General features: G+C 45.1%; 1 protein-coding gene across 1 annotated transcript; it reads left to right on the plus strand.

Moving 5' to 3' along the window:
- The first annotated feature begins 1,417 nt into the window (after positions 1-1,417).
- Positions 1,418-28,833, plus strand: LOC121444496 (GTP-binding protein Di-Ras2). Its single transcript, XM_041646308.1, has 2 exons — positions 1,418-1,864; positions 28,159-28,833. The coding sequence occupies exon 2, from the start codon at positions 28,195-28,197 to the stop codon at positions 28,792-28,794; it is 600 nt and encodes a 199-aa protein (XP_041502242.1). The 5' UTR covers positions 1,418-1,864; positions 28,159-28,194; the 3' UTR covers positions 28,795-28,833.
- Positions 28,834-72,089: the final 43,256 nt, after the last annotated feature.

The following is a 72,089-nucleotide window of genomic DNA, read 5'->3' on the forward strand; positions in this document are numbered from 1 at the left end:
TCCCTCCCTCCCTCCCTCCCTTTCTCCCTCCCTCCCTCCCTCCCTCCCTCCCTCCCTCCCTTCCATCCTGTGCACAAGAGAGTGTACATGTGTCTTCCTTTCTTTCTCCCTCCCTCCCTCCCTCCCTCCCTCAATCCCTTTTTTCCTGTGCACAAGAGGGTGTACATGTGTGTAAATGCATGTAAAGGTCAGAGATCAACCACGAGTTTTGTACCTCTGGTGTCAAACGTTTTTGTTGTTGTTGTAGAGAGGTCTCTCATCGACTAGAACCCACCTATCTGTCTAGGATGGCTGCACAGGGATCCTGTTTCTGACTCCACAACTCTGGGATGGGATCACGCTCAGGTGACTGTTCACCAAGCACTGTAGTGGACACCCTGCTCATAGACATAACTGAAGGAGGGCTGTATTTGTGGAGGCTACTCTCCAATGGCTCTGTTAAAACATGGTCTGCTGTCTTCATATTTTAGTGGCCACAGCTTCAAGGCCAGAATCAGGCTAATCTCAGAAACAAAAAAGATGTTTTCTTAACTACAAATGGTGAAAACACACTTTAGGTAAGATTTTTATAAACACCTGTTTCCTGTGACTAGCAGGGCAGAGATTTACTTTGAAAATCAACTTCAAGGGACAATGTCGTCTGAAATTACAGGACCCCAGAGACTTACTAAACAGAAAAGTCATAGTTTACAGACTCTAAAAGCTAAGCCAAACTTAGAGGAGAACCATTTTAGTTTTGTAGTCCTCTTACCGCCCACTAAGGACAAAGTAAGGGTGAAAAAGACTTCCTATCACAGAGTGCATTAATTCACGCGGCATGGTTGGCAGGGCATTTCTTGGGACCTCTCCGTGACAGATTGCCAAGTGATTAGTGTCATCAAGTTGAGAGGATCCAGACTCACCTGGGAGAGAAACTTCAGGCATGAGGGTGGGGAGATTAACTTGATTACTTAACTGATGTTCAAGGGCCTAACTGTGGGCCATACCATTCCCTGAGCAGGGGACCCTGGGCTATACCCATCGATCTGGGCAGCAGCATCCTCCACACCCCTAAGTCCTGGTTACGGATGTGATGGGAATCAGATGCTTAAGGTGTTTGCTGTCCTGCCTTCCCTGACGTGATCTCTGAGCCAGAACAAACCCATTTCTCCTGAGGCTGCTTTTGTCACAGCTACAGGACCAGAAAGTAAGACGCTATCTAGCGACAAACTAAGATTTATAGTGTGGTAGAGAGTAACTGTCCTATGGTGGGCGCACATTTTAAAGCAGAAGAATTCAATGTCCTGTCAACGAAATGGTTTTGAGTCATTGAATTTTCAGAAAATTCCAGTTTCTTGCCATCTATTCCACAAACTGTCGGTAGAGGGCAGCTGAAGGCTCTTGGCGAAAAGCAGGCGCCATTGGAGCCCCAGTGGCCACCGCAGCGACCGTGCTACTCCAAAGCCAGAGCTTGAGGAGGGCGGAGCCGGAGGCGGGAGGCCAGAGCAAGAGAGCACCGCGTGGGAGGACTGCGCAGAGCCAGGCGTGTGTACTGACGGTGCACGGCAGTGACACTGTGCTGGTGGTTGCAAGGCTGTGCAGAGCCGGGGCGGTTGCACAAGGCAGTGAGGGGCAGAGTAGGGCACAGAACGTTGCACTGGGCATTGCACTGGGCGTTGCACTGGAGGTGCAGGGCTCTGGGTTTTGCAAGGGGCGTGCTGTACTCTGGGCGGTGAACAGGGGCGGTGCGGGGCGCAGGGCAGCTGACAGCGTCATCACCCGGGAGCAGCGCGCGCTCCGCCTCAGCAGCCACCGCATCGCGCCGCGCTCAGCGGGTCCCGGAGCTGCGCCTGGAGACTAGCCGCGCTGAGCGGGCTCTCCCCAGGTAAGCGACCTCGGCTCTCAGCTGGAGCTGGATGCAGCTCGCGGGTGCCGGGCGCTTTTTGCAAGTCCCGGGAGCCAGATTACTCTTCGGGGCTGAAGAACAGTATGCATCCCAGAACTGGGAGAGGGGGACCATCCAGCCTCATCCTGCATCCTCCAGGAGGGGAGGGGAGGGGTGAGCACGAAGCCGTAGCTCTGTTGGGAGAACATTAGAATAAACATAACATTGCTTTGAAAGAGCAAAACCTCTGGGTTTTACACAGATTAGGGATCCCGTCCTAATAGGAGTTGCGGTTGGGAAAATCCTTCGACTGCAGGCATTGTCATGAATGCGGAAGTGGATCCCGTGGATTTAGGAAAAGTCACGGAAAGAGAGACAGCAAGAGCTTTCTGAGTCCAGAAGAGACCACTGGGGGATTCCTCATGCTTGGAACCCGGCCTCTAGACTTAATGCTCCGGAAAGAGACCCGCCTCAGCGTCTCCTTTCCCATTTTAAAGACCAGGCTTGGGATATCCACGGGACTCCCTTTCTGCTCCTGGTGGGAAACTGGGAGCACAGGCAAGGCTAGGTGTAAGAATGTGGGTCTCCATCAGAGGACAATGACAGATGGCTGCCTAGGGGTTGGACTTCACCCTGTTGTGCAGTTTCACGTCCCAGTTCAGATTCTTTGGGGTTGGGGGAGTCTTTGGCACTGAACACCCCGCGCCTCAGTTGTTCCATGCTTCCAAAGGCGGAACACAGTGTAACTTGAGTGGAGGAATTCGTGCACAGCCCGCCTTGCTTAGGGATTTATTTCATGTTCTGGTCCTTGTTACCTTTAAATTGGCCCCCAGGCATGCTAGTTTATCCTAGCAGAAGTTTTATGATTTGCTTAAAAAAAATCCCATAAAATCTTATTTTAAAGGGATATTTTGTAAGTAACAATAAAAGAGCTGAAGTATTTTACATCTCAAATCATCCCAAATGTGCTCTTTCCCACTGGCATTTGGATTCGAGGAGGTGGAGTGGGCGGGAGAGAAAAGAGGAGGATAAAATTAGAATAAATTTAACTAATTTGTATGGGAATCATACTTTTTTATTGCTGTTGCCTGCGATTGCAGACTGTTCAGTTTTATCTGTGCTAGTCCTTTATATTCGAGAGGCCCCTGAGCTGGGACACAAGAAGACACAACAACCCCACGTCCCCCATCCCCAATTTATCTGAGAAACAGAAGATGCCTCAGAGTGGAGGTCCATTTGACTGAGGCCGCGGTATTTCGTGGCTGTCCCCAGGAGAGCACAGGCCAGGGATGGGGAGAGCGAGGGCTAGCTGCTGAGTAGCCAGGCTCAGAATCTCTGCTCACTGCTCAGTTTTCTTGTGCTGGAAACCAATCTGCAGGGCTTATTCAGAAACCTCTAGAAGCTTATGTTGTGACTGCTTTAGTAGGGATGCTCCTGAGGTCTGGGACACACAAGTTGAAAGGCATGCTGGGGACTCCAGCAGCTGGCTAGCAACCAGCCTTGCCAACAGAACTATTTCGGCCTGAGAATGGCAGATGGGGACCTTGCTACCAGCTTCACATATGTGTTCCAGCCTCGCCAGCACACGTAATTCTGTATTTCACTAGAAACGACTTATTCTCATCACAAATGGCAGGACATCAGATGGAACAACCCAACTCTCTGAAATAATGGGGCTTGTTTCATAAAGAAAGAAATTTTGCCTCTCGTAGTCAAACCTTTATTGCTCATCCTCAACAGTTAAGGGATGGCTGGCATGTTGAAAGCAGTTGATGGGTTTAGACAAAAAACATCACATGTCCAAGATAAATGCAGTATGCTTTTGCAGCAGAGAATTTCCATTTGTCAAAGAGAGCATCTGGTCACCCCTGGTGGGAAGGCTCTGCCACTTGCCTGTCGAAAGTACTCGGCGTTGACTTTTCAGCACAGCCAGCCAGTGTCCTGTCCTCCCTCTCACAGGAGCGTCAGTATCTCTATTGATCGTCTGTGCTTCTGGCAGGGGCACATTGGCCAGGGACAGATGTCTTTTCAGGACTAAACTGATTTCTATGGCATTAATTGATTTGGGTAATGATTTCTCCAGGGAACATTTCAAAAATGAAGATGATAATTTCCATGTTGTCAAAATTGCTGATGTTCTCTCTCGCCTTCCTTCCCTCCCTCCCTCCCTCCCTCCCTCTCTCCCTCCCTTTCTCCCTCCCTCCCTCCCTCCCTCCCTTTCTCCCTCCCTCCCTCCCTCCCTCCCTCCCTCCCTCCCTCCCTCTTTCCTTCTCTCCTTCCTGGTCCCCTGTCTGTGTGTTTGTGTGCAAGGGGCGAGCACCTGTGGGGGGTACATGTGCGAACGCGTGCGTGTACATTCATTAGAGTGATGACCGGAGATCATTGTCGAGGGGCTTCTTTGGTGGCACTCTGACTTGTTTTTTGAGGCAGAGTCTCTGACTGAACTTGGAGATCACTGATTGATTAAGTTGCTGGTAGTGAGCCTCGGGGACCCTCCTGACTCTGTCTCCTGGATTACAAACACTAACTGCTGTCCCTGGCTTTTTTATGTGGGTGCCATGGATCTGAATTCAGGTTTTCTTTCTTCCTACACTTGAGCTATACTGACTAAGCCATCTCTTCAGACCCTGGGGCTCTTTTAAAAGTTAAATTTACGAATGCCTGCACACATAGTTAGGCATCAACGTAATGTTATCTCATTGCTTTCAAATAGTGCTTTAGTTTTTAATTACGTGGCAGGCAAGTGTCTCTTCCGTGACTTGGTGAAAAGTTCCTGAAGAGATGGGAACGGATGTCTTCTCTCTCTTCTTTTCTGTTGCTTCTGGCAAGTTCTGAAAACATTCCTTACAATCCTCTCCCTAGGGCAGCAAATGCTTCCCTGAAAATCAGTGCTGTCCAACGGACGTGGAACGGGGAGTGCTAACATGCGGGGTTCGAATTGCATTGTTAGTCACACCAGAAGAGAAAAAAGGAGCAGGTGAAATCAATTTTGATATTTTCAGATTTAGTATCTTACATGTCAAAACTAACCAATTAAAGGTTTAGTCAGCATGAAGCACCAATACTTTTTCCTTCTTTTCTTTCCCCATGCTAAATCTTAGATCCTCAAGGGCATCGCAATACAGATCAGCTACTCAGTGTGACCAGTGGCTAGTAAAAGCTAGCAGAGGCCAATGGAATGGCTTAGTGGGTAAGGGTGCCTGCCACCAAGCCTATTGACCAGAGGTCAACCCTGGGATTCACATGGTGGGAGGAGAGAACCAACTCTTGCATATTGTCCTCTGACCTCCTAACACGTATATGTGGAGGCTAGAGGACCGTTCCAGGAGTTCTTATTATTTTGGGACAGCATCTCTCATTGAATCTGGAACGCATTATTTGATTAGACTAGCTTGTTGCCTAGCCCCAAGGCTCCATGCGTTTCCACTTCTTCATCATTGGGATTACAAATGTGTGCCATGTTCTAGCTTTTTATGAACACTGGGCATCAAACTCAGGTTCTGATCGCACAGCAGCACTGTACTGACTGAGCTGTCTGCTCAGCCCTCTGTGTACTTCTCTGCCAGTAAATAAAGAGGACCAGCTCAAATAATTGCCATGATCCTATGAGAATTAGCTGTCTGCATCCAATCTTCCTGGAGACTAGAGGTCTTTATTGCAGAAGCTAGGGATAGGCACCAGCTCTGTCCTAGGAGGTACTTAAACTGTCCTGGGTTTGCTTCAGCCAAGTTTCCTATTTAGTACCTCTACTGAGGAAGAACCAGCAAACTCTTTGCTAAATTCATGCACGTTGAACAGGCAGTGGTTTGCTGTGTGACTCGATACGGTGTCTCTGATCTTTGGGTGCTATTTACCACCAATATGAGTATTATCAGTGTTTAAATATGCTTATTTTGACGTCATTAGATAAGGTTCGTGTGAAATGTAGCTCTCTACACTTGACTCTCGGAACCTGCCTGTTGCTTGAAGCAGCGTCTCGAATGACCTGAACGCGAAGGTTTCAATGTGATTCGGCAGGCCAGTCAGGACTGGAGAGGCACCTACTGGTGCCCCTGGGATCTCCTGCTCAGAATTTCTAATGGAAGACTTTGAAAGAGAGCAGCATTTGTGTCAAAAAACTTCAGGCAAAAAAATTCCAAAGCTAGTTAATGTCTGGAAAAGAATTACTTTTCTTTGAAAATGGAAAAACTCAGGAACCTTCCATTAGGGCTTTATACAATGATTATCCACACATCCACTCACCCACACGTGAACAGTCATATACCCTGCACACCCATGTACTCACAAACACACACACACACATCCATAAACACACACATCCAAACACTTACACAAACCCAATACCCACATATCCATATATCCACACACCCACAAAACCACAAACTCACACATCCCCACACCCACATATCCATATACCACACACCTATATACCCATACACTCATATGCCCATATAGCCACATTCCCACACACTCATATACCCACATATCTACAACCCCCCCCACATACCCATATTTCCACATGTCCAAACACCCACACATCCACATATTAACACAACCACATACCTACACAACCACATACCATAATCCACACACCACACACCCACACATTCATATTTCCATATGTCCACACACCCATCTACCTGCATATCCATACCCACACTCCTGCACACCCATGCATCCATACCCCAACACCCTACCCACATATCTACATACCTGCATATCTTCATACAACCAAACACACATATAGCCACCTGCCCAATTACCCACCTGTACACACTCTCTCATAAACAGACGTACAACAATTTCTTCTTCAATGTTTCCAGAGGAGTAGGGTCAGTCATACATCAAAGATTTAAGAATTCTTTAGGGAGGAGGAAGCTTCCTACCTGTGGCCCTTAGATTTCCAGGTGTTTGTGTGTGTGTGTTTGATGCTGGGCTTGAACTTCAGCTGGCTTCTTATTGTAGCAGCTTTGGAACTTTTGGGTTTGGGGGCTGATCTGAGAGAAGACGGTCAGAACCCATGCCTCTGCATCCAAGGCAAAGTCATCCAGCTCTCTGTGGCATTCAAATCTAATCCTTGAGGACATCCCAGCTCAAGGCAGAACCTTCATAAGCGTGGACTCCCTTTTCCAGTGTGACCACCTAGCCCCAACTACACTAAGTATACACATCCGAGGTCAGTAGGTTGCCTTCCTCTTCTCATCAATGAAACGGTTCCCCGAGACTTGAAGAGAGATATCTATCACTGCCCTCCCCATGCTTAATAGTTGTCCAAGCATCTCACTTCTTTGTCTTGACCTTTGCCCTCTCTCTTAGGACCTCTTTGAACTTCACTGGTGGTTACCAGATACTAGAAAGCAGAGGAGAGAAGATGGGGAGGAGTGGGTTCTTGCTCACTGATAGGAGCAAGGAGTGCCATGGCCCAACAACAATCTCAGATAGCAATAGCAAACTGTACATCTCAACAAGCAAGGAGAACTGATGTGCAAAGTGAGTTCTCACCCTAAAGACAATGTCTGAGGAGAGGGAGATGCTTAGCCTGATACATGACATTTTCAGGTATCAACACTCAACATGCTACATCAATTATTTGTGTGTGTTTGTATCTGTTAATTATATGTAAAATTAAAACAAATTTAATTAAAAATTTAAAAGGATGAGCTAGGGAGATGGCTTCATCGGGGAGGTGCTTGCATCACCTTCAGGGGCTCAAATGCAGGTGAGTAAATACGCAGTGTGGTGGCATGAGTTTGTGATCTCAGTGCTGAGGAGATAAAGACAAGAGGATGCCTGGGACTCACTGGACAGCCCTTCTAGTCAAATATGTGGGTACCAGGCCAGTGGGAGACCTTGTGTCAAAGGACTGAATAGCATTTCTGAGGGTAATGCTTATCTCGCTTCTGTGCACACCCAAGTGCAACCGTGCACATATGAGCATGCATATACACCCCCCCACACACACACACATGCACTTAAATTTTAATTGAGAACAGTGAATGGAAAGAAAACATGTATGCCCCTCACGAGCCCTGCATGACCATGGTAGTGAGGTAGGTGCAAAGAGGAGCGTGGAATTACCGGCTGGTGGAAATAGCTGGGTGACCTAGATTTGTAAAGCTCCTAAATCACCTACATTATCGTGATGGCCAAGCAAGCATTTTGTTTGGTGTTTTGATTTTCCCAGGCGGGTTCACATGGAAAGAATAGGGAGGGGATAGGGAGTTACCTCCCTGTTCTTATGTCCTTTGAATGCTTGTCTGAATCCTGTTTGTGCGTGTAGTAATTTCAGCAATTTTGAGGGGGGGGGATAAATTGTGTCATTGGAACAGATATCTAAACAGAAGCAAATGTAAATATGGGAGAGGGTGTAATAACCTGAGAGCAGGGAGGATTTTTCTAACCTGAGATACTAAAAAGAGAAGATTTGCTAAGTTGGATTCATACATGTGATGGTTTGAATGGAGCTGGCCCCCATAATCTCATAGGGAGTGGCACTATTAAGAGATGTGGCTTTGTTGGAGTGAGTATGACCTTGTTGGAGGAACTGTGTCACTGTAGGGGCGGACTTTGAGGTCTCGTTTGCTCAAACTTTGTTACTGTGATCAAGATGCAGCAGTACCGTGTCCGCCTGCATGCCGCCATTCTCCCCACCAGGATGATAATGGGCCGGACCTCTGAACTATAAACAAGCCCAGCTTAAATATTTGCTTACAAGAGTTGCCATAGTCATGGTGTCTCTTCGCAGCAATGCAACCTCAAACCAAGACAACGCATATTCTGCATTTTTGCCCAAATAGAAACAGCATCAACAAATAGAATTCACAACCTATTTCAGTTAACCTGATTTCTTAATTGGGCGGTTTTCGTGGCTTAGACTCATCAGAATCCCTTGAGGGGTTTGTGGGGCTCACAGCCCTAAGACTGGAGCTGAAGTGTAGTTCAGTGATACAGCCATTAGCTGACAGGCAAGAACTCTGGGCTTGATCCTCAGAACTGCAAAAGAAAAATAAACAGATAGCCAGACAGGCAGGCAGGCAGGCAGACAGACAGACAAACAGACAAAAAACCCTAAATTGCTGGTTTCAGTACTTCAATCAGCAGGTCTGATTCAAAATCTAGATGCTGGTGACCCTGTTTGGCCATGAGACATTTGAGAGGAACTTTGTGTAGACCAGGCTGGCTTCAAACTCCCAGAGACCTACTTCAAAACACAAAGGGTAATAGTATAGTCTCCTTGTGTACTAGGAGGTATCTGAACAGGGAGCAAGAACTTTTAACGTGAAAAGACGTTCTCTGTCAGAGTCAAACGCAGGTATTTTGAACCACCAGAAAGAAACAAAGAATTTGACAACATACTGCAGCAGGCAAACTTGAGGAATCAGCGTTCACATCCCATGGGAGGTGAGAAAGCAGAGAAACTGGCAGTGATTTTGGATTGGAAAGTGAAAATGTACTAAGGTTAAGATTGGCTATATCCTTTAAGCATAGCAGTACCATGCATAAGAGATTTTTCTCCACAGATATGGTTTTAAAGATGAAATATTTATATAAAAATGGTTATTGATGGAATAAAAGACTTCCCACCATGGACTTCTGAACAGCTTATAGTGAGCAAACTGCATATCTCAGGAGACCAGTACTGGACAGATGGTAGGCTAGAACTGGACAGACAGCCTGGACAGAGGGCATAGTTTCGTCTCTCTAACTCCCCACCTCTGGTTGATCTCTCCCTCCAACTGTGGACCACTGGATTGTTCCCTCACCATGGTTCTAGGCCTAAGTGTCTGCCCAAGCCATTAGCTTGCAGCTAAAGATTTCCTCCTCTCTTACACACTTGAAAGAGAGTGCTTCTGGCAACTGAGCAAGTTGCCAGTTTGAATCCTTGTGAAGCAGTGAACCTGCTCTGTGCAGACTGGGAAGACGATGGAGTTCATTTGTCTTACGCGGTTTGCTTTCCTAATGATGAGTAGTGTCATTTTTGTATCGGTAATGTTTTGAGATGTTTAGATAGTGACATTCTGAGAATTTACTCTTCTGTGATTCCGTCTTTTAGACGAGTTCTAGCCTCCCTTAGACTTCTTAATGAAAATACAAGTCAAGCTTTAGGGTAAAGACAGCCCTGAGACTGCCAAAGGGACCCAAACCTAGGCACTGTGGAAACTCATAGAAAGTAGTGCCTGGGACTAGTAATATGTCTCAGTGAGAAAGCTCTCATGCAAGCATGAAGACCTGAGTTCAGATCCTCAGAACCCACTTGAAAGCATCATGGTAGCACACGCCTATAGTACCAATGTTCCTACAAGAAGACGGGAGGATGGGAGAATTTCCAGATGCTCTCAGACCAGCTAATGAAGGGGTGAACAGCAAAGAGACCCCAGCTCAAACAAAGGAGGAAGGTCGGGACTGACACTTGAAGTTGTTTACACACACACACACACACACACACACACACACACACACACAGAGAGAGAGAGAGAGAGAGAGACAGAGAGAGAGAGAGAGAGACAGAGACAGAGAAACACAGAGAGATTATCAGCCTTTCTTTTCAACCATACACCCAGCTGCACACGTACTATAAATGCATGTGCATATACAGACACACAGATCTCCACCCTATGCACACAAACACACCTTCCTTGTTACCTTTCCAGAAGGGTCTAGAGCAGAGGTTCTCAACCTTCCTAGTGCTGCAACCCTTTAATACAGTTTCTCATGTTGTGGTGACCCTGACCACAAAATTAATTCATTGCAACTTTATTAACTGTAATTTTGCTGCTGTTAGGAACCCTAATGTAAATATCTGATATGCAGGATAACTGATATGTCATGACCCACAGGTTGAAAATTACTGGTCTAGAGACTTATCAGACCTCAGACCAAGGATTCCCTGTAGAATGATGCTTTCTTTCCCCTATTATCCCTCTGCTAAGAACACTCAATATCATCTTATCATTTCATTCCTCCTTCCTCCTGAGATGCACAGAGCCCAAGGCAGCCTGACCTCAATGTCTGGTGGCCTGGCTTTTCCTCGCTAGACTAAGCAGGAACTCTTATCTCTGGCTGTACTGAAATGAGAGCTATCCCAGGATGCAGGTGTAACCTGTGTTTTCCCTGCAGCATGTCAGCTCAGCCACTACACAACAGTGTAGGTGTGCCCTGCTCGCCTCTTGGTATGGGTTTTCAGCGAAGCACCCACAATGCCTTTGGTGAGTCAAAGGATGCTCAGCTGTCATAGGATTGCTTTTCTCAGCTGCATGTGATACAGACTTGAAAGCTGCTTGGCCTTGTCATGGGGAGTGTTGGAACCCAGGGCCCCATGCTCAGGGGCTGCAGGCCTCCACTGGTTTTCAAGGCTTCCTGGATTTGCTGTCCTGACCATGCCTGGGTGTGGCATTCCATGAGTGAAGACTCTGCAGCTAATATCTGGATATTAATAATGAATAGCACGTTTCCTCAGCTCTCAGACCTCATCTTTCTGGTCCTCTAGGATACTGGGTCTTCTTTCTTCTTACCCCCTGCATGTTGAACTTGAGTTGAAACACCCCATCCTCAGTCTCACTTCCTTTATCTGGAGAATGAGGCCATTGGTGCCTGGGTCACCCTCAGACTCTTGCTGGGTGTGTGTGGGGTAGGGAGAACGGGTGTGTCTGTAGGTGTGTATACATGTTCATATATGTGCTGGTGGGCGTGCATATGACAATAAGAAGTCAAACTCAGGTGTCGTTCCTCTGGGGTCATGTCCCTTGTTTTATGGGAAGGGTCTCTCACTGGACTTGGAACCTGCTGATTCAGCTAGGCTGGCTGGCTAATAGGCTCCACGGATCTGCCTGTCTCTACCTCCCCAGTGCAAGGATTATAAGCTTTAACACGGTACCACTGCGGCATATTTGTGTGGATTCCAGGACTTGGGCTTGGTTTCTCAAACCTGCCTAGCCTGTACTTTACCTCTTAATGGTGCCCCTCTGCCCATCACTAGTTGCTGTTGATGCCCTACTGTTTTCTGTTGATTTAGTCTGCACTTCCCTTGCTTCAGGCCTGCTTTGTCCCTCTGCAGAATACCAAGGCTCTCTGCAAGAGCAGCCCACTGTCCTTGGTGATGCTGGCTGTGCTTTCTTCTGGTATCCTTTTGTGTGGCCTCCCCTTGCTGACAGTAGCTCTCCCCCTATCATCTGAAAGGCTCACACTACCCCCTCCCAGCAGAATGTGCAGCCTTGAACCAGCTGAGATGATTTTTCAACAGAGAGCCTTGGGTAGGACCGGAGCAGCAGCTCCACTGTCTTGCTATGGTGGTAATGACCTAATCCCCTGCTATTGTAGCTTAGGGCTCACTAGAGAGATCCACTCATGGGGCTGGAGGGATGGCTCTGCAACTACCAGCATACACTGATCTTAAGGTGACCCCAGCTTGGGTCCCAGCACCCACATTGGGCAGTTCACAACTGCTTGTGACTCCAGCTCCAGGGGACTCCAGTGCCTCCAAGGGCATCAGCACTTGTGCACAGACATACAAATACTTTTTAAAAAAGAAGTCTGAAGGGGGTCACCAAGTCACCCAAACCCTTTACCACATACCACAGCATGAAAGGTGCCAGAGCAGAAAACACGGGCACTAGGGTAGAACTCCGTGCCCAGGGACTGTCTCCCACAGTCGGCTGATTAGTCCAACCCTTCTCAGTTTGTTCCTTAGAAGCATAGCATAGATTCATTCATGCCCTGAACAGACTGTTTATACACACTTCTTGTGGGCTCACAATTCTCACCCCTGGGGGTCCAGCAGCAGCAATGAATGGATCAGATAAAAAAAAAAAAACAACAACAACAACCATGGATAGCTTTTTAAAAGCAGAGGTAGAAACAAACTTCAAAACAAGGAAATAGTGTAGGGAGCCAAGAAGGCCCCTTTGCTCCAGCTTTGAGAAAGAGGAAGCCACAAACCACCACTTGGCTGTAAATAGAGGCAGCTTGGCTAGAGACATTCTGGTTGAGAAGGCTGATGTTTGAGCCTGTGGGAGGTCAGGATGGGAGCCCCATAGATGACTAGAGAAACAGTGGTCTGGGGAGAGGACCACCCAATAGAAAGGTCCTGAGAGAGGAGCATGCTTGGTGTGACCAGGAGCGGTGGAAACTTGTGTGGCTGGGAAGAAACGAGCTAGGGGCACGATGGTAGAAAACAGGTGTGTTGTGTGTGTGTGTGTGTGGTGTGTGTGTGTGTGTGTGTGTGTGTGTGTGTCAGAGAGAGAGAGAGAGAGAGAGAGAGAGAGGCCGATTGAGGGGACTTGAGCATGAGTGAATGCTCTGGACCCCACAGGGATCGGAAGAGCCCAAGGACCATGTGGAATTAGCCACTTGGGTGACAGCTTCAGAAAGGCTGGTACTAGACATAGAAGCTTGGAAAACTGGCAGTGGCAGTGGAGAGCGACCTGTGGGTGGTATCACCTGAGGGTGTTGCTGATGGAGTTGGTGTGAAGTCTGGGGGCATGTGGGGGTAAGGAAGACGCCGGGGTGTTTGTCCTGGGTAATTGGAAGGATCCTGCTGATGGTACCTGAGATAAGGATGCTGCAGGGGAGTCTTGCGTGGCTGTGGGGGAACTCAGCTTTGCCTAGATGCAATGCTCTTGGAGGAGTCAGGGAAGTCATGTCTACAGTCTAGGAGGAAGGTCCTGGCCGTAGGTTGTGAAGTTGGCAGTTGTTGGCATAGGGGTGGTGTTTGAGTTCATGAAGGCATCCACCTGTGCTGTGGTGGAGAGCCAATGAGTAACTAGGGCTGGGGAGGGAGGGAGGGAGGGAGTCCTGGTTAGGGATGCAGAACTCATCTTCCCATCCGTCTCTATTCTTCCCCATCCTGGAGGAGCTGTTCTCAGAATGCACTGGAATTGCTGGCATCTTACAGCTAGGCTCCTGTCTCTAGGCCTGCCCTCCTGCTGGGTCTTCACAGTGGTTGTTTTGATGGAAGTGGAATGCTGTGGCTTCCCTGTATGAGCTACCTGGTGGCTTCCCATTCAGTTCAGATCACGCCTGATACCTAGCCCACTCCCTCGAGTCTCCATAGGACCTGTTTGTTCCTGTCTGTGCCTTTGCTGACTATATATACTTTATCCATAGGAAGGCTCCCCTTTGTTTCCAGAGTCCCTCAGCCCCTGCCTGTGTCTGCACCTGCTGCTCAGTGCTGGACAGGTCCTGTCCCCTCCACATCACCTCTCTTGGAACATTGCCCAAGCATCCTGCTTATTCTATCATACCGTATGTTCTTGGACTGGATGGGGCATGTTACATTGACTTGTCTTAATCAAATGGACCCACATTGATGGAGACCTTCCATGTGGAAGTGTTGTGTAACAATTGGATTTTCAAGCTTTTAATTGTGCAGATAGGAGCGTTTTAATTTTTTATTCCATCTGTATCTATCTATCTATCTATCTATCTATCTATCTATCTATCTACCTATCTATTGTGTGTGTGTGAGTGTTTGCACATGAACATGTACAGGGTGTAGCTTTGTGGTGTTGGTTTTCTTCTACCATGTAGGCTTAAGAGATGGAATTCAGGTCAGTGCTTGGCAGCTGAGCAATCTCACTGGCCCAGAGGATAGAAGTTCTCTCTCTCTCTCTCTCTCTCTCTCTCTCTCTCTCTCTCTCCCTTCCTTCCCCCTCTCTCCATCCCTCCTTTTCTCCTTCCCTTCCTCCCTCTATTTCTCTCCCCATCCCTCCTTTTTTCCCTCCCTTCCTCCCTCTCTCTCTCTCTCCCTTCCTTCTTCCTCCCTTTGTTCCCTGCTCCTCTTTCTCCTCATCCTCCTTCTTTGCTCCTGAAAGCTCTGGGACATTCTCTGCCAGTGTTCAAGTTTCTTACATAAGATAGGATGATATTAGCATATAATCTCTATATAACCTTCCTATGTTAGCCCATCTCTGGGATCCTCATGATGCCTAAGACAATACAAATCTCTGTAATGAGGAAAAAAAATGAAAGTTTGGTATGAAGTTAATATTTTTAAATAGTACCTGGAAGGGATGGGGACAAGTTCATTTGGTAGAGTGTTTGCCTGTAAGCATGAAGTCCTAGGTTTGATTCCTGGGGTCATAAACCAATACATCTTTTTTTTGGACATTTTTGACCTCAGGTTGGTGTAATCTATGACCACTGACCCCATGAATGTTGAAGGACACCTGTGAGGCTGCTATGTATGCTCATGTACCATGTATGTTCAGGTACCATATGTGCTCATATACGTCTTCTCAGGATGCTCTTTCCCCTTCATGATTGGTTTCTCAAAGAAGATAATGATTTTTAATTGAGTTTATTATTTTTGAGACAGAGTCTCATGTAGCCCAGGCTGTCCTGGAACTCTTCATGTAGCTGTGGATGGCCTTTAATTCTGACCCTCCTGCCTCCTCCTTCAAGTGCTGGGATCGCAGGTGTATACAACTGTCTTAGTTACTGTTTTATTGGTGTGAAGAGAAACCATGACCAAGACAATTCCAATACAAGGAAACCTTCAAATGGGGACTTGCTTACATTTTCAGAGGGTTTTCTCTTATTGTGGCGGGAAGCAGACAGGCATGGTGCAGGAATAGTAGCTGAGAGCAGAGATCCATAGACAGCAGGCAGAAAGAGAAAGAGAGAGAGAGAGAGAGAGAGAGAGAGAGAGAGAGACAGAGACACAGAGACACAGACAGAGAGACAGAGAGACAGATAGAGACAGAGACAGAGAGACAGAGAGAGGTCTGGGTCTGGTATGGGCTTTTTAAACCGCAAAGCCCCTTCCCAATGACACACCTCCTCCAACAAGGCCACACCTCCTAATCCTTTTGGAATAGTCTGTCAACTGAGCACTAAGCTTGAAAACAGATGAGCCAAACAAAGTCCATTTTCATTCAGACCACCACAGCCACCATGCCAAGTTTTGGCTATAGCTTAAGCCTTTGGTTACTGCATTAAGCCACTGTATGTTAGTGCTTGCTTCCACGGCCACCCTCATCTTCATATGACATATTAGGGTCTGCTGACCCCACAGGTCTTAAGTATGAAAACCTAAAGGTTTCCTGCCTGCAACTGCCAGACGCTTCCGGATTCAGCTCCTCCACCGCAACACTGACAAGGGGCACAATGATGACAAATGATGTAACTCAAAAAGGTGGCACAGGCGATGGATTTACTCGGAGTCTGCTCCTGCCGTGATGATAAGCTGCTTACATGTGGCTTTCATTTCAGTCAACACCGCCATCTTGGGGGAATTTGCTCTTCCATGGACTTCTTCAGAGAACTTTGCTCTTATTTTGCTCCCTGCCACTGATTTTATTGAGCGTACAGTGGATTCTCTCAGCAAATAACCAACAAATAGGAGTGTTTCCTATGCACCCAACCCAGTCTTGAGACAGTGAGCTACATAATGGTGGATGGCCCCACTGCACTAGCCTCCCATGTCTAAGAAGAGAGCGAGGGGTGGATGGAGGAGACAGAGGGGGAAGAGGATGAGAAGGGATGAGGAGAAGAAAGAGAAGGAGAGGGAAGAGAAGGGGTGGCAGAGAGGAGGAACAGGTACACACAAACACAAAAATAATCCCAAGAGAAGAATACATGTCCCCAAGAGCTGTGCTATTGTAAGAACCTCATTCTAGAGAGTACCAAAGAGATGACCTGAGATACATGTAAGCATTTGTGTGTTCGTCCAAGTGTTTTGTAAACCCCTCCTCCTGACGACTTCTAACAATGCTGCTCCTGGACTGCTGTGATTGCCCTCTCTCTTCTTGTAGGTCACAGAGAACGAGTTCTCAGCCACCGGGTATACATGCTGGTGTGATGTTTGCCTCCAGCAAGCAAATAAACATTTTCCCCAGCCATTTGTGGCTTTGTCGTTTTATGATCAAGTTTTTGAGCTTTAGTCATTTTTATATAGGCACATATTAACCCTGTGTAATGATGGACTTCTTTATGACATATTTGACCCTGTACATAATATATCTTGTCATATTCATCCTCCATTGTCCTCTTGTCCCCTGCCACTCCTAATGATCCTTTCCCCTACTAATTTCTCTCTCTCTCTCTCTCTCTCTCTCTCTCTCTCTCTCTCTCTGTCGAGTTTAATTAGGGATTTTAAAACTTAATTTGACTTACTTTTTATTGTATGTGTGTGTGCTCACGTGTGTCACAGTGAGGTATGGAGGTCAGCGGACACTTGGAGTGATTTCCCTCTCCATCACGTGGGTCTTCAGGCACAGTAGCAAGTGCCTTTATCTGCTGAACCACTTGCTGGCCCTTTATAAGTTTGTTCAACATGACCCTGGGAGGGTTTGTTTGCAACTGCTTAGGCCAGTGTTCACAAGCTTGAAGATCCGTGGGACATCATGCTCTTAAAGTTGATTGAGAGAGACAGGTGGGCAATGCAGACCCTAGATGTCCCGTGCCAGACATGCAGGGCATTTACAAATGTATTTTTTGACTTATTTCTTTTTCTGTGACAGAGTCATATAACCCAGACCAGTTTTGAACTCTTGAACCTCCTGCCTTTACCTCTTGAATACTGGGATTAGAGATGTGAGCTACCACATCCTTCCTGTAACCACATTTAAACAATTAAAAAAAAAATGGAAGTGAGAAAGATGCCTCAGAGATGAAAGGCACTTGCCACCAAGTCTGATGACCTAAGCCCCATCCCAGGAACCCACAAGACAAAGGAGAGAACTGACTCCCAGAAGTTGTCCTCTGACCCCCACATGCACACCACAACTGTCTCCCTTAGCATGCACAGGTAATAAATAGATATAAAGACAGAGGTGGTATTGATTTAAATAATATGTGTATAAAATAAGTATTATCATTTTAATGTGTGATCTTTACAGAAATGTGGGTGAGCTGTCTGAGTCAAAAGCATCCAAACACATACGGTTTCCCAGTAGCTGGTAGCCAGAACGTTTGAAAGGGTGAACTTGGCACTAAGTGTTGTGGCCACACTCACAGCTTCTCACCATCATTAACAATATCAAATTAAAGTCGGGAGACAGGCATGCGCTTTCATTGGTCTTCTGGAGAAATTAGATTGGGGAAGTGACTGTCAGACCAGATTAGACCTCTGCTATTTATACTGTGTAATACAATGACGGAAGGAGCGTGTTTGCCTGGCTAGTACCAACATTTTCACTGACACTTCTGCTAAAAGATTAGGAAAAAACTTTGCAAATACAGTCTTACATCTTTTTCTTGTTGGGAAAACCTTCACAGCATACAATCTGCATTAACCGTTTCGGGTGCACAGTTTAGCATTAATGCAGCTATGTCATTGGACAGCAGTACCACACAGATCCCGTTGCCAGAATTCTCCATCTTACATGGCCAAAATGCCACCCTTACCCCACACCTTCTGTTAGCCCCGCAACCCTATTCTGTGTCCTGTCTCTATAAATTTGAACATAACTTACATTTCCTCACAGATGAAAACACGGGATCTGTGCATGTGTTTTTCATGTTGGTGTGTGTGCAGGTTCATGCATGCATGCATATTTTGAAGACACAGTCTACCTCATGTCTTAATACAGGGTCTCCCACTAGCCTGAAGCGCTCCCATTTGGCTAGAGCAGCTGGTCAGCAAACCCCAGGGCTCTTCCCATCTTTCCTCCCCAGTGCTAGGATCCTAAGTGTTGGCCATCACACAAGGATATTTTTGTTGTTTTGTTTTGTTTTGCTTTTTGAGACTGGGTTTCTCTGTGTAACATTTCTGGCTGTCCTAGAACTCTCTCTGTAGACCAGGCTGGCCTCAAACTCACAGAGATCTGCCTCCCTTGCCTCTCAAGTGCTGGGATTAAAGGCGTGCGCCACCACCACTGGGCATTGAACTGCTGAGCCATCTTCCGAGCTCCAGCATCTTTTTGTAACCCATTTATCTTACTCTTGCTGTCCTCGAGGTTGGTGTGCACTGTTGGGGTTTCTTTCCTTCCCCAAGCCGGATGGTGCTCTTTCTCCATTATGTGTTGGATCTGGCTTATTATCCATTTATTGTCCAGGGAGGTTTGAAAAGCTTTCACCTCCCAGCTATTGTGAATAACGGTGGTTGCAAATATTTGAGAAACAGTGGTCAACTGGCTGCCCACATCCTGTGAAATGGAGTTACTGGATCCCATAATAATTCTCTATTTAGCTTTCTCCAAAGATTTAGCCCCATATTTTAGCTCCACCATCATGGTGAAAATGTTTCTGTTTTCCTACATCTTTGTCATCATTAGTTATCATCTTTAAAAAAATCATGTGTGTGTGGGGGAATGTGCATGTTGAGTATGGGTGCCTGTGGGAGGGGGCTGTTTCAGGCTGTAGTGAACTATCCAATTTGGATGTAAGGAACTGAACTAATGTCCTTTTGAAGAACAACAAACACTCTTAACTCTTAACTGCTGAGCCGTTTCTTCAGCCCTCATTTATTATTATTTTTACTTTCTTTTTTATTTTTGTTATTTTGAAAGAGTGTAAGGCAGTGCTTCATTCTGGTTTGGGTTTCTGCATCAATGGCTGGTGTTAGGTCCTCTTCGCCTGCTTTAGAGAGATGTTTGTGGAGATCCCTTGTTGGCACTTTGCTTTGTTTATCTTTTGTTTGCTTGGTTGCAGACATTCTTGGCATCCGGAGGGTGCTAGGTCCTCCTGAGATTGTATGTCAGCACTCTTAAGCTTCTCAGTGATATTCTTGTTGGGCAGAGGTTGAATGAGGCCTGACTTAGCTACTTACATGAGATGCTAAGGGGTCTTAGTGGTTCAAAACAATCTTTAAAAACAGGAGAACGAACTTGGAACACTCATACCATACCCCCATTCACAAATTTATCTCAAAGTTTCAAAAATCAAAACAACGTGACACTAGCGTGTGCAGAGACCCAGGAACCAGTGGAGTACAAGTGAGAATCCAGAAACACAGGCTCGTGTTTACAGTTGAATGATTGGTGTAGGAAGTTTTTCTCTCTATGTCTTATTTTCATTGGTTGAATAAAGAAACTGCCTTGGCCTGTTGATAGGGCAACACTTAGGTAGGCAGAGTAGACAGAACTGAATGCTGGGAAGAATGGCAGAGAGAGAGAGAGAGCCGCCATGGAGCCAACAGGTCAGACATGCTAAATCTTTCCCGGTAAGCCACGACCTCATGGTGAACACAGATTATTAGAAATGGGTTAAATCAAGATGTGAGAGTTAGCCAATAGGAGGCTAGAGTTAATGGCCCAGGCAGTGTTTAAATGAATATAGTTTCTGTGTGATTATTTCGGGTGTAAATTTAGTGGGGTGGCCGAAACAAAGGACCCGCTCTCCCTACAATAAATGATAGTTATTTTTTTTATTTTTTTATTTGTATATATGTGTGTGTGTGAGTGTATAAGGATGCACACATGCTCATGGGGTCTAGAAGAGAGCATCATATCTCTTGGAGCTGGAGTCCCAGGTGGATGTGAGCTGCCCAACATGAGTGCTGGTAACTGAACTCAGGTCCTCTGAAAGAGCAATGAGGACTCTTAACCACTGAGCCATCTCACTAACTCCCAGGTGAGATACTTTTAACAAGGGTCCTACACTATCAATAGGAAAATGTGGGAACAAATGATGGCGGGACAGCTGGATACCCGGAAGGAAGAGAATGCAGCCTGAAACTCAGCTTATACCTTATGTGAGAATTAGCTCATGGTGGATCAGCAAGAAGAGCTAAAACCGTAGACTCTTAGAAGACACATGGGAAATTCCCATGACCTTGTATTTAGAGATGAGGTCTCAGATATAGAACCAAAGAAATTTTAAAACTCCTTTCCAGTCACTTGCCAACTCGGTGCATTTTATTTGGCCTGGCCTGGTATGCATGGGTAGCCTTGTCCTCCTGTTCCTGACAGTGAGTGAGGCCCTTAGGCCAGCATCACCCCATTGCATCACGGGCTGGTTCCATATGTACAGAGTCCTGGGCCCCAGAGGCCTCTGCCCTTTAGTGTTCCTTCTCCCAGGGGTCAGCATGCTGCACTGAACATTGATAACTGGTCCTTTGACCAGAAGAAAATGTTATTATTTATGTCATTTTCCTTGTTCACTGCTTTTACCAACATGAAAGAACAGAAACAAAGAAGATCTCACAAATGCAACCAGGATCTGGCCAGTCTGGTCTATGTCCTAAGAGCCTGTCGTAGTCTCCTGACATCTTGCTTTTAGCCAAGGTTAAGCTATGAGCTTATTTGTCTCATGAAAGCAATTGACCTGAAATAACCACATGGAAACTCTTACATCTTAATTTAACCCATTTCTATTGATCTGTGTATGCCCAAGAGTCTGTGGCTTACCAGGTAAAGTTCTGGCATCTGTCTCTGGCGGGGGGCTACATGGCTTCTTCCTGACTCCGCCTCCTTTCTTCCAGCACTCAGTTTAGTTTCCCTGCCTAGTTCTGTTCTACCCTATCAGGCCCAGCCAGTTTCTTTATTAACCAGTGGTATTCACAGCATACAGAGGGAATCCTACATCACTTTATGTTGGCCCATGGGTCTTGATGTGAATGATGGAGAGCTGCATCCAGCGATAGTGGTCTTGATGGTAACATCCTGAGATGGCACAGGGCATAGTGCATATGTACACATGGCATAGCTTTTGTCCTTCCTATAAAGCCACAAGATTCAGTGATGGGATTGCCACCCCGATTTTGACAGAACTGGATTCTCAAATTCCCAGTGTTAACACTAGAGCCAAAAGGAGATTTTACCCTCTCAAGTCCTGGACTAAAACCCCGAGGGACAGTGAAATCATACCAAAGTCATAGCACCGCTAAAAATAATTCACCTGTCATGTTTATACCCCCCAAAATGCAGTGTATTCAAGGAAGCAGGTAAATTAAATTTCACAAATTTAACTGAGAATGATTTGGGAGGAAAATTCCAAATAATCCAAAATGTTGCAAACAGCAAATTAATCCTCAGTCAGCAAAGTGTGATGGGAACAGGTGTCCTTTCCTGCACAGATGGTCCATCCTGTTGTCTACCCCTGTGTGACATCCTGTCCATGGAGTCCCTTGACAGGAGCTGGAAAAAAACCAAAGGCAAAGAATGGAGCACCGATTTCAAAGTTTAGAACAAATGGCTACAAGCTCTAGAGAATTTAAATATTGCAGTCTGTTTATCTATCTGTCTATCTCTATCTATCTATCTATCTATCTATCTATCTATCTATCTACCTATCTATCTATCATCCCTCCCTCCTCCCTCTGCTCCTTTCTCTGAATAAAGACAACCCTGCCACATGCATACTGGATTCCTGGGACTCCTGGATCCTCCCAGATGTATTTCATGGTTTAGCCTACACTGACTCTGGTTGCAGGTATTTCCTATCCTAAGCCCTGTACGACTCTGTAGTCTTCTTTCTCCTTTATTTAGCTACTGTGTTTCTTAAAGAGAGCTCCGCATTCCTTGTCTGGTCTGTGGCTCTCTCTTTCATACTCATGACTCCCGTACTCTTTCCGACATAACTTCTTCATGCCCTGACTTCTGCCATTCACTTCCCCCCGTGCATGTCTTGAATGAGCCTCACTTTGTCTTCACGCGACTACCACGTTTCCAAACTCAAGGGCTTGCTGTCTCTTTCCTAGCTGGTCCTATGCACACCTAGCCATCCACCTGAGAGTCAGACCATGGATCCTTGTGGAATCTGTAGAGCTTTATGAATCTAAACCTTCAGATTTCAATTCTATGCCAATTTTAAGTGAAGAAAAACGTTATTGAGAATGATCTAGATAACCACCTTATGTAACGGCACGGTGTTTGCGTCAGTTTCCCCACCCCCTATGACAAGATGTTCCACTTTCGTAGTCCCCAGCAGGCAACTGTCAAGTTTAATCAGGCTGTAGTCTGCACATTCTCCCTAGCCCTTTTGCTTCCTGTAGAAATGTCTTTACTCTGCAGGAGGCTTCTCACAGTGTGAGTGTTCAGGTTGGTCCCATTATCTGTCTACTGGGAACACAACCTGGCCTGTTGTTTTTCCCGGGTTTGTTTCACAAAGGGTTCATTTCTGTTTCTCCGTGTCTAGGAGCGATTTTTAGACCCAGCAGACACCATATAACACACAGACGATTACTGCTTCTTTCAGTGTCTTTCTTAAGTAACAACTTTACAGAGGTATAATCCACTCAATTAAAACCTATGAGTCAGTGGTTTCGGTGGATTTCCAGGACTGGGCCCACTGCCAGCATTAATAGTAGAGGATCTCCATTGTTGTAAAGGGACCCATGCCTGATCAATCGCCTCTCGTCCCCCAGTGTCTACCCACCGTATCCCAGGGTAGCCACAGATAGATGTTCTGCCAGTCCATCAACCATCTGGCACTGTAACAAACAGCAGAGATAATCAATTTAGGGAGAGAAAAATTTCGTGTTGACTCACACATTTTAGGGATTCCATCCAGTGATTGGTTGATAACTCCCTGCTCTGAGCCTGGATGATATTTCATGGTGGGAATGTGGGATGGAGAAAAAGAGAAGAGGGATGAGACTGTGGTCCCTCCATCTCCTTTGAGGATGAACCCTCAGTGCTCCCTAAACTTCTCACTGTACCCCATTTCTTAAAGGTTCCACAGCCATTAACACAAAGCCATTTAGAAGATATGCATGAATCTGATGCAGGCTTTTGCTTCATATTTGTGATTAAATTTCCTTTGCTGAACACAAGCTAAGAATGGCAGGCACAAGGACCATGTCTTTCTCCTGGGGGGGGGGGCAGACCTTAGTCTCTACCCTTAATACCATCCACACTGAGTTTTTCACAGTGTGCCCTTTGAGAAATTTTCCTTTTATTCCTGGTGTGTGAGGGCGAGTGAGTGTGCATGTGTGTGAGTGTGTGTATGTATGTGCACATGTGTTCATGTGTGTATGTATGTGTGTGTTCATGTGTGTATGTTGTGTGTGAGTGTGTGTATGTGTGTGAGAGTGTGCATGTGTGTGTGTGCATTGTATGTATGTATGTGTGTGTGTGTGTGTGTGTGTGTGTGTGCTGGCGTGACACACACATGGTGGTTATCCTTGGCAGGAGTCACTTCTCTTTCCACCATGTAGTCCCTGGGAATTGAACTCAGGTCATCAGGTTTAACAGCTGGAGCCTTTACCCGCTAAGCCATCTTGTCCTGTGTTACATTATTTAAGTTTCAAGTGTGAAGTAACTCGCCATTTTGGTATAAGCCCCACTTAGTTATGTTGTAAAATCTCTTCATATATCAAGGATTCCTTGTGCCTAGTTTTGGCTGAAGGTTTTTCTATCTGTCATTGTGAGATACTGGTATAGATTTTCTTGTGATATCTGTTTTTAGTATCAAAGATCATAAATATTAGACTTAAGAAAGAACAAGAATACTATTTCTTCTTTAACTTCTTTGGTAAAAGTTTAAGAAGAATTGATATTGTTTCATTTGTAAGGGCCTGTAGAACTCACTGGTGAAGCTGTCTAGACCTGGGGCTTTCTATGTCGGTAGCTCCTAGCTCCTAATTTAATATCTTAGGGGAATACTCAAAATTTTTATTTCTTTTTGAATCAGTTTTTCCAGTTTGCATTTATTTCCTTCATATTATCTGCCCTGTTGGCACATGGGGGACCAGGGGCTCCTCACGTTCCTTAGAGTCTTTTTATTTTTGTAAAGCCAGTCAGTTTGTCTCCATTTTATTTCTGATGTTTAGCAATTCCAGTGTTACCACCTATTTGTGTAGCTAACATAGCTAAAGGTAAGTTGATATTTTTAAATTTTAAATGAACCAACTTTGAAGATTTTTTTCTTTGGATTCTCCATTATTTATCAGTTCCACCATAAATCTAAGGGCCTCCAGTCCCCGCTTTCACATCGTTTGGCTTCACACAGTTCCTCACACCAACCCTATGATGCCAGTGGACACAGACTTCCTGTTTTTCTTACATTTTCTCCTTTCCATCTGGCCCTGCCTTTGGACCAACAAACCTTCCATCCATTTGCCATCTGGTCAACCCCAGTCCTCCACAAGATGTTCCCTGGGATCCAGACAGAGTCATACGCCCCAGTGGATCCTCCTACCTTTTTCTCTCACTGGGTAACAGCATGTTCTGTGTGGACCACACTGAATCCACTCTTGGGCTGTTGGGCCCCAGACTGCTCCTCAAGGATCCTCTTGGGTAAATGCCGCGTTTGCAGTGTCTATGGGGGTGTTCCATCGAGATGAGGTAGATAAACGGTTTTGAGGTGGAACGTTATTGTTTACAACTCAGGTTGGAGCCCTTCCGTTTGAAGCCGGGGTCGGAGTTAGGGCCTCAGACCTCTCTCCCACTGAACTGCACATCAGACTTCACACCCCTTGAGCACCTGACTCCTGCTCTTCTTCCGTGCTTCTGCAGGGCAGGAGGAAGCAGCTCCTCACAGCCTGCCTTTTGTTCAGCTCCTTCAGACCTCTGTCCTCCGCCAAGCACATGCTTGTAATTTACTGAAAAATTGTGGAGTTCTCTATTTTCACGAGACAGGCGAGACCCTGTCTCGGGTCCTTGCAAACACAGTGGCTTCCTGGATGCTTACAGAAGATATTCCTTTAGACAGATAAACCTCGGTGGCTATGGATAGCATTGTTTCTGAGTCCTGTTGAACTGTGGCAACAGTGCAACACAAGACACCACGCGTTAACTATTTCTTCAGACTCCTGTGGTGTGGACTGAGAACCCGTTTGGCAACATTAAGGTCCAGATCTAATGGAACGTTACCCTACAGACGGGTCCTTTCATTCAAGTTAGAGCTGACTGGTTATAATACGAGACAGGAGCGAGTGAGGACTCAGCCTTCCCAGCAGTCAGAGCCTCCCACACTGAGGCTGGAAAGGGACATTTCAAATCAGATTCCAGATGCCATTGATTTTGTTTTCCAGTCTGAATTGCAGGACAATTTGTTATAATGCTGCATGCCTACATTGGTCTTAATTATCTCATGGACATCTAATAGACTTAATGAGACTCCTGAACAGACTTCCATCAATTAATGGCCCGACATCTTCCTGTTTTCTCTTTTAGCACTGAGGCTTAGTCAGTTGTTTGGTCAGTTCCGGTATATTCCACAGAAACTGTCAACTTACCTGAATCAGTTGTTTGGTATGTTCCAGCACATTCTAGAACAATGAAAACTTAGTCAGTACATAAGCAAATGTGCAGGACCAAGTTGAAAGTGGATCGCGGGAGGCTTGGGAGGTGGCTCCGCTGTTCTCGGGTGCAGAACCATTTCCTGCCTATATTATTTTCAGTTAATAACTTCTGGGCTCTGAAAATCGATTTGGTCAGCAATGCTTGCTACTGTCCCTCAGTTACTCAAAAGCTAAGAGAGTGAAAAGGGAGCATACAGTCTGCCTTCACAAAGCGACAGACCCGGTGCTGCAAGCGCGCAGGCCTGATGTCAATTTTAGCTTAAAAAATGCGGGCACGGCTGAATTTTCTGTGCTTTCATGTGCGGTGCGTCCTCTTTGTCTAAGAAGGGATGGAGGGAAGGTATTTGAGAGTTTGTAAACGAAGGAAGAACATTTCTTTTCAAGACTTTGTTTTTGATTTTCCGTGTGTGATCTGTGTTGGTATGTGCACGGGATCAGGGTGCCCGTGGAGTGAGGAAGAGGAGGTCAGATCACCTGGAGCTGGAGTAACAGGCAGTCGTGAGCTGCTAGATAGGAAGTTCTGAGAACAAAGCCTGGGTCCTCTGCAAGAGCAGAATGTGCTTTTAACCACCGGGCCATTTCTCCAGTCCTAGAGAAAGTACATTTATATACATTTTCTACTTGTGAGTAATGCTTGCTGGGAAAGCTTCCTGGATGCAATCTTAGTAAATATACCTGCATTGTTCTACTCTACTCATAATGCAAATTATTTATACAATTTCTAAAACATAAAACAATACTTGTTTAAAATCAGTGATGAGAACATCCAAGTTTGTTAGTTAATGTTTACGTCTTCCTACCCAGAAGACAGAGTTTATACTGTGAGTTGAGCGATACCCAAGACAACGTGGCCAGACCTGCCTGTGGCAGCCTGGGGATGCCCATGCTGTCCCTCTGTGCTATATGATGATGGGGACACAACATTCCTTTCCCCTTATTTCCAGTGTGGCCACTATTCAACAATAGTAATGATACCAATGTCTCTAAGAGGCAGAGGATTTCATGGGCTGCTAGAAACACTGATAATGCTTAACACCACACACTGAGGGCTTCCCTTTTGTCTATTTATTCCTCCCAGAATTTGGAAAGAGGGTAGACCAGGTGTGTGTGTGTGTGTGTGTGTGTGTGTGTGTGTGTGTGTGATATATATGCATTGTGTACATATTTGGGCACACATGTGTTAGAGTATACATGCACATATGTGTGCATACATGTGATGGTAATAGTTTGACACTGGGCATCTTTCTCTTTCTTTTGCCATCTCATTTACTTATAACTTAATTTTATTCTTTGAGAATTTCATACATGTATGCAATGCATTCCAATCACGTGTCTCTCCCACCCCAACTCCTCTGAATCCTGCCTCACTCCCTTTTTTCAACTTCATGTCCTCTTTTTTTCAATCTGTTCTCCAATATTTGCTATGAATAAATACATGAATGTGAGGCATCAATCGGAGCATAGCCATCTCTCTCTCTCTCTCTCTCTCTCTCTCTCCCTTTCTCTCTCTCTCTCGTTCTGACAGTGTCTCATTGAACCCTGTGATCACACATTTAGCTGGGCTTGCTGGTCAGTGAGCTTCATGGATCTGCCTGTCTCCACTCCCACCCCACCCAGTGCTAGGGTTCCAGACCTATGCCACTATGCCTGACTTTTGTGTGGGGGCTAGGGATCTGACTTTAGGTTCTCAGGCTTGAGCAGCAAGCTCTTCACACACCAAGCCATCTCCCCAGCCCTATCCCACCTCATTCTTAGGCCTAGCATGTTGTGTATGCAATAGTACTGGGACTTTGTACATTGAGGCATGTGGCATGTGTGTCAACTATTCATCGCCCACGGCCCGCCACAATTCTGCCTGTCTTAGGCTGACTCTCTTCTTCCTGGGTAAAAGGCCCATGTCTTAGCAAACATGCTCAGAGTCAAGTCAATATAGAAGAATAGACTGGCTATAGTTAGCTACAAAGTAAATCATCTGGCTTCTGGGAAGCCGAGGACTAGCTGAGGGGATTTGGGTTTTGAACTGTAGGAGCAGATAAACGGAATCTGGAATGGTTTTCAGGAGGCGATAGTGAAGACAAACGTCATCACCTGATGTTCTTCAGCTAAATAAGGCAAAACCATGCTTCTGGGATTTTCAAATGAACTCTCTCAATGTCTGCTTCTTTGCTAGGTACTTCCTGGCCAGTAGCTGGAGTTCTGAAGCAACATGCCAGAACAGAGCAATGACTACCGGGTGGCCGTGTTTGGGGCAGGTGGTGTTGGCAAGAGCTCCCTCGTTTTGCGGTTTGTCAAAGGGACCTTCCGGGAGAGCTATATTCCAACTGTGGAAGACACCTACCGGCAGGTGATCAGCTGTGACAAGAGCATATGCACCCTGCAGATCACCGACACCACCGGGAGCCACCAGTTCCCCGCCATGCAGCGGCTGTCCATCTCCAAAGGCCACGCCTTCATCCTGGTCTACTCCATCACCAGCCGGCAGTCCCTGGAGGAACTCAAGCCCATCTACGAGCAGATCTGTGAGATCAAGGGGGACGTGGAGAGCATCCCCATCATGCTGGTAGGGAACAAGTGTGACGAGAGCCCCAACCGTGAGGTGCAGAGCAGCGAGGCGGAGGCCCTGGCGCGCACGTGGAAGTGTGCTTTCATGGAGACATCGGCCAAGCTCAACCACAACGTCAAGGAACTCTTTCAGGAACTGCTCAACCTGGAGAAGCGCAGGACCGTGAGCCTCCAGATCGATGGCAAGAAGAGCAAGCAGCAGAAACGGAAGGAGAAGCTCAAGGGCAAGTGCGTGGTCATGTGAGAGGCTTCTGCGTAGAAGGAGCTGCTGCCCTTAGGGCATCTCCCCCCCCCCCCCCCCCCCCCCGTGAACCCCACTGTCGTCAGGGCAGCATGTCTGATGCCCATGTGTTAAACATTGCATTTGGCTGTGACATACCCTGCAGTGCCCTCAAGAGGCATTCCATATCCCCCAGCAGCCCACCCCTCAGGAGTTGCCGAATCTGCGATGCTCTCCGCATCCCTGGAAACCGAGGCCAGTCCTGAGCGGGCTTTAGCCATTTGAAGGCGAGGGGACTCAGAGCTGTGGACATAGGAGAAACTGAGAGTACTCTGTAATGCGTGTGTGTGTGTGTGTGTGTGTGTGTGTGTGTGTGTGTGTGTGTGACAGCAGGTTAACCCTTAGCTACTGGAACCATCCCACACCAGGAAACTTAGTTCAGAAGCCACTAACATCTTTGGGGAAGCAGCAGGCAGTCAAAGGAGGCGAGAATCCAGTGGGTCCAACATGGACCTATGGACCCTAGCAGTTCCTGTTAATGCATTTTTAGTGGGATTAAAGACAAAATACCATAGCCCCCTCCAAATGATGCTCATGTTGTTCCTGCTGACACACAATGCGGGGATGCCCTCACTTCCTCAAAGTCTTCTTACAAGTACCGTGTCAGTCTGTCAATTGTACACACTTCACATGTAAGGCAAAGGCACCTACGGCATGACGCTGTGCCAGCACTTCCTCCATTTTGGGGGTAGGACATTGTGACATCATGCAAAGATTGCAATAATGCCCGTGTGTGTGTGTGTGTGTGTGTGTGTGTGTGTGTGTGATACTTTGAGGGTCTTAGAAACATAAACTTTCTTTCTTTTGACCTTCGAGGGTGGCCACTTCTCCCAGCCCTCAGATTTTTAAATAAAAGCAAATAAAGTAGGCATTTTTTTTTAGACTTCTACCTTCCCCTCCCCTAAGATGGCTTTCTTGTCTTAAATAACTCCATGTGTACCCAGCTGGGAAACAGCCAGCCAAGAGCATCTAATAACCAAAAGCACACCCATTTTTCTAAACGACATGAGCCTGCAGATGCCACGCACTGCACCTCAATGAAATACTCAGAAACAGACGTCATTCACTGTGTTTTTAACAACTTATCTATATTGGAAGTAGATTGCTAGAAGATGCATTTAATTACAAGTAATTTTCCCCCTGTTCCTTGTTAAATGTCCTTAAGTTCCTCAGTGTGGTGTGCACCCCAGAACCAGTTCTTTCCTAATGCCTGTGTGTGTACCCTGGATTCCTCAGAACAAACCAGCCATGGCTTGAGGCAGCAGAGGCCATGCCAACTACAGATAGATCACTCTCTCTTTTCTGGGCACAATGCCCTCAGCTTAGTCCAATTTGCCTGCCATCCTGGGGTCTAACTGGGTTTTGATTCTTGAAAATTCTTACTCCCGCAGCCAATGAGAAGGAGCTCCTGTCTCACCTGGTGGGACAAAACCCATGCTGGCCTCAGGTGCTGGCTTGGCCACTCTCTTAGCCATCTTACCATTGCCCAGTCAGCAGGTCGAGGGGATTGCAGCACAGAGAGGACTATATAGTGACCCTATGGCCTCTGTGCAGAGCTCCCGAGACTGGCGTGTTGTGGTAGGCCTCTTGTTCCACCTATGCCTCCAAAGCACTCTGTATTCAAACTCCTTTGTTTCCTTCAGGCCTCTAGAATTCAGTCTCCTTGTCTGGCCTGGCCCACTCTGCTCTGTCAATCATAGCCCACCCTGGCGACATGCTGAGGGTTGGGAAGGTCCCTCAGGATACCGTATGGCTCAGTGATCTTACCATTTCTGTGGACTTCTAGAACAAAATCCTTGGGGACCTGGGTGAGCAGCCACCCTGAAAAATGAGGAAAGCCCAGGAGTCAACCATGAGCTCAGATCCATTCTGGGCCCCCTCTGAGGCTCTTCTGTTGCTCCTTCTGTTCCCTAAAACCATTCCCTATCACAGGAAGATGGAGCTGCAGAGTTTTATTTTTTATTTATTTTTTGAACGTCTGTAATTTGTTGTTCCATTTCTTCCTATTTCTCAGAGGAAATGTGTCACCTTGCCATTTCGGGGTGAGATTAGCGAAGGAAAGGCCATGACCCCACGGCGGACATAGGATATATATGTTTGTGGTGATCCCGTCACGGTTAGTAAAATCCTGCCTCTCTCACTGACAGGAGCCATTTTAGGTGGAACGTTGCTACAAACTTCGCTATTCCCAGCGACCATGTCAGGGTTCTTTGAGATCTTTAAGTCAGTGTCCATATTCCTAAGTATTTTGGTCTTCATTGCCATGAGAATCTTGTGGTTATTCTGTTCACAGTCCTCGTTCCTTTCTGTTCTGCCTGTGAGTTTAGAGGTTGGGAGGCTGCTAAAGCCTCCCTCGCTGGGTTTCATTCGGACACTGCTTTTCTCCTCTAGATTGAGCTGAGCCCTGGGCATCTATCTCAACATCTCTTTTTGCAAATGTCCCTCTGACTCAGGAGCCGAGGGTGCAGGACTACTGGGCCAATGGCTTTCAGCGTTGCTTTGGTCCCATCCCAAGTCATAAAGCTGAGATTCTTGGTGACATCCTACGTTGTAAATGGGACTGGAACGTTCTGATCCAGCCCCAGCTCATTATAAAACTTGAAATATTGCTTTGAAGATGGCACTCTGGGGTTAAGCACGGGGCTCCATGAGTTCCCTAATCCCCACCAGTCCCCTCTCCATTCAGTGACAAGCCATGGGCATGCATCCAATGCATCAAGTCCAACAAAGAGCAATATCCAATTGTCCACTAGATCTAAAATTATATATATTATGTAATTTATCTTCCTGCACTTTTGAAGTATAAAGTAGTAAATTGTATATATCTATCTCTATATATCTATAAGCTAGTATATCTGTTTCACTATTTGTAATATTTGAGAACTGCTCATTCTTTGTAGAACACAAAAATGTATTAAATATTTTAAAATTGCGCTGTGATATTCCTCCCTGCCCCAAGTTTGTAAAGTGTTGGTCCTACACAAGCCGTCTGGAAATACCATAGCCAAAGGGGCATGCGGAACTCCTACAGGCCACCTCCTGGGATTCAGTAGCCCACAAAGACCTTGTGTCAATCAGATACCCGCGGAGAGTGACCGTTGGCATGCGAGATGCCGACACAGGCTCCCACATCAGGAACTTGCTCTTCTGGCTTCATACTTGGTTATGTCTGACAGATTGTATGATCACCTCACACAAGGTCCTAGCTGCAGTGATGGCCCCAACCCGTGGAACCAGTTACAATAAAGCTCAGTTATGACACTGGCTGGAAAGAGGTTTGGGTTTTTATTTTGTGTATGTGTGCATGTGTGTATATGCCTGTGGAGGTCAGAGGCCAGCCCCAAGGAGCCAACCACCTTGTTTTTTTTTGAGACAGTGTCTATGATTGGAACCTGGGGATTGTCAATTGCACTAGTCAGCTAGGGAGCCCCAAGGATCATCCTGTCTCCACCTCCTTATTACTCCTGTCCATATTTTTTTAAAAAACATAAGAAAAACAAAACCCCTAGGTTCTAGGTTCAGATTCAGGGTTTCAAGTTTGCACAGCACCCATATTAACTACTAAGCTATACTTCTGCCTCAAGATCGCTTCCTCTTTTTTTTTTTAAATAACGGAATAAATGTGAGATAATGTTTTTAAGTTTAAATTGATGAGCTCCAAATGGGAGGGAAGGATCAAGCACTTTATTTTTCATAGCAGAAAGACACTTAAGCCACACACTGCGTCACAGAGGTTACAGGTGTGTTTCTGTGTTCCACCGTGCTTGCCTGGATTTTTATGTGGGGGTCTGAGGACCTGATCTTGGGTCCTTGCCCTTTGCTGACTGAACCATCTGCCCATTCACTTTCTCCCAGTTTTTAAGGGTTAATCTGACTGGCATGGCATGGACCAGCTGCTCTGCAAGCTGCAGTCACGTGACCTTGGAGGACTGTGGACTTCATCTTGAATAGAAACAGAAACCTGCCAGGATGTTTCCTAGGATGTTTTCCTCATTGGTGGAAAGGAAAGAGATACCCCGGCGAGGACAGGGGAGAGGGAGGGAAGGGGTAAGACGCGATAAAACAGCAGGGCAGGCAAATTCTTTTTTTTTTTATTCCTTTTTAATTCTGTACAACCCCTCCCTTCAGGCAATTAAGTAAGGACAAAGCCCCTAGCATTTGTTCCTGGGCTTGGTTCCTGCCTCCTTTTCATTCTTCTTACTCCACAGAGTGTGAAATAAAATGCAACTTTTTCGAAACTAAGAAGCAGACAAGAAATGATAGCCCCGATTCTGCCACTGACAGAGCGACAATGCTTAGTTTACACTCTGTGGTTCTACTGAATGGGGCTTATCAGAATCTGAAAGGTGGGCATGAGGGTCATTTAAAGACTACACAAAGCCCTGGCTGCTGGCTTGCCACATCGGAGCCTTCGGAAGAAGCAAGCAAACCCTGCCCAGGGCTACCTACTATTTGAAGGTCTGCAGTGTAAAATTTGACCTGTGCAGAGAGAAAATCACAGAAACTATTTAGAAGTCCTTTGAACAGCTTTCTGGCCATGCTGTCTGCACACCACTCCCTACAGTTCCTGTCTGCTTTGCAACACCCCTCCCCATCTCATAGTTATTGCTGTTTTATCCAGCTATTCCTAGCTATGGAAGTAACCACAACGAGCAGGTCCGCTTGGTTCCCCATAGTGAAAGGATACATTGGCTGCCAGTTACAAAGGTCTTGAGACTCAGGAACATCCCACTGCAGCAGCAAGAGATGTCCTTGCAGTCTTACTTAGTAGAAGAACTATGTGTCCTCAGATGACGAGACGTTATTTTCACACCAGTCATCTCCAGGCACCATTGGTGGAAAACTTAAATTGGGTTCACAAATCAAGGATATGTATGTATGTATGTATGTATGTTTTAATGGACAAGTTTTACTGGCTAGAGCTTAATTAAGTCAAGCAGGGAATTAAATTACCCAGAACACTCAAAGAATTGAAGATGCCTCTTAATTGACATTTGTTTTTCTAATCACCTTTGAGTAGTCTTTGGAGCAGGGCTCTGCTTTCTGTTGGAGGCAGTTCAGCCTTTCCAGGAGGAGTGGGAGAATAACATCAGAGTTGCCCACTGGGGCGGAGTGATTCGCCAGTTCCCTCAACCACGGTTGGAAGTTAGGAATCATCTCTTCGGATTGGGCGACGTCCACAAATACTTAGATGACTTAGCACCATACTGTCCCAGAGTGAGTTACCATGCGCGCGCAACGTTTCCTGGAGAAAGCTGTTCCAGGCAGAAGCTGGAGATGGTCCCCTCACAGGCATCCACCATCAAAACCGAAGCATCCCTTTCCTTTCCTGTCTTCCAGGCAGGCTGGGCTTTCCGCTAATCAATGAGGACTCGTCTTGCACACGTGGTCTGGGATTGCTCTGCTGGGATCTGTCTTTTTTAGGTCACATTTTCACTGCTGCTCCCCGCGCTCCAAATCCAAGCTGCCTGCTTCCATTCACACATTGCCCGAAATAGCTGCTCTCAGGAAGGGCTAAATATAGGAAGCCTGAGCCTGCCATTTACCTTCCCATTAAGGAAGCCTTCATTTTGAGTTCTCTACGGTGATGGTGTGTGGTGAGCTCCTGCTCCCGGTGCCAGGACAGATCCCTAGATGTCGAAAAGTCTCTTGCTCCAGATGCCGGGTGAGCTAGGACCAGTGGAGATAGCTGAGGGATGGAGACTTCCTGAAGGTCCTTTTTCCTCCATCGCCAACAGAGGCTGTGATGGGCTGTAATAATAAGAGCGGCGGGGCTGCGTTCCCAGCACCCCGGCCGCCTGCTCGGCTAGCTTATGCCCCGAAATAACAACACACAAACTGTATTCTTTTAAACACTGCTTGGCCCATTCTCTTCTAGGCTAATTCTCACATATTAATTTAGCCCATTTCTAATCATCTGTGTATGGCACCCCAAGGTGCGCTTACCAGGAAGATTCTAGCCTAGTCCATCCTGGGTCGGAGTTTCATCCCGGGAGCGGGGCATGGTGTCTCTCTCAGGCGTCTGCTCCAGAGCAGAGCTGTCGAGTCTGAGCTCACTTCCTCTTCCTCCCAGCGTTCTGTTCTGTTTACTCCTCCCACCTATCCTCTAACCAATGAAATGGGCCAAGGCAGTTCCTTTATTAGCCAATGACCTTCCTCCATCAATGGGCAATGAGTGTCACCCACCAGAAAGCCCACGCTTGGTTCTACGTTCGTGTAGCAGAATCTCCAAGACAAAGGCTGGGATGGGATTTTATAGTTGGGTGATGAGGAATTCCTCTGGCAGCCCAGTGGACCTGGAGCTGTCTCTGTGCTTTTCCAGCTGGTTTGTGGGTGAAAGCAGTCAAGAGCAGAGAGCCCACAGGCAGACAGCAATGATGAGGTAATGAATGCCAGCCAGGTCAGTATTCCATGTGGGAGGCCTTACCTTCTATAAAATCGTGTGTGCGCACCTACCTCCTCCTTCCTGTCAGGTTCTGTGTACTGGAATAACAACTGCTCAGCACAAAATCTAGCCGCAGTGACACAGACTTGTAATTCCAGTGCTGGAGGGCCAAGGCGGGAGGATCATAAACTGGAGGCTAGCCTGAGCTACAGAGTGACACCCTGTTTCAAAAATCCAAACAAATACAGCCCTATACAAAACCGAGAGAGAGAGAGAGAGAGAGAGAGAGAGAGAGAGAGAGAGAGAGATCTGCTTGTGTGCACTGGCCAGACTCCCACCTAAATAATGGACAGTGCTGCCCAGTTGGAAGAGGTTCTCCCATATTCAGTTCTTCGACCCGCAGACCAGTGTCTTCAGTAGGCATTCTCGCAGACATACCCGGTGGATTGCTCTCTCAACCCTTTCAGCATCCCTCAACCCTGTCAAAAATACCATCCTTCTGGGCAGTGCTGGCACACGCCTATAATCCCAGCACTTGGGAGGCAGAGGCAGGAGGATCTTTGATCTCTGAGTTCAATGCCAGCCTGTTCTATAGAGAGAGTTCCAGGACAGCTAGGGAGAAACAGAGAAACCTTGTCTTGAAACACACACACACACACACACACACACACACCATCATCATCATCATCATCATCATCATCATCATCATCATCATCACAACTGGAAACTCAAAGTGGTTGTCGGTTTCTCTGTCAGACTCTACCCACCTGGAATCCATAATCTTAACTGAGAAATTCATTTATGAAGAAGAGAGAAAAGTCTATGCAGAGTAGGAAACAGGACGCCAGGGGGTGTGAGACCAAGAAACAAATCCCCACATGGCACGCCAAGGGTGGTGCCTGCTCATCAGTCGCTCCTCCCATTACAGCACATTCATTGTCATTTGGTTCCAGGTATTTCTAGTTTTACACAGTATTCATTTGCTGTGGGTTTCGACAAAAACAGAAGGTCAAAATCTCGTGGTTTTGAGTAAGATCTTGGAAGCAAGAGGATCCTATCTGGTAGGCAGACGAAAAGTACTTTAGCTCCCTGTTAATGAAAAGGAGTGGTGGGTAGGGATACAGCTCAGTTAGTAGGGGGCTTGCCCAGAGTAAAAAAAAAAAAAAACAAAAACCCTGCATTCTGTCCTCAGCACTGCATAAACTGGGTAGAGAGGTGCATCCCAACACTTAGGAGGACCAGAAACCCAAGGTCATCCTCTGACACCTAGGGAATTTGAGGCCAGTTTGGTCTATATGAGTGTCTGTCTCAAAAAAAAAAAAAACCCATAAGAACCAGAAAAGACAGGGAAGAGGTGGGAAGGATGAGGTAGGTTGTCCTAAGACGTTCTGAGGTAGCCAAAGCTGGAATCGTGCCCAAGAGAAGAGAAGCAATCTAAATATTAAAACCTGTTGCCATGACAATTAGTCAGAGGGTGCTGAGGCCATTTTTCAAAAGAAGAATCCTAGATTATATGAAAGAACAGGCACAGCTTCCGCATCGTCTGATTCTGCAAGGTGTGATTAAATGGCATTTAAAGTTTTGTCTGTGATATCTGCTTCATTAAGAAGTATGGAGAGAAAAATAGGAGCCCAGTTAGCAGTCGTAGGTACTTGACAAAATCTGATGAAGCTTGATTTCTAGGTTTCCTTTCCTTACAATAAAAAGAAACAAATCACAGGAACGGAAAACTGATCAAGCACTATATTATTGTCATTGCTGGGACCAAACACTTGAACAAAAACAATTTAAGGGGTGAAGGTCTATTTTGATTTACAGTTTGAAGTAATATCATCATGTCTGGAAAGGTGTGACCATCACAGAAATATGGGACGTTGGTCACACAGTGTCTGAAGTCAGGAAGAAGAGGGCACATAGGAAGTGGGGCCGAACAATCCAACATGCTTCCTCCACTGAGGCTCCACCTCCTAAAGATCCCACCACCTCCAACCCAGTACCCCACGGCTGCAGGCCAGATGATCAAATACAGGAGTCAATGGGGGAGCACTTCATTAGCAAGCTACAGCAGACACAAAACCCAGAGACACAGACACAGGACTTCTAGAAATAACAATAGTAACAAAGGATTTGTTGTGTGTGAACATTGTCTTGCTCTGTAAGCTCTAAAGTTCCAGGAACCTATGCTATATATGGGATTTTTCTTGGGAAGACATCATACACACACACACACACACACACACACACACACACACACACACCTACAAACCCTTGGAAGGGAACCCCAAACAGATCAGAGTAACAACTATCAAAGTTTAACTCAGAGGACCCCTGAGTTTACTAGAGTTACTTAAAGGAGTATGGGTGAGGGGTACCCTACAGGAGCAATATTCTCTCTCTCTCTCTTCCTCTCTCTTTTTGGTGTTTCAAAACGGTGTCTCTCTGTGTAGCCTTGGCTGTTCTGGAACTTACTCTGTTGACCAGGCTGGTCCAGGCTGCCTCGAATTTACAGAGATCCACTTGCCTCTGCCTGCCGAGTGCTGGGATTAAAAGCATGCACCACCACCATCTGGCTGGAGCAGGATTCTTAAAGGCAGCTGCATCCTTGGAAACTTCACCCTAGTAGAGTGGGGATCGCTCTGTATACTATCATATCATCTGTGAAAAATGATGCTTTGACTTCTTCCTTTCCAATTTGTATCCCCTTGATCTCCTTTAGTTGTCTTATTGCTCTAGCTAGGACTTCAAGTACTATATTGAATAGCTATAGAGAGAGTAGACAACCTTGTCTTGTTCCTGACTTTAGTGGAATTGCTCTGAGTTTCTCTCCATTTAATTTGATGCTGTCAATTGACTTGTTCATATTGCTTTTATTATGTTTAAGTATGTCCCTTGTATACATGCTCTCTCCAAGACTATTATCAAGAAGGGGCATTGGATTTTCTTAAAGGCTTTCTAAGTATCTAAGATGATGATCAGGTGTCTTTTTTCTTTTGTTTATCCAGTGGATTACGCTGACAGATTTTCATGTGTTGAATCATCCCTGTATCTCAGGATGAAGCTTATTTGGAAACTAGATATCAACAAATCAAACAATCTAATTAAAAGAATAGGGTACAGATCTAAACAGAATTCTCAATAGAAGAATCCCAAAGGGCCAAGAAACACTTAAGGAGATGTTCAACATCCTTAGCCATCTGGGAAATGCATATCAAAATGACTCTGAGATTCCATCTTACACTTGTCAGAACGGCTAAGATCAAAAACATAAGTTTTTTCAGTATTCAAATATTCAATGTGTTGAAAAGATGACAAAGCTAAGACTCTCTGTGTTTCAGCGCCTGTGGAGGAGGACAGTCTTGGGTCTTGGGAAGACAAGTGTGTAACTGTACCTTTCTGAACACCCAGTCTGGCTGTGTTAGTCGGGTGTGAACTGACCTGGGGTACTCACACTGGCCGCAAGAAATCCCCTCTATCCATTTGCTTTAGAAATAAGGCTGACACAGTCCCGGGTAAATCATATGACTCCAGCCACACAAGGAAATGTGTGTGTCTGCATGCGGCAGCGGGAGATGACCAAGGACACGCTAGATTCTGGGAAAAGGATAAAAGAAGGAATTAGACCCTAAGGAAAAACAGTTCCCTTCAAGATTGCCGTGGGCTTTGTCTGCAAGGTGCTGCAATGCTGGCTCAAACTGTAACTCACTGAGTGGTGCTGCGATCTTGGATCTATGCACCTGCAGCACATGTCTAGAACAATCTTAGTGCTGCTAAGCAATTGAGCATCTAGTTGCTAATCACAGCTGTAACAGGGCCCCAGACCTTAGCACAGCTGATTCCATAATGGAAGTGCCATTCAGGCCATAAAACCCAGCATGTAGACAACAATACCTGCCAAATGAAAACAAAGACCGAATCTGTCAAAGTCCGTGGTTCTGGGAAAGTCTCTAAACTTTGCTTTTCAGCTTCTGTAGTTCTGAATCTTGCTAACTCGCCAACTAAAGTATGTCAACCAAACACATGGTTTTGTGCTTAAAACCTTACCCAGTGTAGATGCTGGCCAGCTAATAAAGACTTTCTATTGGCTTTAACCCATGCCCAGTAGTGTCTCTGGTGAATACCCTATAACACAGCAAAAACTCAATTACAAGCATCAGGTTCTAAGATTTGAGTGTTCTGAGCAGCTCAATTGAATGACACTTCAAGATAATAGTTGTCTTGTGTGCTGTACAATATCGTGTGAACTCTGAGGCCCTGTGGTAAATACCGTGAGAGCAGAAGCAGTGTGTCCCATGCTTGCAGTGAGGTACCACTGACTACCCGCTTAATTAGAGTTTTATTACTTACCGTTCATTTTGGTTCCTGCAGAGCATAGGTGCCTTCAGGGAATACAAAAACTTGTGTTTTAATTAAAGAATAATTATGCATCAAAGATGGAAGGTCAGAGGGCACAGGCTTCTACTCATCACTGATACAACCCCAGAAAAGTACGTCAGACCCACATACACAAGGGGACACAGGTGCAGGTGCACGCACACGTGTGTGTACACATGGACATTCAAGCACACACAGACTCACACACATAAATGAATAAATAGAAATGAAATCAGAGTCAGGTGTGTTTGTGTGCACCTATTATCCCAGCACTCAGGAGGCAGAGGCAGGGGGATCATCCAAAGTTCAAGACCACCCTAACATGCATGAGTTCGAGGCCATCCAAGACTACGTAGCGAGACTTTGATTCCAAAACTGGAAACAAAACAGTACAAAGAAACTGGACAACTGGACTTGATGACTTGCTCAGGATGAACACGGACACAGGACCCAGGCTCTGTTCTTTGGTGACTGCCCTTTGTGTCCTGCCAGGGCAGGAAGGAGGGAGATGAGCACCGCTCACCCGTGGACTGCAATGGCAGAGATTCTATTCATGCTCTCAGGCTTCTCCAGACACTGAGAGGCACAGTATTGGGCAGGGCCATGAGGCACCACCTCCTGCTTCTTCCCACGCACAGGCCCCTACAGATATCTGGGCCAATGACCTTTTCTGTCTTCTGTTCAAGTTCGCAGCCCAATTCCTGCTCAAGCACCTGGAGTAGCCAAAGAGACATTCTGCATCTTGGTCCAAGATTTAACAATCAAAAGCTTTTAACAGTCTGGCTCCTTTTAAAATGTCATTTCCTCTAAAGCTCAATGGCCCTTTGAGCTACATGCTTGCAACAGATCTCAGCTATCTCATCAGTGTGTTTCCTTTCGGGTTCAGTTCCACATCCCTCTTTTCCAAACTGACCATAGCCCTCTGGAGGACATCACACAAAGGGCTTGTGTGAGGACGAGAGGTGCTTACCTGGGTCTTTGTCACACAGGCCAATTGCTTTATTTAACTGAATGTTCCCGTCTTGTTTCATTCATTTCATGGGGCTCCTTTTGGAAAATGACTACTGACTTTTTCCAGTGTTCTAGAACACCAACTTTCTGGATTCCTTGTATTGAAACCTAGGCAAGCCTTTCCTAAGCTCATTTCTTCCTATATCCCACTAAATCCATAAAGCTAACAGTTCGCTTTGTCACTGTGGCACTTCTGAGGCTTTCCTGGAGTCCTGAGCGGGGCCAATGACTTTGGAGGAGCTGTGTCCAGACGGTAGCTCCTTTGGCTTGTTCGGGGCCTGTGAGCCAGCATTCAATTCCCCCTTAACCCAGTCAGCTGAGCCTCCTAGAGGAAAGAGAAGCTGGGAAATCTAAATAAATAAATAGTACTCCCAGGAAGAAGAAATATTGTTGAGACCCCTACAGCCTTGCTCTCTGCAGCAAATAGGTCCTCTTTGGCCAGTTCAACCTCTCTCTTGTGTTTTGACTTTGTAGATATCCTACATTCCTAGCACCTCCAGCACACTGGGGTCTCCACTACAACTTCAGATTCGCTTTCACAACCGCATCCACAGCTGCGTCAGCACTGCATAGATGCCTACCCTCCTATACATCCACAGCTGTCTCCGCACTACAAGCATAGACTCCTACCCTCCTATACATTTCAAGACCTCTGCATTTTTCTTCCTCAAAACCTTTGTTCCAAGGCAGAGCTACACAGGTAATGTTAAGTTATGCTGATAGCTCAAGCAGTAGTTAGACCCACTCAGATCGTGATTTAAGTGTCCGTGTGGCTGAATATGGGCAAACACGTGCCTAGGCTGCCCCATTTGAGCAACAGTCCCCAGTACCACCTCTCCTGTTGTCCCAGTGGAAAGAAAGCGTGTGCTTCCTCTCTAATGACATCTATTTCTTTAGCAATAACAGGTCTTTGTCTGGGCCTGTCTTGTCTACAGCTTTTAATGTGTTCGTGTCCCTTTCCTTACCAAACCGTGCACTTCCCCTGTTCGTCTTCTTCTCTGGCTCTGAATTCTCACTATAAATCTGGATAAATGCAGAGTAGCAACCACGCCACAGCTTGGATGCCATGCTCTCATGAAACTTCCCCTGATAAATAAATAAGCTAGTCTGTTGCTTTTAAATTCAGCATCACGCAAATTTTCAGCAGATGTTCAACAGGTAGGCAGATTCTTAGATGCCAAAGGGTTACATACTCAAATGACTACTAGTCTAGTTTCAAAGTGAGTCTTTGTTCTTCTCTGAAGCCTCCTGAGCACAATCTACATTTTTCTTTTTCTTTTCCTTCCTTCTTTCCTTCCTTCCTTCCTTCCTTCCTTCCTTCTTTCCTTCCTTCCTTCTTTCCTTCCTTCCTTCCTTCCTTCCCTCCCTCTTTCCCTCCCTCCCTCCCTCCTCCTCCTCTTTTTTGCGTATATAGTATGTGTTTGTGCATGCATGCTTCATTCATGGTGATACACATGTGTGTTTAGGAACTTGTGCATGTGTGTATATTCATGTGGAGACCTGAGGTTGACATCCAGTGTCTTCCCTGATCATTCTCGACCTTTACCGTTGATATCTTGATTTTCATCTTCCTGCCGTGACCACCAACTGAATTCTGATTACAGACTTCTAGGGTTTCTCCAGTCTTCTCAACTCTCCTTTTTACAAACCAGTCACAGAGGCTGCTGCATCGTTCAGTCTGGCTCGTGGCAGCAACGGTCCTCTCCTGCTTTCGTAGTAGTATTTTTTCTCATAGCTATGACAAAATATCTGGCAGAAGCAGCTTCAGGGAGGAAGGATTAGTTCTGGCTCATGGTTTCAGGCTGTCATGGACTAGAAGGCTTTTGTGAGTGTAGTGTTTCAGCTTGTGGTGCAATACAGTGTGGTTTGTGTGGTGGATCAGGAAGCAGAAAGCTCAGGCCAGAACCAGGAGAGGATGCCTCCCGGGCCTGAAGCAATCCTCGTCTGCTGGCTTGACAGTAGTCTCAAAGGTTCCATGACTTCAGCACGGCCAGGAAATCTAGTGTTCAACGCATGAGCCTGTGAGGAACACTCTGCACTCAGACCATAATAAGGCCCCTTGAAGTCCCAGAGAAAAATGTGCCATCCCTAATGGAAGAAGTCGTTCTGCTTTTCAGTCTTGTGGACGTGAGGCCTCTGGGCTGCTAGTGTGCTAATGGGGACTGCTTTGTCCTGGTGGTCAGCTGAGTCACAGTGGTGGAAAGGAGGCAGAGATGCCCATATCCTTCTTGTTCTCCGAGAGCAGGAGAACCGCAATGCGTGCTAGTTACATAAGAAGCAAGCAGCTATTCTAAGTGAGCATTATTTTTTCATGAGAAATATAGCTTAGCTGTACACATCAAAAATCTATTTCCATTAACCTTTCTTTGAACTTACTTCTTGTAAAAAGAATAATAGCTCTGATATTAGGCTATGAAGCACACTCTCCTCTGCTCCTTATTCCTTTCCTCTTGCTTTTTCTCATCCCCGCTCCCTTTCTTCCTCCTCCTGTGCAGGAGCACTTGCATGTGTGGGGATACGCATGCATGTTTAGCTTCATACGCACATGCATGTATGTGTATGTGGAGACTGGAGGTTGATGCAGGTGTCTCCCCGACCAGACTCCGTCTTTACTGTTAGTGTTTGTGTCAGCATCTTGGTTTTTATCTCCTCCCCATGATCTGGTTTCAGCCTTCCAGGCTTCTCTAGCCTTCTTCTTGCTCCTCTGAGACACAGTCTCATTGTAGCCTAGACTGACCTTGAGATTGCAGTTCTTCTGTCTCAGTCACCTTCATGCTGGGATGACCAGTGTACACCACCGTACCTGGTCCATTTTCGGATTCTTGGCTTTTGTTCAATTGAAAAGAAACAAAAGCCTTTTAGCTACACTTCTCTAGCCACCATAGACGAATATGACTAACCTGAATTATGTTCTTTCTCCCTCTTACGTTGAACCTATGCCAGCCTGGCTCTCAAATGGCTCTCCATGACCAGATGTATATCTCTTGCTATTTCCATCCAATAGAATCTCTTTCCTTTCAGTTGGTCTTGTTGGTCTGATGGACAGACGATGACAAAAGGGATGGGACATCACTTTCAGATTAGCACACACACGACAGGTTTTGTCTGCCCTCTATTATCTCTAGAGAAGCCTGCTGTACCTTTCAGAAAATCTCCGTGACTCAGAATGAGGTTGCGACCATGCAGGCTAGCTGGACTACCACTCTGACCAGTAGCTCCACTCTACCTTCACTGGGAACCATGGGCCAGGAGTATCCTGCTGGGTCCTAGCTGGATTCCCAACTCGTAGACATGAAGGGATAACAAATGATTATTTAGATGGCTCAGTGTTGAGTAATTGGCTCTGTGCCAATACCCATCAACCATGTGTCACTGTGATGAAATCTCTGGCACAGAATGACTCTGAGGCAAAGTGAATATGTTTTGGCCCATGGTTCTAGAGTATTAAGTCCAAGACGCGGTAATTCCATTAGTATCATTGAATCTTCCGGAGAAGACCATGTATTCAAGCCATACAGCAAGACAATCTCCCTGAACTAATTAGTCAATTGCCACAGCCTAGAGTCACTGGAGAAGAGAGTTTAATGAGGAATTATCTAGATCAGATTTGCCTGTGGGCATGTCTTTTGGGGGGTTATCTTGGTGTCTAATTGATTGTAGGAAGACCCAGCCTACTGTAGTTTGCACCAGTCCCTAAGCTGTGAGATCTGGACCAGTAAAAGAGAGAAGAACACTATCTGAGAGACAGAAAGCAAAGAATTCCTGAGGCTGAGTTGGGCTATTCCTGAATCCAGAATTAACTGCAGAGAAACTGTGGTTTTAGATACAGTAGACAAGGTAATCTTCATGTATGTCTATGAACCATGTACATATCTGGTACCTGTAGAGGGCATTGGATTTCCTGGAACTGGAGTCACAGACAGTTGTGAACTGCTATGTGGGTGCTGGGAATCGAACTCAGGTTCTCTGAAAGAGCAGTCAGGGCTTTTTAACTGCTGATCCGCCTCTCCAGCCTTCATTTTTGTTATGTTTAATTGTGTGTGGAGCAGGGTAGGATGGGATCTGTATGCAAGTGCAGTGCCTGCAGAGGCCAGAAGGTGGCGATGGATCCTCTGGAGCTTTAGTTACAGGCAATCGTAAGGCACCTGGCATGTGTGCCAGGAATGGAACTCAGGGCCTCTGCCAGGGCCTTATGCACTCCCACCCACTGAGCCGTCTCTGTAAGTGAGAAAGAGGCAACCCTGGGTCAGTCAGGAAAAGCAGAAACCCCCTTACCTTACAGCCCACCACCTTCTCTCATTCCTCTGTCAAGGTAATGTAGTGATAGACACAACTAAATAAAATAAAGCCGAAAGACTCATGAGAAACCTCTGCAAGAAAGAAGTATCCAAGGTATTACTCACGTCAACTCATACAATGACCAAATCATTTTTAAGAACATAGAAAACATGCTACAAGATAGAGCAGCCTTTTGCTAGGGACAAATAGACAATCGGAGCCTACCTAGCGATGGCACAGTGCCCAGGAGAGGGAGATTTCCTTACTGCTCTGTCTTGTTTGTTGCCAGACGTCTGTGTAGGGTACAGTTGTTTGATGTCAGCAATTGTAGAGTTATATTCTCATAGCTAAACCGCAAAGGGCAGCTAGTATCTACAGCAAACACTGGCGACTTTCAACAGACAGCTTGAAAACCTGGATAAAATTGTTAGCAATTATTGTTTCAGGTCATGAGTTTGTGCTACTGGGGTTTGGAAAAACAAATATGAGATGTCTGTGGAAGCCATATGTTTGCAAACTGTTTTAGTATTTCTATTGGAATTTAGCTCCAGGTCCTTGGTTGGAAAAAGAGGTAAAATCAGTTCACTGGGGTGCAAGTATGAACTGGTCTGAAGGAGGGAATTCATGCTGAAAAGAGAGAGCTGGAGACTTTGGTCGGAGAATTTGTGAGAGATGGGTGGCTTGGTGATAAAGAGCACTAGCTGATCCTGCCGAGGACACCGGGACACATTCAGCTCCCAGCACCTACCTGGTGATTCACAATCACCCATCACGCCGGTCCCAAGAGACTTGGCACCTCTCCTGACCTCCATGAGCAGCAGGACGGAGGCATACAAACGATGCACACATATACGTGCAGGAAAAATAACTCAATATATAAAATGAATAAATATAAAAATGTAAAATCTTCAGACCTCTGGGAGAGCAGAGGTGGCTCGGTTGTTAAGAGAGCTCACTGCTCTTTCAGGCAAGAGGAGTTTGGTTTCCAGAACCCATTTCAAGCAGCTCACAACCATCTATAACTCCTGCTCCAGGGAATCTGACACTTTATTCTGGCCTCTCTGAGTGCATGCATGTTCACCACATACACTCACACAGACACATGCACACTCTTACATATAGATAAATAAAAATGAATATTAAAATATAAAGTTTAGACCCTTTTCCCCCTGCTACAAAAGTGGAAAGACCTTAGGGGTGGTTAGGAGAAGACAGCTTTATTATTAGACAGTTTAGGATAATTAACTTGACAATGACCCCTTAGAGTGGCAAAACAGCTGCCTGTTAGGCTAGCTGTCTTGCTAGCAAACCCCAGGGACCCCTTGTGCCTGCCTCCCTGGAGTTGGGATTACAAGCTGTGCTGGCTAGTTTTAAGTCAACTTGACACAAGCTAGAGTCACTGGCAAGGAGGGAGACAGAATGGAGAAAATGCCTCTATAAGACTGGGCATTTTCTTAATTAGTGATTGATATGTGTGTGTGGGGGGGGGGGTTCAGCCCATTGTGAATGGGGAAACCCTGGGCAGGTGGTCCTGGGTTCTGTAAGAAATCAGGCTGAGTCAGTAAGCAGCATCGTCCTTGGCTTCTACATCAGCATCTGCCTCCAGGTTTCTGCCCCGAGTTCCTGTCCTGACTTCCTTCTGTGATGAATAGGGATGTGGAAATGGAAGCCAAATAAACTTTTCCTCCCCAAGATGCTTTTGGTTGTGCTGTTTCATCATGGCAGTGGTGACCCTAACCAGTGCAGGCACTGGGAGTGAGGCTTTACAGTGACAGACCTGCCCGTGCATTTTGGGGAGGATTGTGGAAGGACTTTGGAACTTTGGTCTATTAGAGCCTTTGAGTGTTGAGAGCTCAGTGAATCAGTCTGCTGGAGCTTTGAAGGTAAGAATGTTGAAAGCAGGTGAATGATAAAGGCCTGAATTGTGAAGTTTCAGAGGGAAGCTAAGACTCTACCAGGCCATTTGTGTGAAGAATCTTCGGTATCTAGTCAGCAGGAGTATTTGAATCAGCTGTGTTTACAAGAGATAGGCAACCATGAGGTGCATCTTCTAGAAGCATTTCCCAAGCAGCACACAGAGGCCTGCGTTGTTCCTTGTGCTGGCAGCTAAACCTGGTAATGTGTAAGACACTCCTAGGGTGTCCTGGTTTTGAAGGCATGAAGGGGTCATTTAGAGAAGGTGAGGTCTGGCACTATAAAGAGAGCCCAGGAGAGGCTACTGTGGAAAGCACAGTCCAGGTGCAGCAGAAGACCTCAGCATTTTGGGGACACCAGCACCATGGGATGACCACCAAGAACTGCGACAGCAGTGGTGTGGAGCCTGCTTAGAGGACAAGCTGTGTATGCTGCAGGGGTGGAGGGGCACAGATAAGTGACCCCAGTCCTTTGGAGGAGCGCAGAAGATCTTACGCAGCTCTCAGACACTGAACAATGTGCTATTTACACAGTTGGGGTTTGAATTGATTGTAAATGTGCCTGGCTCTTCCCTTTTAAAGTAAAAACTTATTAACTTACTTTATTATTATTATTATTATTTTACAGGAGCCTACAGTTGAAAGAGTTCAAACTTTTAAAGATACTTTGGAATTTTACAAACACTTTGGATTTTAGAAGAAAGTCTGGATAACTTAAAGAGATTTTAAACTTTTAAATGTTTGGGTTTTTAAAGATTGTGGGACTTTTCAAATTTGGAATCTTTTATATTGTGATGCTTGTATTAGTGTGAGAGCTGAGGGGTAGGTAAGAAAGGAAAGTTTGTGGTTTAATAGGATTATGTTTGCGTGTCAAGTTAACAAGGGCTCAGTTGTGCTGGGTAGTTTTATGTCAATTTGACACAAGCTACCATCACTGGAGAGGAGGGAGACACCTCTGAGAAAAATTCCTCTATAAGATTGGGCTGTGCACAAGCCTGTAGGGTGTTTTCTTAATTAGTGGTTGATGTGGAAGGTCCAGCCCTCGGTGGGTGGGGCCTCCCCTGATCATGGGGAGGATAGAAGGGGAGGGGTGAGCAGTGGAGAAAAACATATAACTCAATAAAACAACAAAAATTAATTTAAAAAAGAAAGCAGATTGAGTAAGCCATGGTGATCAAGCCAGTAAGCAGCACCCTTCCCTTTCCTCTGCATTAGCTCCTGGTTCTTGGTTCCTGCTCTGTTTGAGTTCCTGTCCTGACTTCCTTTGATAATAGTTAATGATATGGAAATGTAAATCAAATAAACCCTTTTCTCCACAACTTGCTTTTGAACATGGTATTTCATTAGGACAACAGTGACCCTGACTAGGACATAAGCTCACACTAAGAGGTCTGGGGTTTTAAGTGGGTTCTGGGATTTGAACTCAGGTCTTCGTGTTTCCAAGTGTTTTACCCAGTGAGCTGTCTCCCCAACCCTACCCCAAATACTTTTAAAATAACACTGAGGTAAATGAAATAGCCCTCCCACATCTATCTCTTCTCCTGGGACTCAGCTGTTGACCGAAGGACCCTTTCCTGTCAGTGCCAACTGTCACCTCTTCAGCTCCGCTTTATCTAGAGAAGAAGCTCATTCTCTGGCTGATTCTGAGCTGTGGCATATCTCTGCAGCTGGTGGGCCCTCCCCCTTACAACACCTTCCTTCTTGATTAAAACCATCCTTGGAGAAGCCCAGTTTGCTCGTTTTACACTTCGGGCAAGTTTGGGGAGTCTATGATGGAGTATTTTGTTTCCACGCAACTCTTTCTTCCTTGCTTTTAGGGTGTCCATTCATATTAAGCATTTCAGTATTGCACCACAGGAACCCACAGCTCTGCTCAGGTCTATTTTATAGCCCCTTTCCTTCTTCTGTATGGATCAAAAGTCTTAACCTTCACACTGACCCCTCCCATCTGCCCTCTACGGCTGTTGAGCGCATTTTTTTTTTTAAAAAAAAAGGCAGCCTGAGAATTTTCTTTCTGCTGCTCCTGGATATTCTTTCCTTGTGATTATTATTATTATTATTATTATTTTAGCCCTCTGTTCTCAGAAAAGTCTTTTCTTCTGTTCCATAGTGATTTCATCTGAGTTGAAACGTTCTCCCTCAAGGAGGAGGTGGGATTTTGGTATAGTCCTTTCTTCTTGAGTCTGTCATGGGTTTCCTGTCTGGGGTGAGTGGACATGTGTGTGTGTGTATGTGTGTGTGTGTGTGTGTGTGTGTGTGTGTGTGTGTGTGTATGTGTGTGATTTCCCATGCTTTCGTCTTGAGAGGGTGACGATAGCAGTTGCTCCAGATGTCATCTCCAAGTATTCTCATGGCTCTCTGGTTAGTCCCTCTTTCTGTCTATCTCACTGTCCCCTGCAGCGGATGCAGCATTCCACCATGCAGCTTAATCTTCCAACCCTGGCAAGACCATGGTACTTGTGTCTTCATGCCCCTTCTCTGTGACTTCCTTGACATGGTCTTGTCCCCTGTAGGTGGAGACTGCTCGTTTGTTTCCCAACTGCTGATACCCAAATAGTCACACAGAAACTATATTAATTAAAACACTGCTTGCCCACTAGCTTAGGCATGTTTCTAGTTAGCTCTTATATCTTGAATTAACCCATTTCTATTAATCTATGTATCACCACGAGGCTGTGGCCTACTGGCAAGTTTTTAAGGTGGTTGTCTCCTTCGGCAGCTACATGGCATCTCCTTGATTTTGCCTACTTTCCTTCTACATCTCTGTTCAGATTTTCTGCCTGACTTTACTCTGTTTAAGCCATTGACCCAAAGCAGCTTCTTTATTAACCAATGACAATAAAACATATTCACAGCATACAGAGGGGAATCCCACATCAGTCCCCCTTAGACCTTCTTCCTTGATCTTTCCCCAGAGGATCATGCTTTGATGTCTTTACACAGTTGCTCCACCTATCGACCTGCCAGGCTGAGGTAAGAGGATCTCTCAGAGAGTAAACTGAGTCATGCAGCTTGGCCTACAGCCTTGGGTTTGCAATGCTCTCCTTACAAGGGAAAACCTCTTCCCTGTAGAGATCTAGGTAGAGCCTGTCCGCTATGGTTGGGCTGGGCAGCCAGAGCGGTGGTGTTGCCTGATACTTGGACCTGAGAGACATGATAAGGAAATCATTGGGAATGTCCCCTTCTGACCTTTGCTTGTCCCTTCTTTTGATTCTTAGACCAAAAAGCTCTAGTCCAAGCTGGAGCTTGTCCCAGAGCTCTGCTGTTCACACCCAGGGTATAGTCCTATCTGTCTTAGAATCATGTTTAAGCAACTAACTGCTGGACATGCCTGATGTACCTGGGCTTGGGGAGATGCTGAATTCCTTCCCTGCCCTCTGCTCACCTGCTCACACTTTCCTTAAGGGGTTTCAGAGTCATTCTCTGTGTTCTGTTGGTCTAGAATTGTTGAGCATAGATGGACAAACAATGAAGCAACCCCTCGGTCTTCCCTGAAATTGACAATAATATTTCATTCCTGAGGAGTATCTGGTCTAGTGTTTGCATGTGTTTCTGGCGGGTGGTTCAGTCCTTTCTGATTCCCTTGAGAACTTCTCCATATTGACCCAGCCCACCTATAGATCTTTAGATTTAAGAGTGTGCTTTAACTGTTAATGCTTCCTCTGAATTCATATTATTTTCAAACAGATTAACATTAAAGGGTGTTCTTCCTGCTCTTGGTAGAAATATTCTCAATATCCTCTTAAGTGTGAAAGAGAAAATTAGCTACCCTTTAACATTCATATGGAAATAGAAAAGCAAGAATCTCCTTAGGATACTGGAAATAATGGTTCCAGGATGTTGTTATACTTATGCCTTGCCTTTTTGTACACATGTCCAGGAACACTGTGTGCTCAGGTGAGTGTTCATGTGTGCCATAAATGTGTGAGGCCAGGTGTCAGTCATGGGTGTCATTTCTCATGTACTGTCCGCAATTAATTTTGCCACAGCGTCTCTCCTTGGCCTGGAATTCACAGATTTAATAGGCTTGCTGGCCAGTGAACCTTGGGTGTCTGCCTGTCTCCACCTTTTCTGCAAGCATACACTACCACCTTGGCTCTTTAGCTGTGCTTTTGGGGGGATTGAACTCAGGTCCTCATGCTTATGAGAAAAGCATATTACAGACTGGACCGTAAGACCAACAGACATAACGTAAATGTGGATCTTGCTATCTAGAGAAATTTATATGCTTTATCAAATTAAAGGGTATAAAAACCATTATAAAACTAAAGTTTAATATCCCCACATGCCTTTGCAGTCTTGGGCAGACACCTAGGTCAGTGGAGAGGGTTGCCTTTTCAGCATAGCTTGAAAAATATCACTTAGGCGAGCTCTGACATTCAGCTGGAAGACAACACAAATTATAGAGCCGGTGTGGGTCCTTATCTGTATTTCTGGGACTTAATTATGAGTTTGTCTGTTATTCTTGGGTTATTCTAGACATATTGACAAATAAACACATTGCTTATCCAGAATCTTCTCTAGCAGATTCATCGCCAGCTTTCCCATACTGTTGTTTCAGGAAAGGATTCAGAAATTGGTGCAGCTTGTTTTTCTTACTCAAAGGATGTTAGGACATTAAATGCATCATTTTTATTTCTGTGAAAAGTCACAAAGAAACTTCTTTTTTTCTTAGAGTCGCTTGGGCTCGAGGTTGCTAACTGCACATCTATCCGGATATTAAGCAGAGGTTGCCAAGGGTGTTTGCAATATCCAGTGTTCCTATGTATAAATGCATACTCCTTATAGCCATAACAATGACATAATTACAGCTCATTAATGGTGATGATGCCAATTCCATGCTAGATACTTAAAACTACTTTAATCCAAGGCACAATTGTGAGCGCTTTCCTTCCTAATCTGTTTAACATGGACATAGCAATTATGATGGATGATAGAATGCTCCACCTGGCAGTCGTGGTTGCCATGGTGATGGGCATGTGGGCCAGAAGACCTATGACTCACTGCGTTTTCTCTGCTTGGCTTCATTGTCGCCAAAGGGGAGAAATGTGCATCTGGCCGTGCCCCGCCTCTAGGGCCCTGCTGTTATCTCCGGAGCTGCCAGGGAGGAGGGAGGCATGGACAAGGCCCAGGTGCCTTATTAAAATCCATTTCTCCACATGAAAGGGCGGATAATCTGTTTTACGAAATCACAGTCTACAACCAACCAAGGAAAATCTGATTTTATATCATGGAGCTGATGATGTGGTTAGTGTGGCCCCACTCGTGGGGCATAATTAATACCCTGTTTTTGATGATAAAATCAAAACCAGTGTGTACAACTGGTTTTTTCCGGGCCGTGTGTCAGCCACGACAATCATTATAACGCAAAGGGAAAAATAACATATTTTCATCAGTTTTCTAACCATCGTGGTTTTCTCACTGTGAGTCATATATTTTCCGAACATCGTTATCAGTGCAGAGAAGATGTGTGGACAATTTGAAGGGAGGATTCAAGGCCTGATGCCTCCACCTGTCTGTTCTTGGCAGCATGGCTTTATGTCATCTGAGGAAAGAAGGACTATACAACGGTAAGACTGGAATGAGGCACGGCCATGAAGACATGTTTGCGTGGACTAATTCTCCCTTTCTGTAGAGCTCCACCTGCAGTGGGTGGCCATGCTCAAGACTGCAACCCCAAATGCATTTACATATGTGTGACAGAACTTAACAGGGAACTCGAAGTTAGAAACAAGTCTCCATGCCTAGTGATGAAATATGACAACTGTGACGATACTCTGTAATCTATGAATAATTTATTTCTGGAAATTTCCACTTAATATATCTGGACTCTAGTTCACCACGGTAACAGGAAGTGTGGAAAACAGCAAGATGTAATTTTGTGGCATATGTATCTGATATTTATATGTGTGTGTGTGTATGCATGTTCATGTGCTTGTGGGTGCCCGTGTCTGTGCAGATGTGAACATTTGGCATTGGTTACCTTCTTTGATTGCTTCTTCACCTTGTGTTTTGAGGCAGGGGATGCTCCTGGTACAATCTACATGTTATCATGTTATTTGGTGCTGTGGGAAATTTCTACCTCCTTTCTCTGTGATTCAGATCATGTTCTATGCTGCTCAGGACACATGTGCACACATGTACACACACATACAAATGCACATATGTATGAAGAAGGAAGAGGCAAAGAAGGAAGAGGGAAAGGGGAAAAAGGAGAGGTTGTAGCCAGTGGCTCTCTCACAGGTGGAAGGGCTGGGACTTGACTGTGCAGTGGGCTGTTGGTGGCCTCTGCTCCTTCTTAGCTCTCCCTCAACTGTGGAGCTGAGTTCAGAGAGAAATAATTTTTTCTTTTTCATTTTATTTTTTTTATTGGGGAGGGGGCTGTGCCACAGAATATGTGTAAAAATCAGAGAACAACTTGCAGGAGTCAGCTTTTTCTCTCTCTTCATGTGGGTCCTGAGGATGGAACTCAGGACGGCCACCTTGGCAGCAAACACCTTGACTCCATGAACTGGATAGACCTGAGATGATCTCTATGATCATCTATGACATGATCTCTACGATCATGAGGGCCCAGCAAACTTTGCAAAAGGAACAAAGCATTCAATGTGTTCATACAGAGTGTAATCAGGCACTGTCTGCAGACTCCAAAAATAAAATATTTGGCACATTTGACTTGGGGTGGGGTGGGGCGTTATTCCAGAAATAGCAATAGTCTAGCTAGTGTCCCGGTGAACTCACAGCGATGGCATTTTGCCAGAGCACACCTTTGGGTTGCGTTTTCTTCTTTAATTCTCCTCATTTTACTGAAATCATGTTGTTCTTTGAGATTAGCTGCTGACGCCATGACTTAGGCCAGAAAAACAGAGGGCTTCAAGCCCTGGGTTGATTCCAAATTTCCACAGCCTGTCAGATTGCTTCGCAGGATTAAAATCACTTCACTGTTTAAGCTTTCAAGAAAATTATTTTTCTATTTTTTCATCCTAAGAATTAAAAAGCATCAATGCAAACCTCCTGTCATAAGGTGTTAGTAGTCAGAACTAATTGCCATACCAGGGACTTTCTGGTGTGAGCCCAAGTTTGGTGTCTAGCCAGGTCTTCCCAGAATACCCTCTGTTGACCACCTAGAACTTTAAATTTCACTCTCAGACTTTGAGATGGATCAAACTGTATTGTCTTGACCAGTTCCATGGTCAAGAATCGCAGTTCCATGGCTAACAGCAGAACACTTCCTCCACCCACCCACTCCACCCACTCATAGACGGTGTCGAATATCTTCAATATCATTGCCTCAAGATAGAAAAGCGATCCAACATACCACGTTTACATCCCAGCCTGTAACAGAAGGAAACTCAATGGTCTCTGAAAGCTGAGGAGACAAGAGCAGGATGTTATGAAGACTCTGGTTCTCTGTAAGTATTTATAGATATTTTCAGAAAGAACGTCATACCTACGATGACGTTTTGGCTAGGTTGGCTGGAACTTTATGATTATGGAGAGTTCGAATGTTGCGTACATCAGAGTTGAGATTATCTCGCCGCTCCCGTAACAGCCATCAGGTGCCCTCGATCTGGTTCTGGTGTGATATCCTTCCTGACCATCAGGTAACACCTTTGGGTGTGTTCATAGCTTAGCACTGGTTTCTACCAGCCTAGAAAGTAAGACTGTTGTCAGATAAAATGGAAAACTCATTGCAGCTTTCTGGACTTGGTTGTAGCCTGCTGGCCTGCTGTCCCTACCCATGTGTTTGCCAGATGCCCTAATTCATGATTCTCTAACTGCATCCATGTTGGGACATGTCATTTGGGGGAAACTAAAATCCATGCTCTTGGGCCAAGGTCTTTCCTATCTTTCCTATGAGGCTCAGAATAATTCCAGACATTTTCTACCTTCTGAACACTGTGACCCTTTAACACAGTTCCTCATGTTGTGGTGGCGTGACCCCCAACCATAAGATCATTTTTGTTTTGCTTTATAACTGTAATTTTATTACTGCTATGAATCACAGTGTACATATCTATGTTTTCCAATGTCTTTTGGGTCACGGCCCACAGATTAACGGCCGCCAACTTATTACCTTGGAGATCAGAACTGCACCTTGCTTGACAGTTTGGTGCCCAGTGTGGGGCCCTCGGGACAATTAGCTTTCACTGAGGATTCCTCTCCTCAGATTGTTGGTGAGACCTTCCCGAGGCCCTGCCTGGCCCTTTGGTTTGTTCATGGTTGGGCACCTTCTTGTTTGCTACAGAGCATTTAGCTGGAGCATTTGTCTGCTTGTCTGCGAGCATTCTGCCTTCCCACGCCGTTCCTCTTGTAACTGTCTCCTTTTCCGTTCAGATTGCAACATTGCGCCCTGTGCTTTAGAAATTCTATTCAAATTAGAAAGACATATCTAAAATGTACCTGATCACAAAGATACTGAATAAAGAAACAAGTGTAAAAACAATTCTGAAGAGGACTTGGAGAGATGGATCAGTGGCCTTTGCGGAAGACACCAGGTGGGTTCCCCGTGTTAGCATCAGAAGGCTCACAACTGTCTGTAGCTCCAGCTCCAGGGGATCCCACACTCTCTCATCTTTGTAGCACTTGGCGCATATAAGCACACGCATATACACAAGTAAAAATAAAATATATCTTGAAAACAGACACTGAAGAAGGAAGCTTTTGTCCTCCCTCTCCCACCAGGGTGGAGGTGTAGGGGAACTCCCCAGAACATGAAATGTCTGTCTAAGGAAACCCAGGATGGCACACTCCACCATCATATAGAAGGAGGGAAACGCTGACTCAGTGGGAAGACAAGGATGGTCACTGGGTGTCTTGAGATCCTTCATGGTCCTGTAAACCTGTAGAATAAACCCAGGATCCAGCAGGACCAGCTGCCCCGAAGTGAGACCTGATGGAATTGTTCCCATGGGTCTTGCAGAGAGAGAATGCAGAGCACAGCCCCTTAAGAACTGGTCCTGAAAGCAACGGCAGACATTAAAATGGGCGACAGAAACTCAAGAAAGGAAACAAAAAGAACTACAGCAAAATGGCATCAAGCACTCCAGCTGTTTTTATGAATGACAATTAGGAATATTCAGCTCTTTTTTAAAATGAACATTTGATAGTCCCTATTTTTAAGCGATTTTGTGTATGCATGTGCACGCCAAGCCGAAAGACTTGGGTTGTAGAGTGGAGGATGACACAGGACAGTTCACTTAAATAACTTTACAGCATTTAAGAGAAGATATGGACAGCAGGCCAGCAGGCTGCCAAGTTATAAGAAATCAATAGACAGTTGGGAAATGTATCGGTTTTAAAAAGAGGAAGATTAAAGAATAGGGCAACAAGAAGAAAATTTTAGAGATTGTATGGAAACTAAAAATAAACTCTGAATAAACGAATTGATTTACCCAATGTGGTAAAGAAAGAAAAAGACAAAGCCGAATGTTCAAAGTATGCCATAAGAAAGTTTGTAAAAGATAAAGCAGAAAGATTATATGTTACATATAATCAAAATTTCTTTTATTAAAGTAAAAATTAAAGGCATCAATATAAAACCCAAACATATCTTTGTAGTTAAAACAATAAAACTCTTTATTATACTTTAAAAATGAATTAGAAAACAGAGCTTTATTTTTTAAATCTGTTTTATTTTTATTTATGTATGTATATCTTTGTGTATGTTCATGTGCATGCAGTGCTTCAGGGGGGCAGAAGAGTGTGTGGATCCGTGGATGCCCTGAGTCAGGAGGTATAGATGGTTGCAGCTGTCATTGGGTTCTAGAAATTGAATCTGGGTCCTCTGGAAGAGCAGCAAGCACTCTTAACTCTGAACCGTCTCTCCAAGCCCAGAAGTTTTATGTTTTATTCCTTTGGAGTTGCTAAGTGATATTCATCTTCAAGTGATCCCCATGCCTCCTACTTTTCTTCAATCAAGTCTTCTTGTCTAAAAATATTCAAAATTTTTATTATTTTCATTAAAAAACCTTTTATTATTTAGTAAAATTTAGATTTAAAGTTTTTACAGGCTTTAAATTTATGGAGACCTATTTAAATCTTCCCACAAGAATGTGTTAGGAGGCGTCTCTATTTCAGGAGTAAACTCCTGCAGCACAAAACAAACTTCTTTATGCAGGAGGAAAAAGACATATTGCTGGTCCACATAATTGGATGGCTATGCTTACTGATATCACAGATGTTACAATACCCTCATCTCTCGATATGGTGATTCCCTAATCAGTTACAGATGCCTGCACTTCCTGCCGTGGGATAACCTGACTTGATGATTAAGTAGGAATGTATAACTAAGAGGCAATCTTTAAGGCTGAAGGTAGTCTTAGTTTCTGTTCTATTGCTGTGAAGAGACACCATGACCAAGGAAACTTGAAGGACAGCATTTAAATGGGGGAATGCTTACAGTTCAAGACGATGATGGTGAGAAGAATGGGGGCAGGCAGGCCTGACGCTGGAGCAGTAGCTGAGAGTTTGCATCCTGATCCACAGGCAGGAGAGAGAAGGGAAGAAGGGGGGAAAGGAAGTAAGGAGGAAGGGGGGCATTTTAAAAATGCCTTGACTTTAAAACAGAAGTCAAAAATGCATTTGTAAAATGGAACTTAGAGGATGCATTGCTCTAGAGACATGGTTTTGCTTTTGTTTCCATAGAAAACAAGAGGTCATGGATTCATTCAGGTTAAGAAGAACCAACTTTGATTAAGGGAGACCTCCTGAACAATAGGGTTACAACTGGTCCTCCCAGAACTTAGTCATTACCTCAAAATTTTTTCAGAGACCCTAAAGATACTTCATCCACCGACAGTAGAAAGCAGTTTGAAGAAAGCTACATCCACATTCCCAAGAGTTAGGGGGTATGGGTGATCTTTGGTTATTTGGTGGGTTATAGATGCTTGTTATATTGAGGGGAATGTAAGAATATAGAATAAAAAGACAACTATTAATCTCAGATATTTTACATTGCCATAGATTTAAGTTAATTTGTTACACTGCATATGAGTTTCTACTTTTGTTTAAATGATTTTTGCATATTGATACAAATTTAAGATCAATTTTGTTATAATATATATATTCTTATTTAAGGTATTACACTTACCAAAAATGTAATGTATAGTCAAAAAATTAATAGTTATCTATAATCATCAAACTTAAAGTCATGTTAGTTATATATTTCAGATGGTAATCTTCAAACACTTCAAAGACAGAACATGGGTTTCAAAATGTTTTAAGAACTAAGACTTTTATTGACAGTGAGACACATTTGCTCCTGGCAGCACCAATTACTTCAAGAAGATGATGGGCATTTAAAAAGCACCTTATGAAGTTTGCTTTAATGTGGCAAGGCTAGCCATTTGGGCAGGAAACTGCTCTTGTTTGGATTGCTTGACTATATGCTGTATAAACTGGACATACAGGACCCACAGAAAAGTGACTGCTGAACTTGCCAAAACAAGATGGGTTCCTGTTTCATAGAAGAGTCTGCCAGATATTCTGAAGGACACGAAAATTACTGACAAACTGCCAATGTAGGCAGGACAGTTTCAAATTTACTACTTCACTGGGAAGTCTACCAGACACTCTAAATCTATAGGCTTAGGCCCAACATTATAGAAGAACTATGGGTAGCTGTTCAGGCAGCTAGATGGCTCTGTCATTTCTAGATTTTGGAAGTTGTTTATAATGTACTTCCTGTTTACTTAAGTAATATTATATTCTTCTGGGTTCTTTGATAGAGTTGAAGACTAGATAGTTAAAATTATAGTTTTCCTTAGTCATGATAAAAGATAAATTACGTATGAAACTTCAGACTCACAAAGATAGGATAGATGATAGAGTATTTTCTTTAATTTTGCCAAATACAAATAGACAAAAGAGTGTAACTGAAGTCCTTGTTGGATAACTATTTTGTTAGATGTAATTTTACAATGTTAAAGTTAAAGCTTCCTTTTTAATTAGACAGAAAAGGGGAGATGATGTGGAAAGCCCTTCTGTGTGCTGTGAATATGTCTTATTACCACTGGTTAATAAAGAAACTGATTTGGCCAATAGCCAGGCAAAATATAGCTAGGAGGGAAATCCAAGCGGGGGTGGGGGGAGGGGAAGGTAGAGTCAGGGAGATTCCAGTAGCTGCTGGAGAAGCAAGATGTGAGATAACACCATGGCCTTGTGGCACTATATAGTTTAATAGAAATGGATTAATTTAAGATGTAAAAGCTAACTAGTAATAAGCCTGAACCATCAGCTAAACAGTTTGTAATTAGTATTAAGCCTCAGAGTGGATATTCAGGAACTGGGGGGTGGGAGAGAAACCTCCAGTTACAAATGAGATTTCCCAACTAATGGAGACAGATACTAAAATTGATATCAAGTTCATTTTCAATATAATATATTAAAATATAAATTGTAAAGTGTGTCATGATCTGTGGGCATGAACTTCTTTACCAGGATCTCAGCAACCCGTAGCTGCCAGCGTTATTATCTTGTCTGTCTGACATAAAGGGAATTACCACAGTGCATCAGCTGAGCTCAGAGACCCAGTGGAAGTGAGCGAATGTAAAACCATCCACAACAGCTCTATAAAACAGCACATCAACACACAGGGTCCCCTTCACCCCTGCGAAACATCCTCTTCAAAGTCATTGCTAAGTTCTTCTTCTAAGAATCGGACTGGATGCTGTTTTGTGTCTTCAAATAGATGGAAGGGTGGGGGAGTAAAAGTCCCCACAGAGCTGTCACTGCTAATTAGTGTCTCAGGAACACCACTTCCTGCCCACAGTGCTGGCCAGACCCTGCCATGGCCTGCGGGGACACACAGACTAACAGTGTTTACAAGCCAGCCTGGCCCTGCACACCCGTCAGCACTGCTTGGTAGGAGCAGTCGTCATTTTCTATGCAGAGAGGACTTCACCTAAGCTTATCTTGGAATGATGGATGATTCTCAGCTGGACGTAAAAATTTTACCGTAAAAAAACATAACAACTCTGAGGTGAATTATCAAGCAGAATAAATTAGGAATAGTAAAAAACCCTTCTGCTGACTTCTCTGTGTGTCTGTTTGAATTCAGTGTCTTCACACGGCTCCATTATTACGACTTTTCGCTTTCTCAGATGCTGGCTGCCTTCCAGGGAGAAAGATGGCCATCTGAGAAACCAGCCACAGCAATCTTTTCAGGCCTCGCAGATAACTAATTTATAGTTACAATTACTGAGATTCTTTCAGTAGACTATAAATCCAGTCATGGGTGAGTATGCTGTGTGTTAGCTGTATGCTTTGAAGGGCTCTTTCTATTTTTTTTAAAGGGCTATTTTATTTTTAATTATGTGTATATGTGTGTCTGTGTGAGGGTATACACACAAACCTTGCCATAAGTAAGTCAGATGACTGCATGATTTTTATTAGCTCTTCCTATTGTCTGTTTCCAGAAATATAGCCTTAAGGGCCCAGTGGGCTTCCAAATATTCCTATCTGAGCCCAGCTTCCAAAAGTACAGGACTGCATATTTTGTTCCACTCACTGTTTTGAAAGACATTGTCGCTGGCAGGGAGATAGTAGCTGAAAAGGGGACCCAAGAAAAGAGCTGCATGCTGAGTTCTAAAACCCATCACAGGATGGGTTCAGAGCAGTGCTCAGGAAGCATTCCAGATGGGAACAAGTGAGCTGCATGGGCTGGAGGCATGGCTGTTTGGAGCACACCTAAGCTGTCCCGTTGCCCACTCCTACAGTAAACACATTTCGTATGCTGTGGAGGTCATGCTCCCTGGGCAAGAATGAAAGCACCCCACACAACTTAGTGAGCCAGAGTTCTGTCAAGACGAACCCACTTGGCCTCAGAGGGAACGCAGAGAATCCCACAAAAGCTTAGGCCGGTGAATTGAAACATCTGAGTGAAGTCGTCACATTTTTTTTCAGAAAATAATACAGGCAACATTATCTCAAGAGGTCTAAAATCCTAAGGAACATTGTGAAAGTGACCTCAGATACTCCTGCAAGTTTCCTGGGTGCAGCTAAACCCACTGGAACTGAGATGATTCCAAGGAAGAACAGCTTCTTGCAGCACAGAGAAGCTCTGCGGCATGGAGGATGGGGTGGGCCAGTCAGCCAGGTCGGCCAAACGATGAAAGATGGAACTGTACTACATGAAAACAACAGTGTCTTACTAAAAGATAGGCGGTAACATGAAGAAATTAAAAACTATTATTTTTTTCTGAAAGCTATACAAATACCTGGCACTACTACCCAGACTGATACATTTAATATAATTGTGGTCAAAGGTCCAAGAACATTTTGCACAACTTGACAAAGTTTATTTTAAAGTTCCTGTGGAAGAAGAGCTAAACAAACCATCAGATAAGGGCAGTATGGTATACTATCCCTAGGAGATAGCACATCATGTCACAAAATAAACAGATAAATGCAAACAAACATATATGGATAAGGATAAAAACGCAATTATTGAGGCTGGAGAGGTGGTCCAGCTGTTCACAGTGCTCCCTCTGCTCTTACAGAGGACTGGAGTTCAGTTCCTAGCACCCACATCAAGTGGCTCACAGCTATCTGTAATTCCTGGCTTCTGTGGACCCTTGCACCCATATGCATAGACACAAACACATGTACATACATTTTTAGTGCTTTATAAAATAATCGGTTTGGGAAACTAGAGAGAAATCTCAGACAGACACACGTTTCAACAGTGACCCATGGATGTGTAGAAACAGAGGGAGGGACGTATGTTATCTAGCAGCAGCTGTTCTAGAAAGGATGAGATTGTTGGGAGCAGTGAGACCCCCGATCCTGACTTGTAATCCCCTGATCTGAGTGCCTACAGCTGCTCTGAGCACGAGACTGTCAGGAGTTCCTGATGGCAGGAGAGTGGTTTCTGGTGGGTTTGGCTGGGGCGTGGCTATCTCTATATAATCTGCCCCTGAACACAATAAAGGGGGCATTCTTGGAGAATTCGAGGATGACCTGTGTCGCTGTCTCTCTGTCTGTGTGTGTTTATGTATTTTAACCTCCAGCCCCTTGCCTGAAGCTTAGTAACTAGGTAATAGCGCTCCAAGCGCAGACACGGGGGCGTGGTGCGCAGCATGAGATGGTTACATTCACTCCCTTTCTGGGGGCTGTGGCAAAGTCCTTGACAGAAGCCACTGAAGGAAGGGCTTATTCTGGCCCATAGCTCCAGGACACAGCCCGTCACGGTGGGGAGGACAGGAGGAGCACGAAGCAGCTGGTCACATGACACCCGCAGTGCAGGAGTAGAGACGAACGCTTGGGCTCAGCTCAATGCCTCCTTCTTATTCAGCCTGGGACCGCTGGACATAAGAAAGAGCCCTATCCGCATTCAGGGTGCGTCTTCCCACCTCAGCGAACAGCCACTAGAAACTTGCTTTGTCGCACCCAGCAGCCTCTCTCTTAGGCAAGTCCAGAAGCAGTCCAGCTGACAAAATTCACCAACACGCAAGAGATGAGGCCTGTGCTAAAGATTTGAATCATCCACACAAACCGATTTTAGTGAGTGTGTGGGTTTTAAAAGCATCCACTAAATTTTCATAACACTTTGCCTGTTTTCTATTCCACTTATTTGTTTTGCTGTTGAAGTCATTTTGTAAGACAGGAAAGAGAACTAGAAGAGCTGAGGTTTTCCCTACATCCAAATCCTGGCAGGGGGATCCACGGTGAGATTTAAAACATCTTTGGGTCCTCACTGTTGTCTAGGTTCTCTGGGATTGTGATTTGTAGGCTGGTTTTCTTTGCTTTGTGTTTAAAAACCACTTATGAGTGAGTACATATGATAATTGTCTTTCTGGGTCTGGGTTACCTCACTCAAAAATGAGTAAATTGGGAGCATGGGGGCCATGGGAGAGGCTTGAAGAGGAGGGGAGAAGCAGGGAAGGGAGCAGAGAAAAATGTAGAGCTCAATAAAAAAAAAAAAAAAACAATAAAAAAACTTCTTTGGGTCTTAGTTTCCTAGCCCCCTAGACGAGGTTCTGGTTGCCTTTGAACAGAAATGATAAGATACCCAGAGAAAAACTGGCAGAAGGCCTGGTTTGTTCTGGTTCCTGGTTTCAGAGATTTCTGTCCATAGTCCTTGGCTCCTTCAATCCAGGTACCTGTGAGTCAGAACATCACGGATACAGGAGCATACGACAGAACCTCATGGAAGACAGGAAACAGAGGGTGGCAGTGAGGGGGAAGAAAGGAGTCAGGGACCTTCGAGAATTACCTTCGAGAATACCCCCACCATATCTTCCTCCAGCTCTGATTTCTGTGCTGCCATACCTAAGCCCATGGGAGGGGACGTCATTTCATACTCAAAACGAAGCATAGTTCTCTGATGCCATCGGCAAAACTGCAGGAGCTGAGAATGCCCTGTGACTAGAAGTGATTAGTGGTGACATTTTTTTTTTTGTATATTGGGGTAGCACAGACAGAAGATAAGTGTCTGGCAGGCTTGAGGTTGGTGGATGGTGCCATGAGAAGTACTTTCTATTCTAGCAGGATTCCTGAAGGTGATGGAGTGAGAGGAAGTAGTTCTGGTCCCTGGAAATGTGCCCACACACTTGTCCACGAAAGAGCTTCTCTGAGAAAATTAAAGCTATCCCATTACAATGATGACAGTTGGCACTTCGACTCTCTGTTACACACTGAAATAATCATGAACCAAAAGCCTAGTTCATATGAAATAATGCACTTTTGAAAGATCATTGTCCTAATCTGTGACTGTTGCTGTGATAAATATCATGCCCAGAAAGCATCTTGAGGAGAACATTTATTTGGCCCACACATCCAGGCGTAGTCCACCTAAGAAGGAAATCAAGGCAGGGACTCAAGCAGGCACAGAGGCGAGACCTACAGAACTCCGCTTACTGACTTACTTACCCTGACTTATCTTCCCTGCCCTGAGATGCCACTGCCCGCAGTGGACCCAGCCTTCCCACTCAGTAGTAAGTCAGGAAAATGTTCCACAAGCGTTCCCACAGTCCATCTGATGGAGGCAGTTCCTTGACTGAGGTCCCATTTCTCAAGTGTGTCTAGGTTTGTGTCAACAAGGCAAAACTAACAGGGACACCTATGAAACATAATGATGAGAACTATCTCTACTCTAATGCATGCTGGGAGAGATAAAGCCCAATTGCTTGAGACCAGGGACGAGATGTTTTCCCTCCGCTGGCAAACTGTCAGAAAAACATGGCGAGCACGGCTAGAAAAAGCTTTGCATTCTATTTGGTGAATGTAATCTCGAGTCTTCAAGCTGTGTACTTTGTGCTTTGCTGCTCTGATTTCTTCCTTTTCCTATCCTTGTCATTGTCAATGGTCTGAAGAAAATGCCCCTTGACATAGTCCAAAGCCAGTGCCGGTGAGAGGCTCAGCAAGTAAGAGTACTTGCTTCAAGCCTGCACCTCATCCCTGCAACCCATGCCTGCACCCCATCTCTGTATCCCATCCCCACACCCCATACCTGCACCCCATCTCTGTACCCCATCCCTGCACCCCATTCCTGTACCCCATCTCCCTGTACCCCATCCCTGCACCCCATTCCTGTACCCCATCTCCCTGTACCCCATCCCTGCACCCCATTCCTGTACCCCATCTCCCTGTACCCCATCCCTGCACCCCATTCCTGTACCCCATCCCTGCACCCCATTCCTATACCCCATCTCCCTGTACCCCATCCCCAAACCCCATCCATGCACCCCATCCCTGCACCCCACACCTGTACCCCATCTCCCTGTACCCCATCCCCATACCCCATCTCCCTGTACCCCATCCCTGCACCCCCACCCCTGTCTCCCACATGGTGAAGAGAACGAACGCTCACAAATTGATATCTGACCAGTAGATGCATATCATGCAGATATATATACACAAACATACACACAATCAAGAAAAAATACATAAATACACCTTGAAAGGAAATATTTCAAATCCCATATATATTTAGCTTAGATGGGCTGGAAGCATCAACTGGGGCTTCTCAGTAGAGTTATTGCCCTGTAATGAAATGAACCTTCATAAAATTTATTGAGAAATTGAATTCACACTTAAGGCTTTGACAGTGCATAATTTCAAGCTGCATATATTGTTAGCATCCCAAAGTAGCACAAAAGCTGCAAAAAGATAAATTATGAATGTGTCTCCTTTTCATTCTAAGCGACCGTGTGCAAGCCTTAGGAAATGGAGCCATTATGCCAGGCAGTACTTGTTCTTGTGACTCTTATTCTCTCTCTGCCTTTGACATTTCCATCTTTTCAAAACATTTGTGGGAGAGGCAGAGAAAAACAACCCCTTTTATAATCCAGAGGGAAAAAACACTGCTGAAAAGAAAAGCCTTGATGTAAAGCGTGTTCGTCCACGGAAAGTAAACAGAGCTTCGCTCACGAAACTGGTGAACTAAGACAGCTGCTCCAGCTGGGGCTGGGTGCTTTGTTCATGGCCGTGCTAAGACAGAGAGCAACAGATGTACACGCACTATCAAATGCTCCAAATTATATTCACTGGTACGTGTGTGCATGTGTGTATGTCTGTGTGTGTACATGAGTGTGAGTATGTATATATGTGTATATGTATGCATGCATATAGGTCTGTATGTGGCTGTGTATGTACATATGTGTGTACATGCATGTGAATGTGTATATATGTGCATACGTATGTATGTATATAGGTCTGTGTGCATGTATGTGTGTGTACATGTGTGTGAGTGTTTATGTATGTGTATATGTATGCATGCATATAGGTCTGTGTTGTGGCTGTGTATGTACGTATGTGTATGTACATGCATGTGACTGTGTATGTATGTATATGCGTGTAGGTCTCTTGTGTATATACATGTGAGTGTGTATGTATGTGTTTATGTATGTATGTGTGTAGGTCTGTGTGTGTGTTGCATGTGGTTGTGTGTGTCAAATCATTTACTATTCTTGTAAAATGCATTTCTTAATTCTCTTCAAAAAGAATGAATGGGATTGGCGAGAAGGCTCCTTGGGGAGAAAGCACCGCTGCGCAAGTGCCAGGGCCTGAGTTCTGTCCCCAGAACTCACATGAAGGCGGACGGAGAGAGCAGGCCACAAAAAGAGTGAATTATGAATCATGGTACCTGATACACATAGTGCATTTGGTGGCAAAAGTATTCAACCTTAAATTGATGTTAAGGCATTAATTGAGACTCGGAGCTCTGTTTATCTGAACTATGTCATGATTTTATGTGCGAATTCATTCTTTTTCTGGCCACAGTCCTAGAAGACTTTGCGTCTGCATAGGCAAAAGATGCAAATAATGCCTTTCATTTAAATACTGTGAACTTTAATGAAATTTGATGATATACAAAACAGTAGACTAAATTCAATTATTGAAACTTTTCATATCCGTGATATGGTATTTAACTTATTATAGATATTACTAGACATGCGAAGGTGAGGTGAGTTTTGAAAATTTTATTGTAATTTCTAATATTGTTATTATTAGTCTTATTAATATACTTTAACTAGAGACATTTAAAAACATTAATGTGATGTTTATTAGTTGATGGACATAAATAGTTGTTTAAAGAGCAAAATGGCAGGAGGAGTCTCGGGGCCCCTCCCTGCTGGTATGGCCCGTCCATGTGGTTGTTACCCTCTGCATGCCCCCTTGTGTTCCACCTCGTCCAGCATTGCTGCTCTTCCTGTTGTCGCAGGAGCCAACTGTAGTGTGACCTTCACCCATGTGTCCCTACACACCGCCTTCCACGTGCATAGCCTGCTGGGATGGGCTGGTGGAGGGATGGGCTGGTGGGGGAGGGGAGAGAAAGCAGCAGAATGTTTGATTCTTTTTAGAACTGTCTCTCGTGGAACTTTTAGCAGGTGGAAGAAATGGGCCACCGGGCAGAGGGCCTTTCTATACTTCCTGTGTGCCGCCTCTGCTTCCTGACTGTAGAGGCAGTGACCAGCTGTCCCCTGCTCCTTCTACCAGGCCTTCTCCACCATGATGGACTATATCATCAAACCCGTACCTGGAAAAACTCTTTCTTCTTTAAGAAGCTTCTTGTCAGGTTACTTGGAAAAAGTAACCGGCATAGGTGTCAAGGAAGAGGCATTCAGAAGCCCTGTAGAAGGTGACAAGCTATGGCAATAGTGGAGCAAGCTGACATGGTACAGCTGGAGCAAAGACAGTGACAGAAGGATCTGGAGGGTGGCAGAGGCTGAAAATACACTATGAGAACCCCAGGGGTAGAGGATTCTAGTTAAGTTGAATGATTGCACGTGACCCAGTCAGCCTCACAGTATCTCAAGGGCAAACCCAGCGGCCTGCTTCTGGGTCACGTCCAAGCTTGTGCAGAGGTGTCCAGAAATGCTAAGACAAAGCCTCAGCCAATTAGAAATACACTAATATAACTGATGCTTGCTTAACCAACTATGGTTGAGATAACGTCACTGCTCCTGAAACTTTCCTTAGCTATGCGTAAAAGGAGCCTACATATTTCTCTTGGAGTTCCCCGCCATTTTGTACAGGTGAACGACCCCACATGCATGTGGTATAATAAACACTCACTCATCTTACATACTATTTTGAATCTGGGGTCTTCTGTAGGAATTGCATGCTGGGAACACCTTGAAAGACTGAGTGCAGTCAAGATAATGGTGGGTGGGACCAAGACTGCTGGGCTTTTCAGACCTCTGCCTCTCCGTTTAAACCCAAACCTCAGGATAGGGCCTTAAGGATGGACAAGGTCCCCACCTGGCCTCCTTATTTGTTCCTCGTCATTTAGACAACACATTTTGTGAAGTCTCTATTCAATTTCCTCCATGTGTGGTCATGTGTCTTTTCTTTTTAACATTTCTGTTTTAAGCAATAGACCCATTGCAAAGCCAAAGATGTGAGTTAGTTTGTCTCTGAGTGCAGGATAAAAGGGCACTGGATATAGTTAGATAGCAGATGGCAATGGTGGAGAGCAGGTAGGTCCAAAACACATCACAGTCGGTGTGGTGGGTCCTTCAGAGGGAAGGGAGTGCATTCAGCGTAGCATGAAAATGGTGTTCCTAGCCAGAGGAGCAGGATCTGACATACTTCTAAAGGGAAAACCACTACTAATGCAAAACTACAAGTTAAATGAAATTTAAAAATATTAAACTACCAGTCAGTTTTAAATTTTTTTTAAAAAATTAATTATGTGGAATGTGTGTGTGTGTGCGTGTGTGTGTGTGTGTGTGTGTGTGAGAGAGAGAGAGAGAGAGAGAGAGACAGAGAGAGAGAGAGAGAGAGAGAGAGAGAGAGAGAGGAGAGAGCATACCTCTCAGGCTGTGGTTATGGCTCAGTGGATGGAGTGCTTGCCTTAGCATTCACCAGGCATGGACTTGAACTTCAGCATCACGTACCAAGTGACTATAATAACCCCAGCACTTGAGAGGTGGAGGCAGGAGAATTAGATGTCACCAGTTCAAGGTCATCCTCAGTTACATAAAGAGTGGGAGATCAGCTGGGGACAGAGGAGAGCCTGTCTCAAAACAAAGTCAAAACAACCTCACTTCCCTTCCCATCACCACATAAAACAAACAACAAAGATACCCATAACATGAAGGGCATGGACAAGAGGACATAGAAGCCAGAACTGCATCTCTCTAAGAAAAAAAATCAACCCAGCTACATACTACAGTAGCCGCAGAAAAATTAACCCAGCTACACACTACAGTAGCTGCAGAAAAACTAACCCAGTTACATATACTACAGTAGCCACAGAAAAATCAACCAAGCTACATACTAAGGTAGCACAGAAAAGTTGCTAAGACGCTGAACGTCAAATACAGGATGCTTCAATCCGAAGAGAAGCCAGAAGTGGGGCAGTTAACACAGCCGGTAGCTCAATCAGCTCAAACAGATTGGTTCTACTGCTCAAGGCAAGGGCAGGTCCCGCTGTCTTTACTCTTTAGGTACTCAGGAGGTGGAAGGGGAGAGAGAGCCCTCCCTCCAGGCTCACTTTAATGTTTGTAGAGTGCTAATCCTGTTTATGAGGGCTTCACCCTCTCCATCTAGTCAGCCCCAGATCTCAACTTCTGAAAGCATCACCACGGAGGATTTCAGTTCCCGAACGGTTACAGTGGGTGCACAAACCTCAGCCTCGGTTGGAAAGTCTTGAATCTCGGTTCCAGTGACAACCGCATGCGGCTATTGGAGGAAACAACAGAGAAGGGTATAGGAATGAAATTCAGGCAAAATCCCTGAGAGCAGCTTGCTTCCAAAAAGAACATTTTGTAAATCTAAAGAAATAAAATTCACACAAAAGAAGGAAGAATCAGGCAGGAGGCAGGAAATGTGAACCGTTAGTTGCCTGCTCTGTCCTGCATCCAGGGGTCAGTGAGGCTGGAGGAAAGCTAGGGGAGGGATGCGGTAGGGGAGGGGTGCGGTAGGGGAGGGGTGTAGTAGGGGAGGGATGCAGCTCAATTGGTCCAGTGTTTGCTGAGCACACAGAAAAACCCAGGCTTTGATCACGAACACTGGATAAACCAGGACTGGTAAATCTTAAAATCCCGAGGTGGAGACAGGAGTGTCAAGAGTTCAAAGTCAACCTTGGCTAAATAGGGGTTCAAACCAGCCTGGGATACATGAGATTCTGACTGAGGGAGGCAGACAGGGAGGGAAGGGGAGAGAGAAAGAGAAATGGGGAAAAAAAAACCAGCTTCCCAAGTTGGAGCTCAGGGGGAACCACTAGACCTAAAAATAAGGACCAAACTGAGAGAAGCCCGGGGGCGGTGGGGGAGAGGGAGGAAGTGGAAGAGCGGTAATTTTCTCTTAGTCATAAGGGAGACAGCAGATGCTCTGAGCAAGTGCTAGATTCAGAAAGAGGGGTAAGTCTAACAGAAGACTTATAAGAAGAGTGACTACAAAAGCAGAATCCATGGCTCCCAAAGTCCCCACGGGGGAACCACGGCTCACATGGCCTCGTGGTCCCTTGGCCCCATGACACCACACTGCAATAGTGCACACAGGTGGGTCCAATAGCTGAGGGCAGAAAAGAGAGGAGTTTTAAGATGAGGTGATAGCTGTAGTTAAGACAACATATGTGTTCCGTCACTGTCCGAACAGGATCATCTGATCTATTAAAAATACATTATAAAGGCAAATAAGAGAGAACTGAAACCTGATGGGGAAAATTAACTCAGTACCAAAATTTAAAAGTAAGAATTACATAATATTTCCTTGAGTAAGTGGAATGGGAGCAGGGAAGGAGACCAGGAGATTCACAAATGATATACATTTAAAATGTTGGCATCTGGAGAGATGGCTCAGTGGTTAAGAGCACTGGCTCCTTTTCCAGAAGACCTGGGGTTCTATTCCCAACACGTAGTGTGGCTCACAACCATCTGTAACTTGTTTCAGGGAATCTGGTGCCCTCTTCTGGCCTCTATTGGTACTACACACTTTTGGTACACACAACTGCAAGCAAAATACCCATAGACACCAAATAAAATAGCTTTTAAAAATGGACACATCTGATATTAAATGAAGTAAATATTTGGGGGTGGAAACAATTAGGGGGATAGGAGCAGGAAAATGGGGGTGAGGTCAGTCCAAACCATGTCGGCTAAAACCAAAATGAAACACCGTAAGGAAACTTGCTACTGGGAATGTTAATGAAATCACACAGGCACACACACACACACACACACACACACACACACACAAATTTCCAGGAAAGAAGTGATTTATAAGAAAATGTGCTAAAGGTTCAGTAGAATCCCAAAAGAAGATGCTTTTCATAGATGGAAAAAGAGTGAAAAGGGGGAGGGGGCTTTGCTCAGCCAAAAGCTACATCCTTAACATCCATGCTTGAGCAGAACCCCAAAGAAGAAAAGACCATAAATATGACCATGGGTTTAAATAATGTCTCACAGGTGATTGTTAAGCTGGCAAAGCATAAAAAACATATAAGTAGCATACACACGCACGCACGACACATACACACACATACACAGGCACACACAGACACACAAACTCACACAAAGATAGATAGATAGACAGATAGATAGATGATAGAAAGATAGAGACAGAGAAAAGTAAGAGACAGACAGTAACAGTTATCTTGAAAATCATGGTCGCACAGACCCCTTTCCTGACACGCACAGCTGAGCATCAGTGCCGAGAGGAGGACCATCCAAAGGCCCTGCAGCTGCCACCGCCTGCTGCTCAGCAGTGCCCAGGCAGGGAAAGGTCTCGCGAGGAAGTGGCTGTGCCCCATCAGCACTCTCAGTGACTTAGTGTGACATGGGCTATGCTCTCATGGGTGTGGCTAAGCGACCCCAAGGGAACACAGTGACCCAGAAAAGCAGAGGAATTGGGTGCTTTCAGAAAAGTCTGCTTGGTTTTTTGATGTGCCATAGTTTCTGTTCATATCGCTATGATAATATAAAAAAAAAGCAACCGGAGAGTTTATTTAGGTCACAATCGTAGGTGAGAGGCCATCATTGCAGGGACGTCACACAGCAGGAGCTTGAGAGAACTGGTCACTTTACAACCTTGGTCACGACGTGGAGCAATGTACTGGCGCAATGGACAGTAGTATACAACCCCCTCTCTGTACTTAGACAGCCCAGTACTCCAGACCCAGGGGATAGTGCCACTCACTCACAGTGGACAGATCTTTCTACGGTTAATGTCGTTAAGACAATCGCCCACATTCTCAGAGGCTCATCTTCCAGGTGAATCCAGGTAGACAATTAAAAGTCACTATCACATAAGGGTAGTAAATAATTTCTGAATTTGTTTATAGGAAATTTGTATGTGGAAACAAAAATATTGAGAATATAAGCACATATTTCTCCAGATATGGTTACAGTGTTAAGTGTCACCTACAAGTTGCAAGAAAATGAGCTATTCCAAAATGGATTAGCAACAAGTATGTCCCACAGGATCCTACAGAGAATGACACAAAAATATAACAAAGCATTTGAATCTGAAAATACACTGCACACAATTCAGATGGATTTGAAATCCATAAAGATGTATTTAAGGAGCTGAAGAGATAGCTCAGCAGTTAATAGTGCCTCCTGGGCCGGGCAAGGACTAGTTCTTAGTCCCAGAACCCAAGCAGGCAGCTCACAAGAGCTTGTAGCTCCAGGTCCAAGGATCTCACACCTGTGTGATCTCCTCAGACACCAGTATGCAAATGGTACACACACACACACACACACACACACACACACACACAGAGAGAGAGAGAGAGAGAGAGAGAGAGAGAGAGAGAGAGAAACATACACATACAGACATAGATCAGAGAGAGAGACAGACAGACATATACAGAAATAGAAAAGGAATTAATTTAAAGATCTCTATCAGTT

This window comes from Microtus oregoni, unplaced genomic scaffold, assembly GCF_018167655.1.
Source record: "Microtus oregoni isolate MIOR12 unplaced genomic scaffold, Mior012 000128F_ref0000496, whole genome shotgun sequence".
Classification (NCBI taxonomy): domain Eukaryota; kingdom Metazoa; phylum Chordata; class Mammalia; order Rodentia; family Cricetidae; genus Microtus; species Microtus oregoni.

Excerpts from the sequence above, each read along its gene's own strand:
- LOC121444496 (XM_041646308.1), top strand. The coding sequence starts at position 28,195 with ATGCCAGAACAGAGCAATGACTACCGGGTGGCCGTGTTTGGGGCAGGT.